Below are 71,081 nucleotides of genomic sequence, written 5' to 3'. Positions count from 1 at the left end.
TTCAGGCTAGCACAGGCAAACCTCCCCAAACTTTTTCACACCAACAGAACATTCCAGGGTGGGAGGCAGCAACAGTTTTCCTGGCCATGTTCCTCCATATTGGCATGTGGATTGCTTGCAATTTTTGATTATCACAAACGTTGCTTCAATAAATATTTGGGGGTGTTCATTTACACAAGCTATTAATTTATTATGATTAATATTGCTTCAGCCAGGGGCACCTGGGTGGCTCAGTTGGTTAAGCGACTGCCTTCGGCTCAGGTCATGATCCTGGAGTCCCGGGATCGAGTCCCGCATCGGGCTCCCTACTTGGCGGGGAGTCTGCTTCTCCCTCTGACCCTCCTCCCTCTCATGCTCTCTGTCTCTCATTGTCTCTCTCGCAAATAAATGAAATCTTAAAAAAAAAAAAAAAAAAAATTGCTTCAGCCAGACTGAGCAGGGATTTTAGCTCTTGCCACAAAAGCCCTGGGAACTCTGAAGGGAGATGAACAAGATTATCCCCAAGGCCCTTCTGGCTCAGACATTCCCTCAGGCTGAACGTGGAGCAATCACTGGCCGGAGAAGATACCCTGCCTGAGAAGTCAAGGAGCTCACGGAGAGGCTTAGCAGAGGGAAGGGCATGCCGGGTGGCAGAGACAGCAGGTGCAAAGGTCTAAGGCGGGGGCGTGCAAGGCGTGCAAGGCGGGCTGGGCCAACAGCAACGAGGGCCGCCTCCCGCAATGGCTTCGTGCTAAGGCCTGGCTGCCCCCAGTGTGATCCCTAGACCCCGAAGTGTCTTGGAAAAGCGGAACCTCGGGCCCCACCCCAGATCTACAGAGTTGGAATTTGCTTTTTCACAAGACACCCAGGTGTTTTGGATGCACGTTGAAGATGAAGAACTGGCCTCAGTCTAGAAACATCCAGAGAGACATTATTACCCTCCAAGAGGGAAGGGTGGATGGAAGTGCTGCTCTTCTCTGTTTTCACATCCCTCAGACACCTCCAGACACTTTCACGGTGGTGGAAGAACAAAGAAGGAAAGAGAAGGCCACCACGGGGCAGGCGTGCTTATGTGCGTGCACGCACACACGCACACACACACGCACACGCACGCACACTGGTGGTGTCGTTCGCCATTCCGGGGATAGCTAAGAGGCCTGTGCATCCTCATGGGGGCATTTCCTACCGAAACAGGTCACACTGCGTGCAATCCTCCCCCCGAGATCTGCAGGCCCTGGGGGTCATCCCAGACTAGAGGTCAGAGGTGACCCTTTGACACTTGAGCCACTGTCGGCAGTAAAAGTGACAGCATGACGGCCTTGTCGTCCATCGCGGGGAGAAGAACCTGTCGGGGCCTGTCCTTTCGGATGGGAGCAAAGCCACAGGGCTGCCAGGGCCTCGCTCTGATGCTCGGCTCGCCTGGAGGCCCCTCCTCGTAAATCCATCTTCTTTAAGGGCTCAGAGTCAGGCCTTTTCTAGCGGCCATCTGTGTAAACAAAGTATTTTTGGGTCCAGAAGAGTGGTTTCTTCTCTGGGCAAGACTTTTTGACTTAATTGTCCCCTCACCTCTGGCTCCCATGCTTAAAAAGATTAAGACTGGGCAAAAGAAACATATCATTTTAGTCCACATCTCTTAAGAAAACAAAAACACATTCAAATTCCACTCCTCCCTGAGGGAGGTGACTGTGTTGGCACTGGGCCCGGCCCTGGAAGGCTCTAGATGTCAAGCTGAGGGGACAGATGTTTATTCCCAGCCTCCAACGACTCTCTCCTGACCTCTGACCTCTGGCCCCCAGCCTCGACCTTTCCCGTTTCTCTGCATTCTGTCTCCCCACATGCCTGGACCCATCTGTGAGCCTCCATCTGTCCACGCAGGAAGGAAAACAGAGTTCACAGCATAAATATTTAGCCTGAAGATCTTGGAGAGTGTTTTGGGGAGGTTCCTGGCAGCGGGGTTCCAGCACGGCTGACCCCACAGCCTCATCTTGCTCCTGCCTGCCTGCCCTCCACGCGCATCTCCCTCAGCCCCACCATCCAAGGCAACTGGAGGCCCCTAGAGGAAGCTGGTGGGGGGGGCACTTGAGTCTGGCTCCCCAACAATGTCCATCACCCCTCCCAAAGTCACACTAATGAACATGCAATCTAGGTCAAGGCAGTTCAACCGCTGGCCCCCAGCTCCTCATACAGACAATCTGGGCCTGCCATTGAAAGATCTGACCTCGTTCACAGCTGAAGTTAACATTCAGGGCTCTGAGCCAGACCTGAGTTTGAAATCTGCCGCTTCCTAGCAGGGTGATGGTGAGTAAGGTACTTTGGTTTTTTTGAGCCTCTCATTTCTTCCTTGTAAAATGAAGATAAAGGGGGCGACTGGGTGGCTCAGTCGGTTAAGTGTCTGCTTTCGGCTCAGGTCATGATCTCAGGGTCCTCGGATTAAGCCCCACGTTGGGCTCCTTGCTCAGTGGGGAGTCTTCTTCTTCCTCTCCCTCTGTGCTCTCTCTCAAACTCACTCTCCCTCAAGTAAATAAATAAAAGCTTTTTAAAATATAAAATAAAATGAGGATAAAGCCAGTGCTTCTTAACTGGGGGTGATGTTGCCTGCTGGGAAACATTGGGCAAAGTCTGGAGACAGTTTTGGTTGTCACAACTTGGCAGGGTGGTGGGGGTTGGGGGGTGGGGGTAGCTATTGGCCTCTAGTGGGCTGAGGTCAGGGATGTTGCTAACTACCCTGCAGGGCACAGCACAGCCGCTTGCAACAAAGAATTATCCAGTACAAATGTCGATAGTGTTGAGGTTGATAAACCCTTGGATAAGGTGATCCCCACATCGTCGGGTCGCTATGAGGATCAAGTTCACCAAGCTGCTGAGACAGGGTCCGGCGCATGCTAAATGTCCAATGCATGGCTGTGAACGTAGTTAATGTTATTATCCTCTCTGTTGACCTCATCCTTCTCTCTCCAGCCTCAGACCATCTCCTAGCACCATGCCTGGGGGCACCTTTCACAGTGCAGAGGGCACCTGTCTGCGCCCATTTCCACATCCCAGCCACAGGCCTCTCCTCCGGACTCCCACAGCTGCCTCCTCACTGCGCTGTGGGCCTCCACGCCTGCCCCCACTCTGTCACCTCCTCCACACCCCCACCACTGTGAGTCCCTAAAAACCAGCGTGTTCTGAGCGCTAAAAATGTTCTCGATCTAATCACTGAGCGCTTTATGTGTATTATGTTCCTTAATTCTTAGAACAACTGGGAGGCCAATACGATGATTGTCTCCATTTTAAAGGAGGGCAGACTGAGGCTCAGCGTAGTAACCGGGCCAGGGTCACACAATAAGTAAATGACAGAGCTGGGATTTGAAACCAAGTTTGGCTGAGTCTTGCTCTTTTCACTGGAATGGTACCCAGCATCTCTGTACTCACTAAAGCACCGAGGGGGAGCTCCAGAGTCACTGCAGGGAGGGGGCTGGTCTGTTGAAATAGAGAAACCCCTAGTGTGGACCCAGGGATCTGCACTGTGACAATCTCCTCTCCACCCCGCTCCCTCGGTGATTCTCATGCTGACGGTCTATGCACTACACTTGGGAAGAGACTCTCAGATTCTATTATTCCTTTTCCTAAAACCATCAATGATTCCGTGTTGCCTCAGAATTGAGTCTAAAAGCCTGGGCCCTCTTTTTCTCATTCAGCTGAGTTTTTGCGTTTGTGTCATGCCTCTCGCCCCTGGGCATCTGCACATGTTGCAGCCCTGCCTGCCACCTTCTCTCTCCCTTTGCCCGGGTGCTTCCTGCAGGTGCTGGGCTGGGAGTGAGGACTTCTGGGGCTTAGCCTCACCCAGTAGCAGTTACACAGTATAACTTTGGACATGGCTTCACTTTTGGGGGACCTTTGCTTCTCCACTTAAGTCACGAGGATTTGACTAGCTATTGGCTGTGGGAACAGTCGGCCAGAGCATGTTCTAACCACCAAAGTGGGCATCTGGGCTGCCCCACTTGGTTGTGGGTGGGCAGCCTGTTTTTCTGGCAGGTGCTAAGCAGGAAATCATGTTACTGGGAAGTCCAGCCCCAGAGCCTTGGCTGAAGCCGCTTTGGCCGAATCAGTGTTTCCCCACCTTATCTTCAACCTACTTGCTCATAATATTTAGACACATAGCCTTACGTTGAGAAATCTGGTGACTCAGAGAAGAAGCAACTGTGGCCAGCCTCTGATCCTGGAGGCCTCCGCCCCTAACAGGGACGCGCCCTTCCAGACAGAGAAACGTACTTTCCCCGCCAGCAGCGCTTCATGGTGGAAGGAGCAATCTGAGACCCACAGAGGGAAACCAACTTCCCTAAAGCCTCACAGCCAGCCAGCCAGCGGCATGCATGCATTAAATATTTTCTGAGTATCTACCATGTGCAAATCTCTGTGGCAGGTGCTGGGAAGACAGTGGTGAACAGGACAGAGAAGGGAACTGTCCTTGTGGGAATTTTAGCCATGGCCAAAGATTCTCAAGTGGATTAGTAGCTAACACATATAAAGCTCTTATCGTGTGCTGGTCACCCTTTCAAGTGCTTTATGTGATGACTTGATTTAACCCTCATCAGAGCCCACTGAGGTAGTGGCTGTCATTTGACAGTAAGGAAACTGAGGCACAGTGAGGTTAAGACACTTGCCCGTGGTCACACAGCTAGTGTAGTGGGCTAAATGGTGGACCTCCATGATATCAGGTCATAATCCCTTCCCAAGTGTAGTACATAGACCGTCAGCATGAGAATCACTGAGGGAGCGGGGTGGAGAGGAGATTGTCACAGATTGGCACCCGTGAACATTACTGGATATGGTAAAGTCTTTGCAGATGTGACTAAATTAAGGATTCGGGGATGGGATGAACCTGGATTATCCAGCTGGGCTCTCAGTGCCACCCCACGTGTCATCACCGGGGGGAGAGTAGACAGACACACAGCAGAGGAGAAGGTGATGGGGAGGCAGAGGCAGAGACTGTGGTAACGTGTCAACAGGCAAGGGGATGTCAGCAGCCGTCAGAGGCCAGAAGGGGCGAGTGATGATCTCCTCTAGAGCCTCTGGAGGGAGCACGTTGGTTTCCACCCAGTGAAGCTGATGTTGACCATCTGCCCTCCAGAACTGAGCCAGAGTCAGCTTCTGTTGTCATGAGCCACCAAGTTTGTGATAATTTCTTACAGCAACCATAGGAAATGAATACAGCTAGTAAATGGCCCAACCAATGTTTAAACCTTGGCAACCTTCAACATTCTAGAAGCACCTTCTTTCTGTTCCACTGGCCAGAGCTAGTCTCATGGTCAGCCCAGATTCAGAGCGTGTGGAGTTAAGTCACATTGCAAAGGGCTTGCCCAGGGAGGCCACTAATCAGGGCATCAAGACGGTGAAACTCCCCCAGTCCCCGCCTCCAGCTCAGGAAGTGGGCCGGAGAGCCAGGCCTGGCCAACCTGAGCATCCCATCTGGCTACAGGGATTTGCATCTAATAAGGCTGGGCTGAGTTACCCCCGAACTTTCGCTAAGACTGCTGACAGAAAGGCTCTCCTTCTACTGGGGTTTGTGAGCTGGCAGGATGCCGGGCTGCCAGCTAGGATTCCCTAGCAGCCCGACATCCTGCCTGCAGCCACCTTGACACAAGACAGGGAGGGGCCGCCTGAGGGGGAAGCCAGCACAGAGAAAAGCTGAGCTGAGAGATGGAGAGGAATGAATTCTGACAATGTCCTTGGAGCTCTTGGATCCTGCTGTACCTGAAGCTGTTTTTCCCCAGATCCCTGAAGCCAGGATTCCACCCCTGGACTTTCCCTGCTTGGGCCAAGAAATTATTATTATTATCGTTATTATTATTATTATTACTATTATTTTGCTTAAGCCAGTGTGAGTTGAGTTTCTATCCCCTACAACCAAAAGCATTGTCGACTATTATACATAGACAAATGGTTCTCATACCGAACACTTTGTCAGTAAGGTAGAGAGTTTTTCCTTTAGGGATCAAGTGACATGGGCCACCAGGGGCATAGGAGCTTCTGAATCTTGTCCCATCACTTGGAACGGGAACACAGTTGATGGGAGCAGAGGAAAACCAGGCTTTGGAGTCCAACATTCTGGAGTCTCCTGCCACCTCCATTACTTGCAAGCTCCCAACGCTGTTTAAAGGAGTCTTGAGTCCTCCTGCTGGGGGCGGGGGTGGGGGGGGGGAGGTGGTGTTATGAGGATTTGAGGACCTCATGCACCTGGCCTGCTTAGTGCAGAGGGGATCCTCACTAAATGTAAGCACTCAGGAACCTCGGCTTTTCTTCCTGGAGCTCTGCTTCCCAGTGACTAAGGCAGGGTGCAGGCAGATGCCTTGTGGAGAGAAGCAGGGGAGGAAAGAAAACTAAACAACCACACTCGTCCTTGAAATAGCCAAGTGAAACTGGTCTTACCTGGACAAACAGTTTAAATTATTGTCCTGGCTTAAGATTTTGTATTTCTTACCACATGAAGGCTCATGACAAGATCAGGCTAGGGAACCAAGCAGAACATTTTGTGGTACTTACTCTATGCCAGGCTCTGGTTACATGTGTCCTCCAAAGGAAACTGAGGCCCAGAGAGGTTAAGTGAATCGCCTGAGGTCACACAGTGAGTGGCAGAGCCGGGATTTGAACCCGGGTCCTCTGGCTCCATAATAGCCCTCACTCCTAATCACTGCACTAGATGACCTCTAAGGAGGGTATAAAAGGCTAGGTTTCTTTGCATATCCAAATTCAAAGTAAGGAAATTTGCAACCTAGTGCAACCCTAACAGTGTAAGCCCTAATAGTGGGGCCTTAATCTTTGTGAGCACAAAGGAGCATTCCAGAGCTTACATGTGGGCCATCCTTAGGCTGCCTCCAATGTGCACAGATTTTGTTTGATCCATGAAGTATTTTGCATCTTGAAAAAATAAGCCTCCCCCCCCCCCCCCCAATATCCTCGGCTTCTCTTAAAAAACATAGGGCTGGAGCTGAGGGGCAAGGCTGGATCTGAAGGGGGGTCTGTTCACTGCAGGAGGAGAAAGCGGAGGAGGCCTAGCCCTCTGAATACAGCTCAGTCTGAGGTGGTTTCCTGTGCCCAGGATGCCTCGTCTGGGTCAGGCACATCCCCAGGAGCCAGCCATTCATCCCTGCCAGGAGCACAATACCCCCTTGTTCCCCTGACAGCCTGGAGCCCCGCAGGGGAACGAAAGCAAAGGGTCTCTGGTCAGAGCCCAGACCCCACCATCCCAGGGCTTGGTGGCCTTCCTGCCCAACATCTCACCTTCCCACCCCAGCGTTTGGTCCTCCTTGGGGGATCTACTCTTCCCACCTTATTTGGCTGTCCATCAAGGTCGGTTGGGTGGGCACATGACCCAAACTCAGCCAATCAGAAGAACTCTTCTTCTTTCTTGGGAGAAGAGCCACTCAGGGGAAATTAATGCTAAGATGGGGACAGTTGGTGCCCGGAAGACCTGGCCCTTTGGCTCCTATTCCCCACAACCCTGGCTCCTGCCTCCTGTGTCCCTGGAGCTGACCTGTTACTGTCCTTTCCAAGTCCCAGCTGGTCAACTTCTGCTTCTATAACCCTCCTTTCTCCTTTTTTGCTTACATTAGCCAGGGTTGGCTTCTGCTGCTTGGCACCCAGGAACTCTGCCTGATGCCAGGGTGACGGCTGTTGTTTCTACAGTTGGTGTGACGGCCACATCATATGCACTGGAGTAAACTGTAAAGTGCCACCAAAACATGAGGAATTGTCGAGGCACTTGCATGTAGATCTTATTCACTTGGGCCTAGGAATCAGAATGAGATTCCTGGTTTTACCCCTTTCTTGCTGTGTGACCTTGGGCTACTTACAACCCCCTGGTTTGAGCACCAAATATGGAACAGATACTTTCATGTGCTAGTATATTCAGGCCTCAGAGTGGAGAACTTTTTGTGATTGCTAGTGACAGAAACCCAACCCAAACCAGCATAAGCAAAAAAAGAGAATTTAATGGTTCCTGTAGTCAGGAGCGTCCTAGCTTCAGGCATGGCTGGATCCAGAGGTTCAGATTATGCCTAAAGAAATCAGTTTTTCCCCATCTCTTGGCTGTGTTTCCCTATGCGCTGGTTTCATGCTCAGACAGTTTCTCTTCAGGAGAATAAAACACATGGCTGCAATATCCCACCAGCTCAGAAATCCTTCTGATCGCCAAAGAAGGAGACATCTTCATTCACCAAAGTGAAGGACACAGCTATAGATCGATCTCTATTCCTCTTCTGTGTTTTTTTTTTCATTATTATTAATGGAGGAAGGTTGGAAGGCTGTGATAAGTATGCTTACCAGGTGGTATTTATCTAATGTTTCCAAAACTTCTAGATACTAACTCTTTCATCCTCCCAACCACCCTGTGATGTAGGTTCTGTGACCATGCCCATTTGATACATGGGGAACTGAAGCACAGAGAGGTTAAGACTTTGCCTGGGGCCACACAGCTTTTAAGTGGAGGTGCCAGGCTTTGAGTCCACTCAGCCTGGCTCTGGAGCACAAGCTTTTACACTTACAGCACCTCTGTGGAAGCAGAACCATAGACATCCTGGCTACGCAATGGCCTGGGCATCAGAATTTGGAGCTGTGGACCACAGGCATGGCTGAATAGCCACCCGAAGGCTTCCTAACTCACCACTGATTTGAGACGTTAACTGTTCTGGTTACCTATGGCTGCAGAAAAATTACCTCCAAAGTGGCTGAAAAAATAATTTCATTAATGGATCATCAATTTGAGTAGGGGTCAGTAGGGAAGACTGTGTTCTATCTAACATCAGCTGGGCTGGGTCCACCAAGGGCTGAAGGATCCACTTTCAAAATGCCTCACTAACGTGGCTGGCAAGTTGGTGCTGGTTGTTGGCTAAGAGTTCAGCTGGGATTGAGATTTGGGGACCTTGATATGTCTCCACACAGGCCTCTCCAGGTGCCCCGGGCTTCCTCACAACCTGGTGGCTTGGGTCTAAGGGCAAAGCATCTTCATAGAGAGGGAGAAAGCCGGGCAGAGGCTGCATTATCTTTATGACCTAGCCTCCTAAGCTAAAGAGCATCACTTGCACTCTAATTAAGGTGGTCACGGAGGCCTGCCCAGGTTCAAGAGAGGGGCAAGGTCTGGAAGAGTTTGTGGGACCAGAAATACCACTGTGGCTGTTTTTAGAAAACACAACCTGCCACATTAACTTTGTCATGTACTACATTCCTGAGTGGATTTTGATCTATTTCTGTTTTTGTTCCATCAATCTGTTAATATGCACCAGTACCACAATGTTTTAATTTATTAAGACTTTATAATATGGTTTAATAACAGACAGAGCTCTTCTCCCCGCATTGCCCTCCTCTTCCAGAGATCTCTTGGATATTTTTGCTTGTTTAATTTTTTGTATGATTAATTTTAAATTAGCTCATCTGGTTAAAAAGCTGTTGGTATTTTACTGTGATAACATTGAACTTATAATTTAAGGAAAACAGATACTGCTTTAATGACGAAACTTGCCATCCAAAATCATGGTGTACCTTTGTTCAAGTATTTGAAACGGGTAATTAATACATTTGTTCAAGGTTTTTTTGTGTGCCCTTCAGTAGTGATTTCAAGTTTTCTTCGTGTAGGTCTTGCGTATCTTTTGTTGCATTTACTCCTAGGTATTCAATCTTGGTTTTGTTACTGTAAGTGGGAAATTTTCTTTCAATAGATCTTCCACTTGATGATCGTTTGAATATAGGGAAGTTATTGATTGATGCATGCATAACTGACATCTTAGTGCATTATCCCAGGTTTCCTACAGACAGGATCATTTCATATGCACAATACTGGCAATTTTATCTTCTTCTGTTCAGTTTTCATGTCTCTATAACCCCTTTCTTTGCCATCTAATTTGGCACTGACCAGGGCTATCTTAAATATCCAGTTCTATGTTAAATTAGAGCAGTGAAAATGGACATTTTTGTCCTGGTCCTTTAGTGGACTCGCCCCTAGGTTTTCTCCAAAAGCATGATGTACTCAGATATATTTTATCATGTTAAAGAGGCAAATACCTATTTCTACTTTACTGAGTATCTATGGATTCTTATTTATTGAATGCATGTGTGTGTGTTTTCATCAAAAATGGATGTTGAACTTTCTCAAATACCTTTTTAGTGCCTAAAAAGAATCATGGCTATTCTGGGGCCCCTGGGTGGTTCAGTCATTGGGTGTCTGCCTTCGGCTCAGGTCATGATCCTGGGGTCCTGGGATCGAGCCCTGGCTCCCTGCTCCTCGGGAAGCCTGCTTCTCCCTCTCCCACTCCCCCTGCTTGTGTTCCTGCTCTCGCTCGCTCTCTCTGTCAAATGAATAAATAAAATCTGAAGAAAAAAAAAAAAAAGAATCATGGCTATTCTCCTCAGAGAATACCATAATTTACATTATTATGTAATTTATGTTGCTATGTTTGGATGAAGGTACCATAAATTACATTAACAGGAGCGCTTGGGTGGTTCAGTTGGTTAAGTGGCCGACTTGATTTTGGCTCAGGTCATGAACTCAGGGTCCTGGGACCCAGCCCCGTGTCCCGCTCTGCTTGAGAATTTTCTCTCTCCCTTTCCCTCTGCCCCTCTCCAGCCCATGAGCGCTCTCTCTCTCTCTCTCTTTCTCTCATAAATAAGTAAATCTTTAAAAAAATTACATGAACAGATTTTCCAATATTGAACTAGCTTTGCATTCCTAGAATAAAACCCACTTTGTTATGATGTGTTATTCTTTTTTCCCCCTAGATTTTATTTTTAAGTAATCTCTGCGCCCCACATGGGGCTTGAACTCACAACCTTGAGATCAAGAGTGCATGTTCTACTCACTAAACCAGCCAGGTGTCACGTGATGTGTTATTCTTTTATTGTACTTCCAGTTCTGTTTGCTAACATGTTATTGAGAATTTGTGCATGGACAGTTACAAGTGAAAGCTGTTACTTTCTTTGTGCCAGCCAAGACTTCAGTATCAACCTCACACTTGCTTTGTAAAAATAGTTTCAAAGTTTTTTTCTTTTCCTATGCTCTGAAACAAATTAAACACCTTAGAATGGTTTACTCTTTAAAAGTTTCAGAGGATTTCCCTGTGAGGCTACCTTAGGGGTTTTTTTGGTGATGGGGGTGCAGAACTTCAACAGCCTTCTCTATTTCTCCCACGACCTTTACCCTCATCCAGACATAGCAACAGCATCTGGGAGATGCTTTACAGAATTGAGGGTCTTGGGCAAAACCCCAGAACCAGCATCTCAGTTTTAACGAGATCTTCATGTGGTCTGTGTGTTCCTGAGAGCAGCATTTCTGTGAGAATCAGCCTGTTTTTTCTTCTCTTCTGAAGCCAAATATGGTAAATTATATTTTCCGGGAGAATTCTTCTTTTCATCCAGATTTTCAATTTTCATTACAGAGAGGTGAACAAAGTAGACCCTTGTGATCCTTTTAATTTTCTAATTTTCTGTGGCTAATTCTCTCCTTATCGTTTCTTATACTCATTTGCACTGTCTCCGTTTTTCTGGATTGTGTTAACTAGTGGTTTATCTGTTTCACTGTTGATGCCCTCTCTCTGCCATCATCAAAAGAACCAGCTTTGGGAATTTATTTATTAGTCTTCTTTTCTCCGCTCTGTTTTACACGGCTACTCATTAAAACAGAAATAGATATTTACCTCTTTAACGTGATAAAAATTGATTGCTGCTGTATCCATATTAATAACTTTTGCTTTCCTTCAGTTTGTTTTCTTCTGTAATTCCTTTTCATAAAACGTTTTATTTTATTTATCTCATTTTTAAGTAATCTCTATGCCCAGCATGGGGTTTGAATTCACATCCTGGAGATCCAGAGTCACATGCTCCACTGACTGAGCCAGCCGGGTGCCCCTTAATTCTGTCATTTTGGGAGTTTTGTGGGGAGGGAGTTAAAAGTCTTTCACTGTGAAGTCTGCTTCTTCAAAATTTGTTTTGTTTTTTACAGGTACTTCTTCCAACATTTAGTGAAGTTTAGAGTCTATTTCTATGGCTCCTTTGTGAATATAACATATGATATCCATAGTCCCTTATTTCTTTAGACAGCATCTATTAGTTCCCTTTTATAAAATTGCATTTTCTCCTTCCTTCCTCTTTTTCCCTCCATTCCCTGATTTTAGTCAAGAATTTTTATCATTTACTTTTTTTTTTTTTTTAAAGAGAGAGAGGGAGAGGGCGGGCATAAGCGGGGGGAGCAGCAGAGGAAGAGGGAGAAGCAGACTCCCCGCTGAGCAGGGAGCCTGATACAGGACTCAATCCCAGGACCCTGGGATCATGACCTGAGCCGAAGGCAGATGGTTCACCAACTGAGCCACTCAGGTGCCCCTATCATTTACTTTTATACTTACCGTTCAGTCCCTTGATAGATCAGTTTTGAATTGTATGCTCCAACTCCCAGATATTGCAAATGACACTGTTCATTTTTTTGCCCAGTTGTCCAAAGGGTTCTTTATCTTTAATGTATAATAATTACTGGCACATGGCTTCATGTCGGCCACTCTGGATCATTTTCCCTGGCACAGAATGTGAACTCCTATTGTGTAGATTCAAGCCTTCTTTCATTTGAAGTTTTCTTGAATTATATCCATAAGTGTCTGTTCTGTTCAATTATTTTATATTTCTTCTTTGTATGTTCCAATCATGCACATGTTGGCTCTCCGCTATATTGTCTCCTTTTCCTATCATTTATTTCTACCGCTTTCTCCCATATCATTTTCTCTCCCTCTTTCCTTGTTTCTGTCATCTGTGTTCCTCACTCTATTTTCCACAAGGTCTGTTCCTCATGTTTCTTCCAAGTTGGTCTTACTTTCTGTGATTTTTTTTCCCTTCTAATTCTTTCCTGAGCTCTGCCGGCTCATCATCATTACCTTCTTCTGTGGACCATCTTCTTTCTGAGTTCTTCAATTATTTCTGCTTTATTGTTTTCCTTCATAGAGGTAATTGCTCAGTCAGTTTTTTTTTTTTAAGATTTTATTTATTTATTTGACACACAGAGAGATAGTGAGAGAGAGAGAGAGCACAAGCAGGGAGAGCGGCAGGCAGAGGGAGAGGGAGAAGCAGGCTTCCCGCTGAGCAGGGAGCCCGACGCAGGGCTCGATCCCAGGACCCTGGGATCATGACCTGAGCTGATGGCAGACGCTTAAATAACCGACTGAGCCACCCAGGCCCCTGCTTAGTCAGTTTTTATTCATGCCAAAATTATTTGGATGCAATTTTCATCCTCTCCGTGTTAACCTTTTCCATCTGTTGGTAGAGTTTAATGCTCTTTTCTGCAGAGTTTATTACAATATCTTTGTATTGAGGCTTCTGCATTTATTTTTTAATATTGGAAGGGCTTGCTTTTCCTGGGTCCCCTATTTGCTGATTGTTCCAGTGGGCGTGGGGAAGAAGGATAGTTGCTGGGCTTCCTAACTGAACGGTTCTCCCCTCTACCACCAGAGAGACAGACCACTTCCTGCAAATGTCTTCTCTCTGTAATTCTCTGTTCTACTCTGTTTTTCTGAACCAGACCAGATCCAAGAGGGCTTCTACTGACAACACGACTCACCCCGGGTCCTACACTCATTTTTATAAGTAAGGAGGATAGCTTTCTACCTCGGGGCAAGTGCTCATCCCTACAAAGTATTTTTGCTCTTCCTTTCTGAGATTTGCACCCCTGAGCCCATTCACTACACTGTGCGTGGCTTCTGCCCTATTTTAAAGCTGCTTTTGGAAAACTTCACATACACTATGAAGTTTATGGATTATATCCTTCTCCTGGTTTTGCTAAAAATGGAGTTTGTGAGGCTTTTTTTTTTTTTTTTTTAACTCTCCTTGATGCTTTGGTATAAGTTCAAGAAGGAGAAGGGGAAAATGTTGCCATATGCGGCCACTTTTCCTACCCCGATTATCTCGCTGGGTCCTCTTCAGCTACTCTGAGACATAACCAAACAGCGATGATTGCTGTCCCCATGTTTCCCCATGAGAAAGCAGAGGTTCTGGGAGGCTCTCAGTGTGCCGCAGGGTGGCAGGGTGGCAGCCTGTCTGCAGATTGGATCCACATGGGTCTCTTCTCTCCTTGTCCTCCCCATCAGACTCGTGCTCAGGCAGGACAGCGTGGAGTGGAGGAGATTGAGTTCTGGTGGTATCAGTTTTTCCACTCCGAAGTGCCAAGGCAGCTGATTGGGAGCCATGGGGCTGCCTGTACCCCCATCCAGGGGAAATCAAAGGAGGGGAGGCTTGCTGTAGCCCCTCTCCTCCAGCACCCTTCCCCTCTGGCAGATAGTGCGGAGAGCAGGACGAGACCCCTCTTGAACATCATATCCCAGCCTGGGAAGGGGCCTGAGAAAGCTGCACAGAAGGCTGCCCAGCTCAGCCTGCTTGTGTCCGGATAGCTGCCCCCAGCCTCTGGGCTCTTTGCCAACTACATTCCCTGCATAATCCTGGCTCTCCTGGGGGAGGATGGTGGAGGATAGCTTCATGGCAGCTGAAAACCTTGTTCATTAGAGAACCTCCAATCTCCTAACCCAGGGATGTGCCCCCATCATAGAGACAATCAGCAGCAAGGCCTAGATGTCAGAAAACAGGTCATTTCCTCCAGCCCTCCTCTGCCTCCGCTCCAGACATGTTTTTTCTACTCCTGTACGAAAATGACCAAATACGGAAGGTTTGCCTTCTTTCCTACTTCCTCTAAAATTCTCGATAAAGAGGCTTACACAGTGCTGGCAAAGAAATACTCGGCAAGTGTGTGCCGAAAGAATTACGCTATGTCCCTTTTATTAAGCGCTTACTGTATGTGCTAGACACACGATCTTCTTGAATCCTTCCATCCACCCTGGGAAGGAGGCCCTGTCATTATCCCCTTGTACAGATGAGAGAACCAAGATTTCAAGCATAAAAAGCAGCCTAAACTGTACATAACTCATATAAATGACATCTAGCCAAAATGGCACAGGAAAGTTCAGAGATAAGGCATGCATTAGTCAGTTTTTGCTGGTAACAAAAACCTCAGAATGTTCATGATTTAGAATAACAAATCTTCATTTTTTTCTTACTCATAGGTCTGCTGAGAAATCTCTGCTTCAGGCTTCAGGTTGAGTTCAGGTTTCTCCGTGTGTCATGACTAATGGCAGAAACCAAGGTCAATGGAAATATACAATTCCTCTCAAAATCTGTACTCAGAACTGGCACGCCCCATCACTTCTCCACCTCCCACTGGTAAGACCATGTCACACGCCTGAGTCCAGCATCACTGGTCAGGGAGATATTCTCTGCCCACAGTGGGAGGCACTGCAGGCATATGGTAAAGGCTGTGAATGTCTAATTCCAATACAGGGAAAGTGTAAGAACTGGACACCATGGTCTAATCTACCACAGGACAGTTCCAGGGTGGTTACTTAGCTGTGGGGCTTTGCCACGACTCTCCTCAGGGTCCAAGATGGCTGCCACAGCTCTGAACCAATCTCCGCCGGTCTCACCCACTTACCTACTACAGATGTGTGTTGATGGTGTGATCCACCTTCCTGGTTGTCCAGGACTGAGGGATTTCCTGGGATGTGGTGCTTTCAGAATGAAAACCGGGAAAGTCTGGACAAACTAGGGTGAGTCAGGTCACCTTATATGTGTAGAAGATTATTCCTGAACATTTCCGGGCAACTAGGGGTGACATGTGAGTGTGTGCCTTACGGAACTTTCTTAGAATGGCATTGCAGTCTACAACCACCGAATCTTCCTTCCTCCCTCCCTCCCGGCCTCCTCTAGCTCCCTCCTCGCTACCCCTCCCCCACCCGGCATTTTCCCCCAATAAATCTCTTGGATATTTCATCCCATATTGGCTGTCTCAGAGGACCTGGACTATCACCCCTTCCCATAACAGATTTGGATAAACTAAAAGAAAGAGAGAGGGCTTCCAGGCAGGTAAACAGCATGAATGAAGTTGTGGAGGTAGCAAAGCCCAGCGTGTGTTCACACCACATGGGGAAATTAGCCTGTCCTAAGAAGGCATCAAATCCCCATGCTATAGCCTAGCAAAAGAAGTGCTGTGTGACCTTGGGTATCTTACTGAGTCTCTCCGGGCCTTGCTTTCACCATTTGCAAACTGGGAATACGAACATTATTTACAGGGTCTTGTGGGGGATTAGACAAGTTAATATGAAAAAGTATTTTGAATGGCCTAACTTACCAACTAAAGTTAGAGCCATAACTACAAAAATATTTAAAACTGGCCTTCTCTGATGAGACTAGATTTTAGCTTTGAAGAAGGCAACACACAGGGGCGCCTGGGTGGCTCAGTCGGTTAAGCGACTGCTTTCGGCTCAGGTCATGATCCTGGATTCCCAGGATCGAGTCCCGCATCGGGCTCTCTGCTCAGCAGGGAGTCTGCTTCTCCCTCTGACCCTCTCCCCTCTCATGCTCTCTCTCTCTCTCAAATAAATGAATCTTTAAAAAAAAAAAAAAAGGCAACACACATAATATTTTCCTTTCTAAACGTAATGTGTTTGTGGTCTTTGGGATGCAGATATGAACAGGATCTGGTCCCTGGAAAAAAGCAGGAGTGTGGGAGGAAAACTGTCCTTTCCCAGCAGAGTCCCCCATTTTCTGGACTTGGGTCTTGACATTGTCCTCATGACCCTATTGCAGCCAGATAAGAGAGCGGAGGTTGGGCAGGATCAGAGAGTTGCCCATATGTCTTGTCTCTACTAGACAATGGACATCTGGATGCAACAAGACTCCTACAGGGGAATGTGTAGATGCTTGTCACTGGGTGAGAGCCCCTGGGAGAGCTGGAAGGAAGAAGGAATTTCCTGAGACTCCACCTGACACGTGGGCTTCACTTCCCAGATGAAGATTTGGATGCCAGGATTGGAACCGTGCTGGGTGACTCCCTGCCATCACCACTACCAGCAACGTGCCCATTATACAGATGAAGTAGTTGAGGCTCAGCGAGATGAAGTGATTTGCTTAAGGTCCTGTGGCAAGCGAGTGGCCATGATGAGATTTGAACTTAGCTCTCAAGCCTTGTTTGTCCCAGCCCTTCTGCCACAGGCTGGAGGGGTGGCCCTTGAGGAACTTTTCCCTCATCTTCAGTCTTGAGGTCATACCAGCCCTCAGCAGGGCCCTGTCAGGCCTCATGGGTCAGGGGAGTTTGGAATCTCTGCTTCTTGCCTGAGCCTGGCTGTTCTGCAAGATGCCATAGCTGGAGAGTTAGGCCCCCTATGAAAAGGATACCCTATTAGCTTAATCAAGTTAGCAAGCCTGATCTGTAATACAAGTGAGAATAATAAGATGAAGTGACACTTTTGAAAGCTCACGTGGGCGGGTACTGTGAGAAGCGCTTTGGATGCATTCACCTCGCGGGGTCCTCACTATAGCCATGACCGGAAGGTTGTCTTAGCTAGAAATGTTTTTGGCTGCACGTAAGAGAAAATCTGACTCATTGTGTCTTCGGCAACACAGACATTTGATTAATTCTTTTTTTTTTTTTTTTAAGATTTTATTTATTTATTTGAGAGAGAGAATGAGAGAGAGCGAGCAGGAGAGGGGGGAGGGTCAGAGGGAGAAGCAGACTCCCTGCCAAGCGCGGAGCCCGATGTGGGACTCGATCCTGGGATTCCAGGATCATGACCTGAGCTGAAGGCAGTCGCTTAACCAACTGAGCCACCCAGGCACCCGACATTTGATTAATTCTTAAACAAAAGCCTGGAGACGGGGTTCCTGGGATGGTTATTCCTTAGCTCGGGTTTGGGGCTCCGCAATTTTTCTGGCCTCCCCTCATGACACCCCACCATCACATCCTCACACAATGGCCCCCAGAGAAGAGGAGGCAAATAGGGAGGAAAAAAAATCTCCCAGAAACCCCCAGCAGAGGTCCAGAAGGCACCCACATGGCCTCTCCGGGACCAATCCCTAGCAAAGAGGGATATCCCTGGTTGGCTCAGACCAATGGGCAGAAGGCGGGGCCACCTTCCTAAACATGTGCCCCATTCCTGAACAAAATCAGTTCCATTAACGAGGGTACAGGCCCCAACACATCTCTTCTTGATGTGGGAGCAACTGGTCTCCTTCCTTGTGGGGGGGGCGGTTGTCCCTAGAATGAGCAGGAGGAGAGACATGCTATTTGGGAGTGATTTGGATTGGGGAGCTGCTGGTTTACACTCATTGTAAACACTGGGATGTGCAGTGGAAGAGCTAACATTTATTGAGCACCTACTGTATACCAGGCCCCATGCTGGATGATTTCATTCTCTCATCATTTAATCCAGTCCTCACAATAGACCTGTGAGGAAGGAACGATTCTTCCCATTTTTCAGATGACAAAACTGAGTCCTAGCCCTGATCACATATATGGTGAGAGGCTGAACTGGAATAGTGCTGACAGCAGTTCACTTTCACTAACGCTCGCCTGTGTTTCCGGCATCCAAGGCGGGTCCCTTGGATTAGGTCATTTACTCAACCCCACTCTTGGGGGGGTGGGGGGAGGTAACCTTGCTCTTCGCCACTGATGAGGCACCGTGGCTCAGGGAGATGGAACAGACTGCTCAGTCACACAGCTTAGTGTTGGCCAAGCTGGGCTGTGAACCCTACTGCCAGAAGGCCGCCCCATCGTGCTCCCCAAATTTGGAGAAAACCCTACAGGCCTGTTCTGTGGCCTTTTTGGGATTGCTGGCTTTGTAGGCGGATAAGCTGGATAAATAAACAAGAGGTTCAGGAAACTCCTTTTGCCTCTTGGTGTTCTGAATCCAAAGGACACATGAGGGTCATCCAGCTGCACTGACAGCGAACATTAAACAGGCAAATAAATGAATCTTTAACATCACAGCAGGAATGTTAAGTACTGTCAAGAAAAACCCAAACAGGGGCGCCTGGGTGGCTCAGTTGGTTAAGCGACTGCCTTCGGCTCAGGTCATGATCCTGGAGTCCCGGGATCGAGTCCCGCATCGGGCTCCCTGCTCGGCAGGGAGTCTGCTTCTCCCTCTGACCCTCCTCCCTCTCATGCTGTCTCTCATTCTCTCTCTCAAATAAATAAATAAAATCTAAAAAAAAAAAAACCCCAAACAGGTTAAAGCAATAGAGAATGATGGCATGACCACTTTAGACCAGGTGGTCAGGGAGGGTTTCTTGGAGGAGCTGACGATTGAACAGAGACTGAGGGATGAGGGATGTGATGGAAAGAGCCAGCTGTGCAAGTCTCTGAGCGATCGTTCTAGACAGAGGGACTATCAAGTGCAAAGGCCCTGAGGTAGAAGTGAGTTTGGCACATTTGGGGAAGGACAAGAGATGAGTGTGGCCGGAGCAGAGTTGGGGAGGCAGAGAGTGGGGGGCCATGAGGTTAGGGAGATAAAAGTGGGAGGGGGCAGATCATGCTGGTCCTTACAGGACCTTGTAAGGACTTGGAGCTGTGCTCTGAGTGAGGTGGAGCCACGGAGAGTTCTGAGCAGGATTCAGTTACAGGATCTGACTTGGATCTACCAGGATCCGTTTTTGGAGGGAGGGGGCTGAAGCCAGGAGACCAGGGAGGACTAACAGCTCCTCCACAGGGCTACTGAAGACCGAAAGGAAACCTGCCTAAAGGCACCCAGCAGGAGTGCCTGGGGGGGCTCAGTCTGATAAGCCTCCATTAAACCTCTGGCTCTTGGTTGCATCTCTGGCCGTGAACTCATGAGTCATGATCTCATCCGTGGTGAGATCAAACCCTGCGTCAAGAGATCACATTCAACAGGGAGTCTGCCTGGGATTCTCTCTCTCCCTCTGCCCACCCCCTACCCTCGAATTAATAAATAAATCTTAAAAAAAAAAAAAAGGCACCCAAGCAGTAAGAAACAGACACGGGAGTAGAATCAGACCTCCACTCACTGACTCACAACACTCACCTGTGCCAAGCACAGTAGTTTGCAACCTCTTTTCACTGACGAGCTCTCATTAATTTCTCACAACGACTTTGACCTGTCTGTTCCCAGACAAGGAACTGGCCTCAGAGAGGGTGTGAATGGGTGGAGGAGTCAGTGGCGAGCCTGGGTTCCTCCGAGCACCCAGGGGCGGTCTCTTGCACAGTCACAAGACCTGGAGGCTGGTACCCACCCTAGGCATCAGGTAATCTTGGCGATGGCCACCACATTCTGAGTCCCTACCGTGCTCCAGTACGGGTCTGGGTGCTTTGCACTCAGTCTCTAACAGCAGTGGAGGACCCGGGGACTCAGAGCTAAGCTGGAGCTGCTCTGGCAGCCCCATTCACTGTAGTGACTGAAGGGACTACACGGTGCTGTGCAATCCAGCCAACCCCACCTAGCCCAAACAGGATTAGAGAACTCCAGGTCCGGGGCGGGGGGTGGGGGACATGAGGAGACTGTAGGTAGAATGTGGGCCTCCCCCACCCCCCCACCACATCCCCCCACCCACCGTGTCCCCACATCACCCTCCCGTCCGCGTCCCCCCTTCCCTATCCCCATCACCCCTGGGTTTCTCCATAGTCCGTCTCCTCCTCCTCTTCCCCCTCCCCTCCTCCAAATACCCCCTCCCTCTCGGGACCCCCCGCCCCTTCCCAGCGTCACCCGTCCCGTCCCACCTCGTCCACCCCTCCGCTCCAGCCTGCATTTTCCGCGCCGCCGAGCTGGGGGAGGGGCTCCCTGAGGGCGCCCCGCCCCCGCCCCTCCCCGGGGCCCCGGCGCCCCGGCGCCGTCGGCGGGCCAGCCCCCGCCCCACAGCGGCCGGCCTGCGGGGAGGGAGGGCCGCCGGGCCGAGAGGCACCTGGGCGCCCCGGAGCCAGCCGCCGCCGCAGCGTCGCCCGCGCGCCCCCGGCCATGTCCTGGGCCCTGCTGCTCGGGCTGCTGGGCGCGCTGCTGGTGCTGCTGCTGCTGAGCCGTCGGCGCACGCGGTGAGTCCCCCGCCGCCCGCCGCGCCGCCCGCGCGAGGGCCGCCCGCGGGGGTCCCGAGCCGCGCCGGCCGTCGGGGCGAAGGGCTCCGGGGCCAGTTCCGCGGCCCCACCTCGCGGAGGGCGCCCGGCCGGGCCGCCGCGGCGGGAGGCTCCAAGTGAGGACGAGACGAGGGAAGTGGGGCGACGGCGTGGGGGACCCGGCCTATGGCTCCCGGCGCACGGCGCTCGGCCGGCACCTGCGAAGGGCCCTCTGGGGAGAGAGCCCGGGGTCTCCGGGTGGGGCGTGGGTGCGGGTGCGAGAAGCCGCCTCCTTCTCTTCAGCCTCCGCCTGGATCCAGCACCCCTCGAGCCAGTCCCCAGCCTCTGCCGGCTCTTGGGGGGGCGGGGGGGGAGGGAACCTCGCTCTTCGCCCCATTGCACAGATGCACGAGTTGAGGCTGGGAAGGCAGAGGCCCTGAAGGATGCTCTCTTATCCGCTCTGGAACCACTTTCCAGGGGATCCCCCTTCGTCGACGAGGGGTTCGGTAGGCTCGGATCCAGAAAGGGGTCTCCCCTCCCCTGAGACCCCACAGCCTGGCAGGGCAGAACCGAGGCCAAACGTCTCAGCTTCCTCGTCCCAAAGGTTGTCCTGCTCTGCTATTTAGGAGATGTAAATCTCATGTATCTCAAATCAGGGACATGGCAGTAGGTCCTTCTTTTTATAAAACATTTAAAATATTAATTTGAATCGCACATGGAATAGCTCAGTACGTTTGACTTAAATATTTGTGCTGTTACAGATAAGACTGAAGCCCTTCCCTTCCCTTCCTGCAATTCCAAACTTCTTTTGTTGATCAAGGCTCCCTCATAGGGCTGCCTGAGAGCAAGCCTGGCGGGGAAATTTCCAGGTTTTTTTAAAAGTACGCTTTTTATTTTAGACTGGTTTTATATTTACGGAAAAGTTGCAGAGGTTGTACAAAGAGTTCCCAAATACCCCTCGTCCAGTTTCTGCCGTTGTTAACACTTTACACTATTGTGGTAGGTTCGTCAAAACTTAAAACCAACACTGGTCTGTTAAGATCAACCAAACTCCAGACTTAATTTGAACTTCGTCAGTTTTTCTATCATGTCCTCCAGGATCCAATTCAGGGTACCACACTGCCTTTAGTTATCATACCTCCTCCATGAGGCTGTAGATAATACAGGGCATGAAAGGAGAGTGTCTAAAAATTCCAGAACGTTTCTGGGAACTTTTTATTTTTAAACAATATATGTTAAATTTCCAAACAATAAGCTCATGATATTTGTCTTCAACCTCTGGACACCTTTTCAGGTTAGATTTAAAACTATGTATTCATTCATTTGCCTGAAAAAAAAATGAGACAAAGAAAAAGGCCACACATAAGTTTTTCTATGAGAAATGAATTATTCTTCGGATGTGGTCAGGCTTTTTGGAAACTCAGTCTGGAAATGTTTTCAGACTGTGCATTTGCTTTTTTCACTCCAGATTTTAGTTTTGATATCCGTCCGTGTTGCTATATGGGGATCTGATTCATTCTTTTGATCGTCTGTGTAGTATTCCGTAGTATGAATAAATGGAAGGTTTTGTTTTTTCCTTTTTATTCCTGTCCCAGTTGATGGACTCTTAGGTTGTCTCCAGCGGTTTTGCTGTTTGGGACAAAGTGCTATGGTCTTCCTATGAGACCCGCTGCTACCCACTCTGGGGTAGACTGGGCAGCCATGAACTACATGGATTCTGGGAGGCAGGGTCCCTGGATGCTCAGCATATGGAAATTCTCAGCCTCTAGGAATAAGAACAACCTGGGCAACCTCTCTCTGCCTTAGTTTCCCATTCTTTAAAATGGGGATGATGATGGGAATAGGAGAGAGTGGAATTGCGGGGTTGGAAAAAAAAATGCCAGTTAAACATATGGCAAATTCTTGCTATAGCCAGGAGAGCGAATTTATCTTTGAGGGTGGGTTGTTGATTTTTATACCTGGTGGCTTAGGAGGGTCAGCAAGTGGGTACTGGGGAGAAGTGTGGGTATAGGGGTCACTGACAGCTCAGGGGCAGCTGGGTGGGCCCTGGGGAGATCCCACGGGGACCCCAATTTAGGCACCAATCTCATTTCCTCCTCCCAACTCAGCAGGGGCCACTCTTGTTCCTTCCATTTTACGGAGGAGGAAACTGAGGCTCAGAGAGGCTAAGCAACTTGTGCAGGGTCTGCCTGGATTACAAATCTGCGCTGTAAGAATTTTTAATTCCCAGGAAAAACGAATTTCCTTGCTTCCCACACAGTTTATTTGTAATCTGAACACTCAAAAGTCTTAGAACCACATGATGTTAAGATAGTAAGATGTGGCTGTAACCAGAAAGTTCCTAAGGAAGGACAAATAATCAAGTGTTGGAAAAGAGGTGGAGGATGCTGATGCTGTGTAGACAGTGAGCCAGTCTGAGTCAAACAAGGAAGGCCCCACACCTTCCCTTCTGCTCACTGACCCTCGAGGTACTGTTCATCACTCCGTTTTACAGCTGAGACCTACAAGGGCTAGGTGACCTCCTCAGGGCCACACAGAAATTATATTCCGCATCTAGCCGGTTCCAAAATTCATGCTTTTCTCAGTAAAAAGCAAAAAGAAAAGAAAACTACTTGAGTCAATTGGCAGCTGTCTTTACCTCTAGCTTTTTTTAAGTTAAAATTTGTAATTATGAAAAATTTCAACTACACAGAAAAATAAGAATAGTGTAAGAACCCCCATGTATGGATCCCCTTTTGATTTGACAGCATTTTTACAAAAAATTACAGATGTTACAATATCTCTGCAGGAAATAGAATGCGTGTCAAAAACAACCACGGTTCTATTATTCTGCCTGAGAATATAAAATTCCTTTTTTTTTTTTTTTTAAAGATTTTATTTATTTATTTGACAGAGACCCAGCGAGAGAGGGAACACAAGCAGGGGGAGTGGGAGAGGGAGAAGCAGGCTTCCCGCTGAGTAGGGAGCCCGATGCGGGGCATGATCCCTGGGATCATGACCTGAGCCAAAGGCAGACGCTTAACGACTGAGCCACTCAGGCACCCTAAAAATTCTTAATATCATCTAGTCTCCAGTCCAAATTTCTGCAGTTACAGCAAGGATTTTTAAACCCAGCTCGGTAACTGTGACTGTCTTCTGGGAGAGGTTGTGAGCCAAAATCAGGAGGCCTTGGGTTGTGAATTAGGAGTCTGATTTCTGTGCCCATTGGGGCTCATGACCTACATGTGGGTGTCAGAAACATTCTTCCTGCTTTCCTTTTGGGCCTTGGTTTCTCCATCTGTACCCTGAGATGGCTCATGGAGCTGGTCTCCTGTGATGTGGGCAGAGGACATCTCTCTTCCTTTTTTGGGCTTGTGTGTCTGCTACTCTAGGAGCATTTGGAAGAGGTCTCCAGGTGGGAGGCCCCTGTTCCAGGGCACCAGAGGCCACCGTGGCATCAGGTGAAGGTTCCTGGTGGCCCAGGGGCTGATCTGGGCCCTTGAGGGATACAAAATTTCCAGGCACAATTAGATCTATCTCATTCCAACATGCACTGCCAAATGGTGGTCCACGGCCAGATTCAGCACAAATGAAGGGCTGCTGTGTGCCACACGGTGCAAGAGGAGAAAATTGGGGGCGGGGGGTTCCACCCATAAAACTCCACACTTCCAGCTTCTCGTGAAAGATGGGACAATGGAGCAGCACCTGTGGGGGACTCAGTAGAAGAGCCTTCTCTCAGCCTGGCCACAGTCCCCACCGCTCCTTGTTGCCTCCCTGATGTGCATCTGTTCTATCTACTGTCCTTGCTCTGACTGTTCTTCATTATGTTGAGAATTCTCTGAACCTTTGGTGTCGGTTACAAAAACAGGAAAACAAAAACCAGAGCAAAATGGCCACATGCTTTCTCTACACAGTGGGAGGCGAGGGGCAGGGGGTGGGAAGCCAGAGAGTGTTAATGGCAGACAGCTTGTGGGTGGGCCCTGGGAAAGGATGGGTCTAGCACTTTAAATGGAAGTTCAGGTTGCTGAAACAAGCCTCCCTGTTGTCCCCCCATGAAATCCTCCCAGAGCCCAAGGCTCTGAATTGAGGTGAAACTACTGGATAGAGAGGCAGTCCACCAAGATAGCACAGCTAAATGATGCAGCCTCTGCCCTGGGCAATCCAGAGTCCCTTAACCCCCTCAGCAACTCTGGGGGGCAGGTGCTGCTCCTTGAGCACCAACTGTATACGTGAATCATTCGTCTGACATGTATTTATTAAACACCTACTCGTGCCAGGCACTGTTGTAAGTGTCGGGGTCAACAACAGGTGCCTACATTCATGGAACTTCCATCCCCTGTAGGTGTGCTATTTCAGGACAAAAAGGGGGGGCGATACCCATCCTTAACTCCCTCCCCCGATTTGCAGCGCGTTGAGTGGGAGAGAGACGGGACAGGTGGTGAAGGTGGCAATGGAGTCTGTGAGTGAGGCGTGGGCAGTTTGGGGAGGAACCCATGTGATGGGAATTAAAACTCTGGGGGGGCGGGGATCAGAAAAGGTGTCCTGGAATCTGAAACAGGAAGGGCAGGCTGTGTGGGCAGGAGCTGGGGATGAGAGGGTCCAGCCCTCCCCTCCTCCTCCCCCGGGCCTGGCAGTGCCTCAAAACAGTGAGAGTGTCAGCGGGTGAGGCTCGAGACCGCAGACCCCAAAATAGAGCCTCCTTCATCCCCGCTGGCTGACGGCTGAGTCACCCTGGAATGTGGCCTGGGCCCGAGCTGGATCCAGGACCCAGCCTCCAGGAGCCAGCGCGACCACATCAGGAGTCAGACGCCTGGGCTCCCAGCTTCCTGCCTTTGTCTGAGCCTCCTTGGGACTTTTCTGGGGAACGATGAAAGCTGCCAGAAATAACACCTGGCTCATTGGGGAGTTCTGGCAGCAACCTGGACAAAGAGCAAGGAAAGGAAGCTCTAGTCCTGCCCATACCGCCAAAGGTGTCTTGGGGGGGAAAGCCCCCTGTCCTGGAAGCGGGGGGGTCGGATGCTGACGTCGCCTCCGCTTCCATTGTTGCTCCCCTGGATGATCACGGTGGTCTCTGTGTTGGGGCTTTTCAAAAGCACAACTACATCACTTCCCAGCTCCCACTTCCAACCCTCCAGGGGCTCCCCCTGGCACCCCGTGTGGAAGCCTGACCCTGGCCACGGGTCATGTCCTGCCTCTCACCCCCACACTCTCCACTCCGGCTATGCTGGCTCCTGCTGTCTTGAAAGCCTCGAAGGCATGCTCCTGCCCCAGGGCCTCTGCACTTGCTGTTCCCACTGCCTGAAATCCTCTTCTCCCCCCTCTTCCATTGCACTCCCTTCTCATCCTGCTGGTTTTTGCTCACGTGGCGCCTCCGTGGGGAGGCCTTCATGGACTCCTTCTCTAAACCAGCCCCCCTCACTCTGTCCCGTCACCCTTCTTTTTTCTTTACTGACCTATAGTTTGCATACTCTAACATTCCCCCTTTTAAAGTATCCAGCTCAGTGGGTTTTAGAATAGTCACAGGTTTGTGCCACCATCACCACTGCTTAACTTCAGGATATTTTCTGTCATCCCCCAAAGAAATTCCATCCCCGTTAGCACTCACTCTGCGTTCTCCCCTCCCCTCAGCCTCTGGCAACCACTAATCTACTTTCCATCTCTATGGAGGTGCCTTTTCTGGACATTCCAAAGAAATAGATCACACAATATGTGACCTTCGGTGTCTGGCTCCTTTTACTTAACATGGTTCTGAGGTTATCCACACTGTAGCATGAATCATTACTTCATTCCTCTTTGTGGCTGAAGAACGGTCCATGCCTTGGGCATACAGTATTTGGTCTGTCCATTCGTCAGTCGATGGACACTTGGTTGGCTCCATCTTTTGGCCACTATGAATGATGCCACCATGAACAATAGTGTACAGGTTTGTACATGAGCTTATGTTTTCAGCTCTTTGGGCTGTATTGCTGGGTCGTAAAGTAACTCTCTTTAACCTTTCAAGGAACTGCCAGGCTAGTTTCCAAAACAGCTGCACCATTTTACTTTCCCACCAGAAATACAGGAGGATTTCTGTTTCTCCACATCCTTGCCAGCGGTTACTTTCCTGGGTTTGTTTTTTGGTTTTTTTTTTTAGATGATAGCCATCTTGGTGTGAAGTGGTACCACCCTGTGGTTTTGATTTGCGTTTCCCCAGTGCCTCAGGATGTTGATGCCCATTTGTACCTCTTCTTTAGGGGACTGTCCATTCAAATCCTTTGTGTATTTTAAAATTGGGTTGTCTTTTTTCTTTTTTTTTAAGAGAGAGCAAGAGTGAGCAGGGGGAGGGGCAGAGGGAAAGGGAGAGAGAGAATCCCAAGCAGGCTCCACACCCAGCATGGAGCCTGAAGTGGGGTTCAATCTCGTGACCCTGAGATCCATGGCCCTGAGATCACGACGTGAGCCAAAATCAAGAGTGGGATGCTTAACTGACTGAGCCACCCAGGGACCCCTGGGTTATTTGTCTTTTACAGCTCCTTTATCTTCTTTATCACACTTCCCACTCCCTGAAATGATTTTGCTTTTTTTTGGGTTTTGTCTGCCTCCCCCTATGAGTATGGAAGCCCTGTGAAGTCAGGCACCTCGCCTCTCCTGTTCACTGCTGTATCTCCAGCACACAGAGCAGTGCCTGCTTCCTAGTTAATATTTGGTGAGCGAGTGCAGAGAACTCCACTGCTGCTTCCTTCCTTGTACTACTGAGTTCTAGAAAGCTCTCCCACCCACAAGGACTCCCTAACATGTACCAACACCAGCTTCTGCTCTTGGCCTCCTGTAATCCATCTTCTACTCAGCAGCCAAAAGGATCCTGTAAAAAAAAAAAAAACCTAAGTCAAATCATGTCCCTGTGCTACTCGAAACTCTCCCCTGGCTCCCACCTTACTCAGGGGAGAGGCTAACGTCCTCACAGCTGCCTCCAAGGCCCTGCATGGTCTGGCATCCATTACCAGTCTGGCCTCAGCTTCTGCTGTTTCTCCTTGCTCCCTCCAATCCAGCCACACTGGCCTCCTTACTGTTCTAGGAACACACCAGGCATGATGCAGCCTCAGGGCCTTTGCGCTGTTCCTTCTGCCTGGAAGGCTCTTCTTCCAGATATCTATGTGGCTCCTTCCCTCACCACCTTCAGGTCTTTCTCAAATATCTCGGGGAAGCCTGCTCTATCCTCTCTACTTAAAAATTACACCCTATGCCCTACACTTTTTGTCTTCTTCCCTGCTTAATCAAATGGTGATGAGTACTGTGGCTTCTCTAGGCGACCTGGCGAGCCTCCCCTGGACTTGGGCAGTATCCCCTGGTTGGGCCATGCCTTGGAGTTTGGAAAAGATGCGGCCAGCTTCCTCACTAGGATGAAGAAGAAGCATGGTGATATCTTTACTGTAAGTGTGTCCTGTGCCTCTAGGGAGGGAAGGGGATGAGCAGCTGGGCCGGTCATACCTGGTGTTCACAGATTCCTTCTACATCTTTCTTTTAGTTTATATACTAACCCACCCATCCAGTGGCCCAACCAACTTTCTATCCATTTTTCTATCCAGCTGTACAGCCAGCACTTAATCAACATCCATCCCTTCATTATCCCTTTAGCATCTTCCCAACATCAAGTCATTCAATGTCTGTCCAGTTCTTGTATGTCCATCCAACCAACCTCTATCCATCCATTCAACTTCCATCTACCCAACATCCATCCATCCAACATTTATCCTTCTGCCTGTCTACTCAATATATAAGCAGCATCCTTCCATCCTAATATCCACTGAACACACATTCATACATTCCATTTTCATCAAAATTCTATCCACTCATCCATCATTCCATATATCTATCCAGCATCTGTCCATCCATCCATTTATCCATCATCCAACCCTTTGTCTACTCATATTTATCCAGCATCCTTCCATTCATGTACTTAACATCTATCCAGTTTTTACCCATATATTCAATATCTTTTTTTTAAATTAGCCTCCCTACCCAGTGTGGAGACCGGTGTGGGGCTTGAACTCACGACTGTGAGATCAAGACCTGAGCTGAGATCAAGAGTCGGGCAGTTAACTGGCTGAACTCCCATATGTTCAGTTTCTACCAATTTCCATTTATCTACCCATCTTTCCATCCTTCTGCCACTATGCACCTAACATCCAGTTACCTATCCATTCAGTATCCAATATCTGTCCACTCTATATGCATCTATTTATATCTCCATCCATCCATCCATCCCTTCAACATCCAAACAACCACCACATCCATCCGCCTTCCATGTGTCCTTTCAAGTTCCGCCCATGCAACATTCATCCTTCAGTCCTTTTACCCAGTACCCACTGAGCATCCTGCCATCATGTACCCAATATTCATCCATACTTTTAGTTTCCAACTAACCTTTAGCTACTCGTCCATTCATCTTTCCATCCAACATACATTCACTGATGATATCCTTCTGTTTACCCACCCATCTAACAGTCTGTTCAGTAGCATTTTTTTCTTGGATATTGGCCTGTATTTTAAAGATTTATTTATTTTAGAAGGTAGGGGTGGGATAGAGGGAGAGGGAGAGAGGGAATCAGCACGGAGCCTGATGTGGGGCTCGATCTCACGACCCTGAGATCATGCCCTAATGGCCTGTATTTTATAAGAGAGTTTGATTAATGTGACTCCCAGATCACACTTTGGGGCCAAGGCAGTGCGTGGTTAGGATTGTGTGACCCCCCCCCCACAGACATTTGAGGGAAGATGCCCTTTCCTTTGCTAATTGCAGGCTTACAGCTCTCCACTGCTGTTTCCTTCCTTCTTGGGCAGCAGGTTACATTCAGAGCTCAGGCTCCCTCAGAAGCAGGTATTGCTGGTACAGCTGCTAGCATTAACCCAACAGCGTCCGTCCGTCCGTCCGTCCGCCCACCCGTGATGCACACAACATGCACCTGCTGCCTTCTGTGGGCAGACTCTCTCCTGGATGCCGGCGAGAAGGCAGTGACCAAGATAATAATGGGAGGTGGTTGCGAGCACAGCCTTCGGCGCAGAAAAGCGAACGCCAGTCCTCACTCTGCCGCGTCTCCGCTGCGTGATCCTGGGCACATTACGTGCCTTCTCTAAGCCTCCGTTTGCGGCCATAAACGGTCCCTCCCTCGTAGGGTCATCATGAGGGGTGGCTCAGAGAACATTGTCTGTGAAGTGTCTGGCACAGGGTGGGCCCCCGACCCCCGAGAGCTGTCATTTGTAGCAGCTCTCCTCACTCCATCCCTGCTGACTTCCCGCAGGTGCTGGTGGGCGGCAGGTATGTCACCGTGCTCCTGGACCCGCACTCCTATGACGCGGTGGTGTGGGAGCCTCGCACCAAGCTGGACTTCCACGCCTATGCTGTCTTCCTCATGGAGAGGATTTTTGATGTGCAGCTCCCACATTACAGCCCCAGTGATGAAAAGGCCAAGATGAAACTGTGAGTGGCTGGAGACGGTGCCTGAGGGTGGCCAGGGAGGGGCCAAAAGAATTGGGCTGAAGAAAGGTTCCTCTCACCTTTATTCCTTTTAGGAGGCAGGTCTGATTTCAGTAGGAGGAGACTGGGGCTTGGGTCAGCCAGACCTGGATTCAAATCCCAGCCCTACCACTTCCTAGCTGTGTGACTTTGGGCAAGTCCCTTGCCCTCTCTGAGCCTCTGTTTCCTCATCTGTAAAAGGAAAGGAAGTGGGTGGGGGGGTTAATATTTTTGAGTCCATATTCTGTGATCTCATTAGTTTTCCCAGTGATGCTGGAGGGTAAGCTACTCACAGCTCTGCTTTATGGCTGAGGATACTGGGACCCAGAGAAGAGCAGTGACTTGCCCTAGGTCACACAGCAAGGAAGTTAGCAGGTCCTGAAACATAAGGAGGAATTATATCAACAAGAGGATATGTGAGCACATTTATTCTGCAATCATTACGTCTGTAAATATCTGAGGACCTACTATACGCTAGTCACCGTCTAGATGCCGGGGGTGCAGAATGATGCCAGTCACTATTTCAAGACACCTACCATATGCCGGGGATTTGATAGAAATACTTTGCTATCTGTGCTGTTGCCTCAAAAGTGTAGGTACTTTTATCCCTATTTTACAGTTGAGGAAACAGACTCAGGGAAGTGGAGTGAGTTACCCACGGTCCACCATTAGTAGATGGCACCCCTGAGATTTGAACCCAGGTCTGCAAACTCCACAGCCTAGTCTCCTCCAGCTGATGTACTGAGGAAATAAGACTCTGGGTCTGCTCCTGGAGTTCATGCAGTCTGATGGTAATTCTTAGTGGTCCGTCTCCAGGAAGGGTAACCTCCCGGGGCTAGGAAAAGCATCTAGAAGACTGGGTTTTGGGCGCCTGGGTGGCTCAGTTGGTTAAGCGACTGCCTTCGGCTCAGGTCATGATCCCGGAGTCCCGGGATCGAGTCCCGCATCGGGCTCCCTGCTCAGCGGGGAGTCTGCTTCTCCCTCTGACCCTCCTCCCTCTCATGCTGTCTCTCATTCTCTCTCTCGCAAATAAATAAAATCTTAAAAAAACAAACAAACAAACAAAAACTATTAGAAGACTGGGTTTTGCAGGGTTGCTAAAGCTGAGGAAAGGCCAGAGTATGAGGTGAACATCAATGAGAGACAACGCCCAATCTGACCTTGGCTTTGTGGGGTCACCTCTAGGAATATTTCTGAGCCCGAGTGTCCTGGGTCCTGGCATTCTAGGGGGACCATCAGGTCCCATTAGCAATAAGAATCCCCAGGTCACTGCATTCTGCCCCCCATACCCAGGGAGGACTCCACTTTCCTCCAGTGTCTGCCCTAAGAGTTCCTGGGAATTTCCCATCAGCCAGTATGTGGTCTTCTGGGCATGGCTCCCACATCTGTTAAGGGCTGCTGTCTCCATCGAGGACTAGTGCTTGGAGTGGGGTCTGGGGAACTGCTGGATCAGGGTCAATCGCTACACCAGGTCCCATTTATTGAGCACTTACAATGTGCCAGGCCCTGCGATAAGCCCTTTTACTTACCCATTATCTCACGTGGGTCATGTCTGTTTGTTTCCCCAACAACGTTTCAACTTGAACATCCAAGAGCTTATATTTCCTGGGAGTTTGTGGAACCCTTCTGGAGGCTTTCCCCTCTTGAGTTATCCTAGAACCGGGTGGTTTTCTCCCTCTACAGGGGTCCATGCTGTTTCCAAACAGCAGGTGGGGCCAGAGAGCTGGGTCGGCAGCCTAGCACTGTTCTCGGTGCTGCCGCGAGGTGTCGCTGTTGGACGTTGGTTCCGCCGTGGCGCGGGGACACCGTGTGCTTGCTGCCGCGGGGCCTTTCCTGGTCTAGATCCCTGCACGTGGTCCAAAGTGGCCTTCACCTCAGATGCAAGATCCCACCTTTGTGGGCTTCCAGTCACATGCTCAGTCATGGCTCAGCGTCGACTCTGTATTGTGGAGGCTCGGTATGGAGGGACTTCCGCTTCAGCCGCACGCACTGCCAGACTCCTAGGCACACGCAGTGACACCAGGTCGCCAGCCCAGACGACCTCATTCCTCATGTCGCCTTCACTCAGGGTCACGTCTTAGCGGTCCTTGGTCGGGGGATGCTTTATCCAAACAGGTGTCCCTAACTTTGGGTCTCAAGGACAAAGAGTTGGCTTGCTAGTTCTCTCTCTTCCAGAAGTGTGTGGGTTCCTTATCCGAGCTTGCGTGTCCCGAGGAGGGACAGACTGTCACGGTTGGGGGTTCAGACTCTGGGGTTGGGCGGACCAGGGTTTCAATCCCAGCTGCATCGCTTACTGGCTGTGTGACCTTGGGAAAGTCACGTTCTTCCCTGTCCCTGAGTTTCTCTGCCGCTAAAATGGGTGGCATATTGTAACTGTGATCCCTAGAGTTGTCAAAGGATGAAATGAGATCATGGTGCTTGGCACAATAAAGAGCAACTGCCGTTGTCACTGATGATGATAGTAACGATAATAATATTACCGAGTTTAGGCCAGTTGTCCGCAGGCCCCCATTGGCAACGGGGAACCAGAGCCCTGGGAGGTTTAGGGATGGCGGGCGCCTGTGCGCATGTGTTTCCCTTTGGAGGCTGTACCCTTACTTTGTTCCCTGCCCTAGGACCCTCCACAGGGACCTCCAGGCACTCACGGACGCCATGTATACCAACCTCCGCACCGTCCTGCTGGGCGACACCACAGAAGAGGCCGGTGGCTGGCGTGAGATGGGTCTCCTCGATTTCTCCTACAGCTGCCTGCTCAGGTGAGCCAGGGTGGCTCCCCCTCTCAGGGGTGGCGCCCAGCTCTCCAGACCTGGGTCAGCCACTAACAGTGGCCACGGGAACCACGAAGACTTTGTGGATGGGGCAACAGTTTGGGACACGCAAAGCAAAGACTACAAATGACCTGTTGTATCTGGGACCCAGGTGTTCGCCTGGCTCAGGCTGAGTTGTAAAGGAGGCATGGATCAGGGAGGTGGGCCTTGCCAGGTGTCCAGAGATGGGGTAGCAGAACAAGGTTTTAGAGACCGTCTTGTCCTGTGGCTTCCAAGCCTTGGACTTCACAGACCAGGAAAGCACAATGTTTGGGAGACCAACCCAGGACTTGAACTTTTTATCAGATCTTGTAAACTTAGATTACAAACTGCGCCACCCAGTGTCCCTTCCTTCGGCAGCGGCAGACACGATTCCAAGCACCGGGCACACAGCAGGGGAAAGACAATGACCCGAAACTCACAGAGCTAACACGAGTCGGAGAGACCGATCATAAGCCAATAAATAAAGATAGATATGTCTGAGAGTGGCAAATATGGCAGCAGAGATCAGCAGATGGGGCAACAGTGCCTACGGGGCTCTTCTAACCAGACTGAAAAGGAGGGCTTCCCCAAGGGTCTGGCCTCAGACTTGGGGGCTGGCTACAGATGTCCCCCATGCCGAGACTGTAGACATAGGAGCCTGCAGGGGCAGAGTGGCGGAGGTAGGAGGACGCGTGACCAGAGGACCACTGTGGCTGAGCCTAGCGAGCCGAGGCGGTGGGGTTAAGATGAGGTCAGAGCACTTGGCTTTCGGAAACCGGGTCTCACAGAGCCTCAAGGCCGGGAAAGGCTTTGGAATTTATTCTAAGTAAGATGAGTGACACTGGGGGTTGGGGCAGAGGCGTGACAGGATTGGGCTTGGGGTTTAAAGCTGTCTTTGGCTGCGGACAGAGACTAACCTTGGCGGGGGGCTTGTTAGGAGGCTGTTGACGTAGCCCAGGTGAGAGAACAGGAGCCTGGACCCGGAGGTGACCGGTAAATGGCAACAAAGGGGTAGCTCTGGGGGCGGAGTTGGCAGGACATGCTGAGGATTTGATGGGGCGGGGTGGGCAGCATGGGCACAGTGGGATGGGAAAGAGCAAGAAGGACAGCCGCGGATCTCTGGTGGTGCCGTTAACTGGCCAGCATTTCAGAAACCAAAGGCCATTTCAGCTGCTTCACAAAAGCTAGAGACAGAGTTTCAGAATAAAGGACAGGCATTCGCTGACACAGATGGGCACACAGGTACATTTATGACACCTACATATGTGCTCACATGTAGGCTTAATGTGCGTTAACACTTCTCACCCTCGCAACAGCTCCACGAGACTGGAACTTTACAAACCCCATTTGACAGATGAAGAAACTGAGGCCCGGAGAGCCTAAGGCATTTGCCCAGAGTCGCATCATTTGGGGTCATGGCGGGGCTGCCTGTAGAGCCTACACTTTTTTTTTTTTTTAATAAAGATTTTATTTAGGGGGGCCTGGGTGGCTCAGTCATTAAGCGTCTGTCTTCAGCTCAGGTCATGATCCCTGGGTCCTGGGATTGAGCCCCGCATCGGGCTCCCTGCTCAGCGGGAAGCCTGCTTCTCCCTCTCCCACTCTCCCTGCTTGTGTTCCCTCTCTCGCTGTGTCTCTCTCTGTCAAATAAATAAATAAATAAAATCTTAAAAAAAAAAAGATTTATTGATCGATTTGAGAGACAGGGAGCGTGAGCAAGCGGGGGGAAGGTCAGAGGGAGAGAAAGAATCTCAAGCCAACTCCACGCTCAGCGTGGAGCCTGACATGAGGCTCGATCCCACAACCCCGAGATCATGACGAGCTGAAATCAAGAGTCAGTCACCCAGCCACTGAGCCACCCGGGCGGCCCTGCAGAGCCTGCACTTTCAAGCACACCTTTGCTGTGTAAGTGGTCCGCATTTTTCTCCTGTCACCCTGGAGTGGTGCAAACACCATCAGGGCTGTAATTCATCTGGGTGATGCTGGTCCACTCCACCCCGTCATTGTGGGATCGGGGAGACTGAGGTCCAGAGAGAAGCAGCTAAAACCACACAGCAAGTTCATAGCAGGGCATCTCCCATGTCCCCTGGCTCCTGTCACCCTATGTCCTTGTGTGAGAAAAAGAAGTCAGGGAGGAGGCTGTGGCATTGGGGGGGAGTGGGGACGATGTGGTGGCAGCCGGGTCCGTTTACGCCCTTGGTAACAGCCACGTGTGTATGTGGGGGTGGGGAGGGTCACGTGTAAATGGATCCCTGTGTCTTCAGGATCTGAGGCCTGGGATGGAGCTTCTGTTTCCTGGCCTGGTGGACTTGGCCTTTTTAGTGCCATCTGCAGCCCCTGAGATAGGAAGGGAATGAGTGAGTTGGATGACAGGAGGTGCAGGCTCGTGTGTCCCCGAACCATGAGATGCCACCACTTACACCTTCCAACCCGTCCTACGGCACTCCTGCCTCACTCACAGTCCCATCAAAGTTCTAACCCTGGCTACAGGATCCTGCCTCATCAGCCCCAGCCCAGCACACTCCTGCCCCAAGGCCTTTGCACTTTCTGTTCCCTTGCCTGAGAATGCTGTTCCCTGCATGTCTGCATGGGTCTTGCCTCACTTCATTCACCTGTCAAGTGATAACCTCCTCAGAGAGGCTCTCCTGACACCCCAGTTAATAGGACAGCCCCCTCTCTTTACCCAGCTCCATGCCAGCTTATTTTTCTTCCTGGCTCCTAGCACCACCTACAGGTCATGTGTGTTTACGCACCATGATTTATTCTGTCTTCCGCCCTGTCCTGTGTCACTTTGATGTGCAGGTGCCACGGAAGGGACCCTCACTTCCACAGTGGGAAACCTCATGGCCTTCTTGGGTTTTATATGGTTTATTTTTCATTGCTTATTTTTCATAGAAATATATATATATACACACACACACACAGGGAAATGGTTCTCTGCCTTAAGGAAAACACTGGTGCAAATGGGACCAGCGACCACAGGGCTGGCTGACCCAGCTTGTTCCTGGATAAGGGGGGCAGCTGTGACTCCCTGGCTGCCCAGGGTTACCAGGTGGGACTGCAGGCTCGGGGGGCAGGGGGGAGATTCCTTTTTCAAGATGAGATGAGGGGGCATCCAGATTTTGTGTGGTTTTCCCAGTTGTTCAGTTTGTTCATAGGAAAACTCTCTTCACCAAACCAAACACGTTGGTGGACTGAATCCAGTTTGTGAGTTGCACCTTTACAACTCTGCCGTAAGGAAACTGGGGGCACTGGTATGGAGAACAGGGCCCCAGGGCCTCATGTGACTGGAGGGGCAGGGGGACAAGGACGACGCAGAGGCTCAGGTATGGCCCTGGGAGGGTCCGCTGTTTGGAGGGAAGAGTTGCTGCCTTATGCAGTGGGATGGGCAGGTCGTGAGCTCTCCGTCTCTGTGGGGCATGGAAGCCAGGCCAGATGAGGGAAAGGGATGCAGGGGAAAGGGGGCATAGTAGTAGTCTGGGTGACCGAGCTCGAAATCATGATGACCCTGTAGTTTCTCCCAAGATCAGTGTTCTCAGGATCAAATTCTAATCATCCATCCACCCACCCTCCCTCTCTCCCGTCCCTCCATCCATCCATCCACCCACCCACCCACCCATGCACCCATCTATCCACACACCCTCCAATCCCTCCGCCTATCCCTCCATCGAACATTGATTGAAGATCTGCTGGAGCCTGCACTGCACAGATGAGGGACAGAGTGGGACTAGACAGGCCTCTCTTGGCCCCCACCCTCCCTCATTCCAGCTTCCACCCTCTCCTTGGGAAAGTCCCTCTCCTGGGAGATCCAGGGACGAGGAGAAGCTGATGGGGGACAGGTCAGGGCTCCCGTGGCCTCTCTGCAGAGGTCCAGCCCCTCCCACCACATGGAAAAAGTGAAAACCTGTGGTTTTTCTCCCAGGACCAAGGCCAGTGGGGCTGGGCTCTTGGAGCAGTTACAAATGGCTGGTGGTGAAAACATTTTCTTTAAGAGCATTCCTGTGGGCAGTGTGTGTGTGCGTGTGCACGAGGGTTCATGCTTCCTCCTGTGTCTCATCCTTTGTCCATGCCCCGCCACGCCCTGTCCTTCCTGCTCAGACCCCCAGCACCCTTCAGGTCCAGCCCAAGCTTCTCCCCACGGCCACCCAGGCCCCTGCCCTGCCCTGCCCTGTGTCCCTGGCCTTGCCAACCCCCTGGCTGTGCTCCGTCCTGTTCCCTCATATTCCAGCTCCAGTGCCTAGACCAGTGACACCTGGCAGCTCTCTGACCAGACCATGCTTGCCCCCTCGGCTCTGAGCCTTGGCCCAGGATGTGCCCTTGGCCCGCACCTCTTCTCTCTCCCCTTCTCCCTGCTCACCTCAGACCCTGCCTCCTTCAGGGAGCCTGCCCTGACTCCCTCTCCAGGGGCAGTAGCCTCTTTTCCTGACTGGTGCCTCTGTCTTGCCCTGCTGTCCCCTCAGTCACTCTGTAATGGCCTCATCAGCCTCCTCACTGCTCTTCAACCCTGCATCTCCTTCCTGGCTCAGGATGTTGCCCTGAACCCGCCCCCACCCTGTGCTCTTTGTACTCTGAGCCCCTCCCCATATTCTGAGCATCGGCTGATAGGTCCCTTGTTCCCATTCCTCTACTACCTGCTGTCTGTGTCCCGCATGAGAGGGGCCACTCCCTGAGGGCTTGAGGGCTTTATTTTCTCCACTGCTGACTCCCTGGCCCAGAACAGTCCGGCATAAAGTAGGAAAAGCAGGTGCTCATTAGCTGCATGCATGAAGAAAAGCTTGTAGGCCACTGTGGGAGGGTTTCACCAGGTGTGTCCAAGGAGGACCCCCTGACCCACTGTTTGCCACCTGCAGAGCTGGCTACCTGACTTTGTATGGAGTCGAAGCTCTGCCACGTACCCAGGAGAGCCAGGCCCAGGACCGCGCCCACTCAGCTGATGTCTTCCACACCTTCCGCCAGCTCGACCTGCTGCTCCCCAAACTGGCACGTGGCTCCCTGTCAGTGGGTAAGGACTGTGGGGGGCCATGGTGGGTGGTGTGGCAGACAGAGGGACTCAGGGGGAGCCCACACACCAGCTGAAGGATCACAGACAACCTAGGAGGAAGGACAGTCTCTCACCCTGGGAAGCAGTGAGATCCCTGTCACTGGGCATATGCAAGAACACAGTGGTGGGGGGTAGGGCTCGAGCCAGAGCTGGGGTTCCTGGTAGATACAGCACATCTGCAGTAGGGCCTGGAGACCTCATTGTGGGGTTTATTTATTCTATTTTTAAAGGTTTTTAATACTTTTTTTTCCTGAGGCATAATTTTCATAGAGGAGAGCACACAGGTCCTAAATGCACAGCTGAGAGGTAAATCTAAATGCTTCATGTCCTTTCCCACTCAATATCCACCCCACAGAGGGAGCCACCGTATGGGTTCCTTTCACCTCAGATTAATTTTACCTTTCTTGAGCTTCCCATAAATAGGATCAGACAGTGTGTGCCCTTCTGTGTCTGGCTTCTGTCACTCAACTTCTTGTCTGTCAACTTCGGCCTGGTTGCCGTATGTATCAGTAGTCTGTTTTTGTTGTAGCATAGCATTTTGTTAGAGTGAGGTGCCATGATGTTTGTCCGTCCCCTGGTTGATGGATGTCTGGGTCTTTCCCAGTTCGGGGCTGTTGTGAATTAGGCTGTCCTTGTCCGTGTCCTTTGTGGCACACGTGCCTTCATTTCTCTTAGTTTTGAGCCTTCCACTCTTAGGACATTGATCTTGCATGTTGAAGGAATTGTTCCGCCACTTAGCATGTTCTTATGGAACCCCACATCTCGAGTATTTCCACTTGGGTTTGTGAAAATCCACCCCATTTATTTTTGTGGCTCCAGAGGGGACTCAGTATTGGTAAAGAGGTTCTGGCAGGATTCAGTACATGGGGCCATGGGAACCACTGGGCTGCACTGTCTTCTGGCCACTGTGTCTCCAGCTACCTAGTGAGAAGAATCCCCTGGGGCCCTTGTTAATGATACAAGTCCCCAGGCTCCATCCCCGTCCAGCTGAATCCAAGTCTCCAGGGAGGCCAGGAAACTGCATGTATGACAAGTGCTATAGGAAGTTTGAGAAATAATGTGCGTCTTGGACTCAGACACTTGTGGCAAAACCTGGATTCAGATCCCTACTGGCAGGCTTCAGCACTGATGACTTTGGGCAAGTTACTTAACTTCTTTTTGCCCCAGGTCCTTTCTCTGGGGGGCAGTTGAAGGGAGTGATTGAGACAGACTCTCAGCTCAGATGGCTCGAGATGGTTTACTGGATCCTATATATTGTCCCTGTGCCTCAGTGATCTCATCTATAAAATGGGGAGAACAATAGGGTCTTCCTAAAGGGTGACTGTTAGGAATGGCTGAGGTAATAAGAAAAAACACTTTTGTGTTGAGCACTTTCTATGAGCCAGATACCAGGTTAAGCGTGATCTCATTCAGTGCTCTCAACAGCTCATGACCCCATTTCCTTTATGTAATTTTTAAAAACCAAACTTTAACACATTAGATTGTTTAAATTAAGAAAAACATTCTCGGGGCACCTGGGTGACTGAGTCAGTTAAGCATCTGACTTCAGCTCAGGTCCTGGGATGGAGCCCCGTGTTGGGTTCAGTGGGGAGTCTGCTTGTCCCTCTCCCCCTACCCCACTCATGCTCTCTCTGTCTCTCTCAAATAAATAAAATTAAAAAAAAAAAAGAAAGAAAGAAACATTCTTGTGGCTAACAATTCAAAGACGTAGACAGTAAGAGTAATAATACTTTCCCAAGCCCAGCTTCCTGTGGAAACCAATGTTAACATGCTGGTATATATCCCTTCACACTGTTTTATAGGAATAGAGTATTTTACAGATAGAGACAAATATACATATTCAGAGTGTCACTGTGTATTTCAGAAAGGGATTATATCTATTGTCTGCAATTCAATTTTTTTTTTTAACCTACCACTATAGCTGTGTATTCTTCCCTGTCAATACAAACATCTTCTAGTGGTGTCAGCCAATGCAATTAGATAAGAGAAATCAACTACTGGTTATAAGAATGGGTAAAGAAGAGGTAAAACTCTCCCTGTTTGCAGAAGATCTGACGCTATGCTGGGAAAACCCCAGGAAATCCATGGTAAAACTAACTCAAACAAAAAAGACTCTAACAAAGTAGAAGGATATAAAATCAACATGCAGAAGAATGGAGACATCTTTGCAGCTCTTGCTTGCCAGTATTTAGGCAGCCTTCCCCCTCCAGTGGATATTTATAATTGTTTTCTTGTTTGTGTGTGTATGGTTAGTATAGTGTTTCATTGTACTTGTATCTTCTCTACCATCTGGTGATTTTATTCCTCTCTGACAGTTTCCTGGAAGTGGGTTTGCCACCTCGAAGGGCATACACATTAAAATTCTGGTTCCCTGCTGCCACATCATTTCCAAAGCCATGGAGCAATTCATAGGCCTGCCCGAAGGGAGGGAGTCTGCTCATTCCCCACCAGATGTTATCAGTCTTTCTATTTGTTTGCCAATCTGATGGGCAGGGGCGGGTAACTTGTTGTTTTAACTTGCATTTCCCCACAACCTTGTCAACAAGCAGTTATCAGCCTTTAAAGCCTCACCAATCTGATGGGCAAAAAAAGGGCATCTGGCTTTATGGGCATTTCCCTGACCACTGTGATGAAACAGCTTTTCGTGTTTCACCAGCCCTTTGCTTTTCCTCTCTGTGAGTTGCCTCTTGGCATCCTTTTAGAAACAACTCCTTGTATCATTGAATCCTGCCATCAAGGCTAACAGGTTGGCATTATTATACCCATTTTGCAAGTAGGGAAACTGAGGCTCAGAGAGGCGAAGTCATTTGTCAGGAACACACAGCTGGGAGGTCGCAGAGCCAGCAAAATGAAAACTTGGTCTGATTGCAAAATCCTGTGTGTAAAACACCTGACAAGGCACCTGACACATCCCAGCACCAGTTGCTTCTCCAGGAAAGAGTGGTTTCTCCATTGCTCTTTCCTCCATACGGAGGCTACCAGGGACCCTGGGTCATTCAGGGAGCAACTCTGGGCCCTGGATAGGAAGGCTGCATTTTCCAGTGCGGGCAGCAGGTGGCAATGTCGGGGAAGGTTTCTCATCTTTGGGCTCGAGGCTGGTGGACAAAGCTCCCCAGACCTTGTTGGGCTTGTGAAGAGTGCGGCCTCTTTGGAAGCGTGATTTGGCAGAACCAATCAAAACAGAAAGGCTCATTCCTTTGATCCTGAACTTCCACTACTAAGAATTATCCTAGCTCATGTCTAGAGGTGCACAAAGATATTCATTGCCCCATTGCTCATAATAGCAAATGCAGCAAACAGCCTAAATGTTCCCCAGCAGGGACTGATGGAGTAAATTATGCATTCACATAGAGGAAAACTGTGCAACTTAAAGCAGAACGGGATATACTGTTATAGGATGAAATCTATTATGAAAAACGTGTAGAAGAGTGGGTATATTGTGAGGTTTTTTATTTTAATTTTTTTCCCATTTTACTGAGCTATGATTGACACATGACACTGTACAAGTTTGAGGCATACAGCATAATGACATATATAGTGAAAAGAGCACCAAAATAAGTTTTGTTAACATCCCTGTTTTGTAAGAATGTGGGAACATGTATAGATTTTTACTTCTCAGGAGGCTGAGATGAGATGATGATGCCCATTTGAACTCTTAGAGCAGCTTGCTTTCTTTTTCTTCTTTTTTTTTTTATACCAGGTGCATGCATTATTCCCCCCTGCACTATTAAAAATACAAACATATTTTAAAAGAAAATTGACCATTTGGGGGACCCTTAGATCACTGAGTCTGGTGCTTCTCATGCAGGAGGGAATTGGGGGCAGTTAAATAGAGCCCCAAGCTAAATATGCTGGAATGTTCATTTTACTGGATTATTTGGGAGGGGCCTCTTTTCTTTGAATATTTTTTTGGGGGAAAGGCACTCTTATTTTAAAGGCACAGAGTCTAATGCAAAAGTCTAATACATCTCAAAGGGAAAACGTAAGACTTTAAAGATATGTCCTTCTCTGGACTGTGCCCCCAGGTTCCTAGGGAACAGATGGGCTTCCGAGGAAAAACCTGAGAGCTACTGTAGTCTGAGCCCCTCGTTTTACAGATGGGGAGACTGAGGCCCAGAGGTAGACAGGGCCTCAGCCAAGGCCACACAGCATGGGAGGTCTGGGATTTGAAACTAGTGCCTAGCAGTTCTGAATCACAGCACTCATGATCCCATGAGCTAGGTTGCCTCCATTTTACAGATGGGGAAACTGAGGCTCGGAGATCCAAATTATTTGCACAAGATCATCTTTCTTTCCTTTTTTTAAGATTTTATTTATTTATTTGACAGAGACAGAGACAGCGAGAGCAGGAACACAAGCAGGAGGAGTGGGAGAGGGAGAAGCAGGCTTCCCGCTGAGCAGGGAGCCCGATGCGGGGCTCAATCCCAGGACTCTGGGATCATGACTTGAGCCGAAGGCAGCTGCTTAACGACTGAGCCACCCAGGCGCCCCCAAGATCATCTTTCTAAGAAGGAACAGAGCTAGGATTTCTACCTGGGTCTCCCTGGCTGCGAACTCTGTGTTCTTTATTTCACAAATTATTTCCTAATTATAGAAAGAGTACGTGAATATATTCTCCAGGGACTAACAATTTGCTAACATTCAGTAGCTTTATTTAATAATATAGCTACTGTTTACTAGGCCTGTCTATGCCTGGCATTGCTCTCTCTGCTTTATAGGTTAACACATTCAATTCCTGCATAACCCTTTGCATGGGAATTCGTTATCCCAGTTTACAAGTGTGAAAACTGAGGAGTTGAGAGGTGGGGTGGATTTTTGTTGTTGTTGAATCGTTGGAGTTCTTTATATATTTTGGATACTAGACCCTTGTCAGATGCATGATTTGCAAATATTTTCCCTCATTCTGCTGGTTGTCTTTTCGTACTGCATTGCTTTTTAAAGTCATCCTGAAAAGTTGTGTTGACAGTGATATTCAAGGTTTATAGCTCTGCTGTCAGACCTCAAAGAATGCCAGTCATTTCCCAATCCGTGTTCAATTTCTCTGTTTCCTTTAGCCATTTCATCAGATAATTCTTATAAGCATCCAGAATGAGCATCGACCGGGGGCACTTCAACAATTCCTATACCCTCCAGTCACCTGCTGAAACTTTCCGCTTGCCCAGGTCCCACCCCCCGAGATTCAGGCAAGATTGTTCTGTGGTGGGACCTGGGCATCCAGAGATTTCAAAGCTCCTGGGTGATTCTCCAGTGCCCCCAAAATTAAGAAACACAGGAAGATAATGTAGTTGATGAAGAGTTGGGCCCATTGCTTTAAATTGAGAAGGATATCACCTCAAAGGGTCTAGAGGTTGAAGAAGAGCATACAGAGCATATCATTTGAAAATGTAACTAAGATGCTTAAAATATATGTGTATTTTAATATAAGCCTAGCCTACATTTCCACCCTTTCAAATGCCCTGTAAGATGCAGCCCAGTTTAGGACCATTGGAGGGATGGGTCTTCCTGAAACACTGCTTTGTGGTTCCAAACAGGCAATAACAAAGTTTCTAGTGCTTGGGAACCTTGTAACAATCCAAAGCAACATCCGCTTTTCCAAGGGGTGATTTCGGAAGAACCAAATCTTTTTTTTTTTTTTTTTAAGATTTTTTTTTAATTTATTTATTTGAGAGAGAGAGAGAGAGCACATAAGAGGGGGGGAGGGTCAGAGGGAGAAGCAGACTCCCTGCTGAGCAGGGAGCCTGACGTGGGACTCGATCCCGGGACTCCAGGATCATGACCTGAGCCGAAGGCAGTCGCTTAACCAACTGAGCCACCCAGGCGCCCAAGAACCAAATCTTTTATTTGCACATACGTTTGTAAATACAGCACCATCTTGTAGCATTAACACACCATATAAATAATAAGCACCTGGCTTCACACCCTCAACGGTCTGCCCTTGTGGGCCCATCTGGATCTGTCCCCGGTTTCCACCGTGGCGCAGTGCTCCAGAGCATGACCTGCCGGTGTTTATTTCATGGTGATATCAGCTGGCAATCTGAGGGCCACAGCTGACCTTCAGAGATGCTTTTGCGGCCTGCACAGTGATGCACAGTTCTTGCTCAGATGCTAACCTTAAAAAACAGGGGGAGGGGGTGCCTGGGTGGCTCAGTTGGTTAAGTGACTGCCTTCGGCTCAGGTCATGATCCTGGAGTCCCGGGATCGAGTCCCGCATCGGGCTCCCTGCTCGGCAGGGAGTCTGCTTCTCCCTCTGACCCTCCTCCCTCTCATGCTCTCTGTCTTTCCTTCTCTCTCTCTCAAATAAATAAATAAAATCTTAAAAAAAAAAAAAAAACAGGGGGAGAGTCCATATGAACATCTGGATTTTCATCGTCTTCTGAAAACTCAGGTTCCCGGCTGTGCTGGGCCAAGTTTGTCTGTCAGGCCCATGGGGCTGAGAAGAGGCCACCCCACCCCTCCTGTTCCCCATGGCCCCTTCCTGGCCCTCCTCCCTCATGTACCTTCCCTGCCTTCCCCGGAGGTAGTGGAGTATGAGACCCCAGGCCCATCTGTCCCCACTTGATGGCAGTTAGGTTATTTCCCAGTGTCTCCTGAATGCCGCTGTGCTGAGTCTGCTCGTAGATGTCCCCCAGGGCGCGCCGGCTGGAGTTGCTTTGGGATCGGACCCTGGGAAGGGAGAATGCCGCTCTGTGTTTTGTGTTCCTTCCCCTGCCGCGTAAGAAGCACCATTCGCTTAAGGCGTACTGACGGGGCACCAACGGTGGGCCAGGTGCTGGACACACAGATACGAATAAAACCGAAGAGGCCCTTTACTCCTGTCCCCTGGCGGCAGGGAGGACGGGGAATAACAGGTCAGCATTCAAAGGCCCTCCCTGGAGCCTCTTTCTCCAGCCCCCACCCCCCCAAGGAGTAACACCCACCAGCAGACCCTTGGCCTCAAGGGACATCCGGCTGGGTGGCCCCGGGCTGGGGCGGGGGGGATCTATAACCCCCACCCTCTGTGCTCTGGCCCCATAGGGGATAAGGACCGCGCGTGCCAAGCCAAAGGTCGTCTGTGGAAGCTGCTGTCCCCGGCCCGGCTGGCTACCCGGGCCCACCGGAGCCGCTGGCTGGAGAGTTACCTGCTGCACCTGGAGGAGACAGGCACGGCGGAGGCCATGCAGGCCCGGGCCATGGTGTTGCAGCTCTGGGCCACACAGGTGGGCGTGGCCGTGCGGGGGTGGGGGGGCACGCAGGTGCGGCTGTGCACGTGAGCGCCTATGGGTGCTGTCGGGCACATGCCCGCACGCGTGTGCGTGGGGGTGTGCGTTTGCGAGTGTTTGTCCGCACGAGTGTGGGCACGGACACAGACCCAGTGGTCAGTTCCCTGGCTTTCCAGACTGTCAGGCCGTTAGCACGAACAGGATCGTTCATTCAGTATTCAGTTGTTTTTTGAATTTGGAAGAATGGCAAACTGAGAGAAAAGCTGTGTGAATAGCTTAATAGACACTTACATACACTTCACCTTGATTTCCCAATTTTGAACATTTTATCGCATGTGCTTTCTCTCTCTCCCTCTCGCCTTCTCCTCCTCCTCCCTCTGTCCTACTGTGATTATTTTACTGAACCATTTGCAAATAAATTGCAGACATCATGGCTCTTTACCCCTCGTTTACTTGAGCATACATTCCTGGGAGCAAGAATTTTCCCTTACGTGACACAGTACAATGATCACATTCAGGACAGTTAACCCAGATACAGGATCATTAGTTAATAGGCAGTCTCTATTCCAGTTTGGCCAGTTGTCCCAGTAATGTCCTTTATGGCTCATCTTGGTCCGACAGCCAATCCAGGATCACATGGTGCATTTAGTCATTCTGTCTTTTGAGTTTTCTTTAATATGGAACAGTGTCTTGCCTTTCATTGTTTTTCATGACCTTGACATTTTTGGAGTATGCAGAACAGTCATTTTGAAGAATTATTTAAAAGTTCCTTTGAGTACTTCCCATAGGCCTCAAAGACCTGCTTTTGTTGCTTGTGTTTTCGCTGGCTGTGGGGGTGGGGCAGACAATCAAAGAAACACATGTATAGGGTGATTTTAGATGTGGATATGCAGGATGTAAAATGGAGTCATGAATAGAGAGATCCTGGGGGTCTCCTGTAGCCCAGGGGGTCGGGGAGGCCTCTCTGAGGAGATGTTTGGTTGATAAGAAAGAGCTGAAGTTGGGAGCTTGGGAGGGATGTGGGAATAGAACTTTCCAAGTGGGGAAAACTGCAAGTGCAAAGGCCCTGAGGTTGTATCATACCCAGTGTTTGAGCAACAGCAAGGAGTCGAATGTGGCTGAAGCAGAGTAGAGAGGGGGCGGTGCTGGGAGTGAGGGAAGAGGGCCTGTGTGTCCCAGTAAGTAAGGACTTGGGATTTTTCTCTGGGTGAGGTGGGAGCCCTGGGAGTGTTCTAAGCAGAGGAGGGACAGGATCTGAGGAGAAAAGGCAGAAGCAGGGACACCAATAAGGAGACGGTGGTGGTAGGACCAGGTGGTGGCCATGGAGGTGATGAGGAAGTGGATGGATTCTGGAAACAGAGAAGACAGTGCCAATGGATGTGGTAATGGACCAGATACTGAGGAGAGAGAAAGTGGGGCTCAGGATGCTGCCTCTCGAGACCTGGTTCCTCTCCTCTCCTGGACCCCAGAGTCCCGCTCCTTCTGTTGGCCCCTCCTCAGCTGGGACTGCTGCACAGACTGATGTTTCTGGGTAATTCCCTTCCCATTGACTTGCAGCTTATTTTTAGTTTTCTCTCAGAGCCATTAACTGTCCTTGCAGGCAAAGGCTGACAAGGGGCAAGGGTTGGGTTTAATCAACAGTTGGGGCCCCATTAGTGCCTAATAACATATTGATGGGCAGAGACTTGGCATTCCAAACTGCCCCCAGAATCCCTTGCTGAATGACCTCTGTCAGCAGAACTGGACGCTGGCTTGGGGGCTTGAGTGGCAGAAAGCCTGGGGAACAGCCTTTGGCGGGGCCAGGAGAACTGAGCAGGACTTGGGGACAGGACATCCTCTGACTCTGAGTCGTTGGCAGCATGCAGAATTCAGGCAAGTGGGAAGACACTTCGAGAGCTCAAGTCTTGAGAATAGGGCCAAGATGCTGAGTAGCCCAGTGGTTTCGGGCGCAGGCCCTGTGATCAACCTGCCTGGTTGTAAAACGAAAATGGCAGTCCCTTCCTCAAGGCGCTTTGGTGAGGAAGAGAGGAAGGAATGATGCAAAGCCTGTAACCTGCTCGGAGACAACTAGAGCTCAGGAGACATGTTCAACAGATATTTAGTGAGGGCCCACTGTGTGCTGGGCATCATTCTAGAAGCTGGAGATAGAGCAGTGAGCAGACCAAAGATCCCTCCTCTTATGGAGCTGATATTCTGGGAGAGAGCAATTGATAAACAAGTAAGCATATTAAAATATAGTCAAGTTCTGCAGAGAGAGGATAAAGCAGGGGAGGGAATAGCAGAGGGGAATGAGGAGGGGCTGCTTTATATAGGGTGGCCAAGGAAAACCTCACCAAGAAGATGGTATCTGAGCAGAAACTCAAAGGAAGGGAGGGAGTGGGGGAGCCATATAGATACATAGGATGAGGGTATCTGAGCAGGGGACACAGCAAGTGCAAAGGCCCTGAGGTGCGGGGATGAGGATGATGAGAGAGATAGCAGGTGCCAGACCATGCAGGGCCCTGTGGGCTTTGGGGAGAACTTTGACTTTTACTCTAAGAAAGGAATTCTTTGAGGGCTCTGAGCAGAGGAACAACATGGCCTGCCATCTGCTTTAGGGAGATCATTCTGGCTACACTGCTGAGAATCGGCTGTAGTGAGAGAAGTGGAGGCAGGGAGACTAGAGATGAGGCCACTGCAGGGTCCAGGCAAGAGAGGATGGTGCTGGACCAGGGTAGGCGCAGAGGCCCAGAGGGTGAGTGCGTGCGTTCTGGACTGATTTCCAGGTTTAACCAACAGAATTTGCTGTTGGACGGGACATTGAGAGAGGGCTCCAACGAGGATGCCTCCAGGTTTTGGTCTAAGCAACAGGAAGGATGAAGATGTTGTTAACAGATGCGCAAGATGGTGGAAGGGGCAAGTCTGGGGGGAGAAAATCAGAGGGTTGGTTTTGGGTGTGCTGAGTTTGACACGGACAACTGGGTGGGAGGTGGGGGGGTATAGCTGGAGTAAAGAAGAATCTGGAGGGCGCCTGGGTGGCTCAGTTGGTTAAGCGACTGCCTTCGGCTCAGGTCATGATCCTGGAGTCCCGGGATCGAGTCCCGCATCGGGCTCCCTGCTCAGTGGAGAGCCTGCTTCTGCCTCTCTCTCTCTGCCTGCCTCTCTGCCTACTTGTGCTTTCTCTCTGTGTGTCAAATAAATAAATAAAATCTTAAAAAAAAAAAAAAAAAAAAGAAGAATCTGGAGTTCAGGGTTAAGGCCCAGGGGGGAGATGTGCATTTGGGAGTTGGCAGCCACCGGACTGGAGACAGTGGGGGCCTGGGTGGTTGGAGAAGGGACCAAGCCCTGGGCCTCTGCAGCTGTGGGGGTCAGGAAGATGGGGAGGAGCCTGCCCAGGAGACTGAGGAGGAGTGGCCAGGGGGCTGGGAGGGGAACCGGGAGGGAGGCCACTCAGAGGCCAGCTGCAGAAAGAGTTCCACAAGGTGGCAAATGGTGTAGCTGTGATTGCTAGTGTCTGGTCGGAGTGAAGTCAGGAGTGATAATGGAGGGGTCATCAGAGGCTCCAGCATCCAGGGCCCTAGAGGGCCACCTGGTGGGCTGAGATCCAAGGTCCAGGCCAGGGAAGAGGCTGGCTCTGAGGGCACCAGGTGGGCAGAGAGAGGAGTTCATGAAGGCCTGCCCGGCAGGCCCGCAACAGTCCAGGCTCCCCTCCCAGCTCTGAGCCTTTAGGCAGTGGGTGACCATGTTGACCCTAAAAAAAATTTTTTTTTAATCATAAAAAGTGAAAAGAAAGATCATCTATGATCTCCCATCCTTCAGCTCTGCTTTCTTCTGTGGAGGCTCCAGCCCCAGATGGGCTTCCCCAGATGGTGGCAGTGAAGGCCACCAGCGGCTCCCGGCTGTTGGGCAGTCCCTGCGGAGGAGGGCTTCGCCTTCCCTGGGATTCTCACAGAGATCCCAAGTGTGGTGCTCACTGGCCCAGCCGGGGTCACACGTCCCCTCTGAGGGCATCACTCAGAGTGGCCCAGCCTGGGTCACGTGGCCACACCTGCGGTCTAGGGGGGGGGGGGTCAGCCCCAGATGATCAGAGTGAAGTGGAGGTAGTTCTTCGAAGGAAAATGGGGCTGTTACCCACAGGCAAGGGAGGGAATGCGGGGCAGGCAGGGCTGCAGGTGTCCCCCACTCCTACGACTGTGTAGCGAGGTGGCCACAAGGTGGCGCACAGGAGTCTCCGGGACCTGCATCCCGCACACCTTGAGCGCCCCTGGAGGCCAGCTGCCGCCATTCACAGAAAAAGTAGAGCAGAGGACAGGTGCTCCTGGGGGAATGGACTTTGGCTGCAAGGGTAGGGAATGAGGCTAGATGGGACATGTCCTCCTGGGTAAACTGAGGCAAGGCCCTATGGGAGGCTCAACTTCCAGGATAGTGAATTGAAGATCTCTCTTTTTTTTTTTTAAGATTTTATTTATTTATTTGACAGAGAGAGAGCGAGAGCAGGAACACAAGCAGGGGGAGTGGGAGAGGGAGAAGCAGGCTTCCTGCGGAGCAGGGAGCCCGATGCGGGGCTCGATCCCAGGACCCAGGGATCATGACCTGAGCTGAAGGCAGACGCTTAACGACTGAGCCACCCAGGCGCCCGAATTCAAGATCTCTTGTAGTGGTGTGATCACATACACACATGCACACTCACACGTCTGGGTGGTTGGGTGGAAGGCAGTCTTTGCCACTTCCCTAACTTGCCACAGCTTTTTCCTGAAAGCAGAGATCACTGAGCAGCCTCGAGTTCCCTGCCCACTTTGTAATTAATCAGTGGTGGCCCCCATCAGACTGTCTGGTTGAGATAAAATGGCCCTTGCACTGAGTTAACGCAAGGCTGAATTATTTATCACTACACTCCCCTGGCTATTTAAGTGATGGACAGCAAGTGACCTTGCTTGTCTCTGCTGGAGCTGAGGTGCTGGAGGAAATCTCAACAGTGTCCAAGTTCCCCCTTGTTCTCGAACAGGGTGGGGGAGGGAGAGGAAGAGTGCTGGGAGGGAAACCACTTCTGAGCACCTACTCTGTGCCAACATGTGGAGGTCGCTTGTATCCAGTCTCAGTCTCAGGGGACCATTGTGGAACCCCAGGAGTGAGCATGTTATCCCCATTTTACCAAGAGGGAGGTTCTTTTTTTTTTTTTTAAGATTTATTTGTTTATTTTAGAGAGAGAGAGAGTAGGGGGAGGGACAGAGGGAGAGGGAGAGAGTCTTAAGCAGACTCCACACTGAGCACAGAGCCCGAGGTGGGGCTCGATCTCACAACCCTGAGGTCATGACCCGAGCCAAAATCAGGAATTGGATGCTTAACCAACTGCACCACCCAGGCGCCCCTCGAGAGGGAGGTTCCAAGACCGGGAGTGAGAAGTGACTTATCCAGAATCACAGAAAGAGGGGAGTTGGGATTTGAACCCAGCTCTGCCTGGTCCAATCCAGAGTTCTGCCAGCCCACCTCCTGGGCTGCCTTGGGACATAGATGTTTATTTGACAAATGCCATTGAGCCCGTGCTAGGTGCTGGGCCATGAGCAGAGGCTAGGGAGTGCTTAGTTTTCCTTTTCAGTGAAAAGGATGATAACAGTGCCTGCTTGAAGGGAGGATTGAGAGAGGAAGCTTGGCACCTCCTTGGTGCCGAGCTCTCAGTAGCTAAAGAAAAAAAACAAAATTTGTGTCACCATCATCGATGCTCTGGTGCACTTGTTTACTACCTTTTTCCGAATGTTTTCTTCTGTGATGAAGATCGTGCAGTTTTTAAAATCCACGTTTTAATTTTACCTAATATGGTGTCATGAGCTTTTCTCCTGGTCATTGCAGATCACCATAAAGATACTCATTTTTGTTTTGCTTAAAAATACTGCCTCCAGCGGCACTTGGGTGGCTCAGTCGGTGAAGCGTCTGACTCTTGATTTCGGCTCAGGTCATGATCTCAGGGTCGTGAGATCGAGCCCTGTGTCGGGATCTGTGCTCAATGCGGAGATTGCTTGAGGATTCTCTCTGTACCTCGGCCTCTGCCCCTCCCCACTCTCTCTCTCTAAAAATAAATAAACCTTAAAAAAAAAAAAAGTACTGCGTCCATTAAAAAAAGTCAAACAGTTTAAAAAGACATACGCAGTGCAAATCAGTACCCACCCCCTGTCCTTCCAGCTTCTGTCCCAGAGGCTCCTTCAAGAGCTGGTCTGTGCTTCTTCATATGATCCCTCTTGAAAAGTACATGTAAGTGGGAGCACAGTGAACCCCTGTTCCACGTCGTGCTTCCTGCATCTTGGCTATAGTCCCGTCAGCACACACACGGCTGCACAGTCACTGCCTTTTAACGACTTCCTGTATCATCATCCTGAGGAGGGATCATCCTGTATCTCATTGATCTATTGATAGACATTGAGATTGCTTCCAATCTTTTGTTGTTACGTCAGCCCTGCGATCAGTATCCTTGTGCAAATGTCCTTTTGTCTGTGTGCGATTATGTCTGTAATAGAGTTACTGGGGAAATATGATATGTAATGACTCTTAACATCATCAAGACTGGCTGGTGGACAAAACTCTTCCCCCGCAGTCGAGGTGAGTTGGTATTCCACCCATGCCTGGAGCTCATTTCAGGGAACCCCACACACGGTTTAGCCACATGCTAAATACCTGAATATTAAAACAGTTCAGCTAAGGCTGAAGTCTGGGAGCAAGAAATTTTATCCATTTTCCTAATTACTGAACTATTGGGGATTTTTATGTAATTTTTGTTCAAGAAATTATGAGCTCTCCCAGTCCCCATTGGTTGTGGCTTCTTTGTTTCATACATACACAGTACTCAGTTATTTGGAAGTAGATGTCCAGATGTCCCATCAGTTTGCTATTGCTGTAGACCAGCCAACCACAAAAACGCAGTGGTACACACTGAGGGGCGTTTATTTACCTCATGGGTCTGCGGGTCTGCTGGGAGTCAGCTGCGCTAGACTGGGCTCAGCTGGACAGCCAGCTCTGCCCTGTGTGTCTCGCGTCCTCCTCGTGGGACCAGCAAGCCAGCCGGGCAGGTGGAAACACGCAAGGTCTCTTAAGAGATTCACGGGGCTGGGGAAGTACCCTCTGCCTCTGAGATGGGAGGGAGTGCCAAGTCCACGGTGAGGGGCGTGGGTACAGGGAAGGGTGGAGAATTGGGGCTAAGGATGCAGTTACCCTCAGATGTTAACCATAATCTTAACTGATACGCCTTGTTCCTACTTCTGACCTTCTTTGCCGATTCGCTATGAAGATTACCTGTGCGAGCTCAGATCAATGAGTTTGCTCAAGGTCGGGGATGCCAAGAATAGCCCTGAAATAGGCATTGGGCTACACCAAAGCCCCAGAGCACATTTGGGCCATGGCCTGAGCTGAAGATAAACATGAGTCATGCCTAGATGTTTGGCAGCCGTGGGAACCTCTGTGCCTTGGCCCGGGCTGTGTCCGTGGCACAGACCGATCAGCTCTCGCCCCAGGCCTGCCTTCTTGGTGGTATAACAGGGGCTCCTTCTCATTGCAGGGGAATATGGGTCCTGCTGCCTTCTGGCTTCTGCTCTTCCTCCTCAAGAATCCCGAGGCCCTGGCGGCTGTCCGTGGAGAGCTCGAGCAGCTCCTCTCCAGAGCGGAGCAGCCCATTTCGCAGATGACCACCATCCCCCAGAAGGTTTTGGACAGCATGCCTGTGCTCGGTGAGAGAGGCAGACTCTCCAAATTAGCCCCAAAGACTGAGTCATCGTGGGCACCCTAAGTCCTTCCCAGCATGGGCTTCCACAAGTCCAGGGTCCTTTGGCATCCTCTGACCTAGGGTCTCCCTAGACCTCCTATCTTCTTAGACCTGGCATCTCTATGCCCCTGTCTCAGCTGCCCAGGACTCGTGGACTCAGTAGATTTGCGGTTGCCATCGGCAGAAAACCTCACTTAAACTGGCTGACGCAGAAAAATGACTTTTTTTGAGGGCATTAACTAGAAAGTTCAGAGGATATCTAGCCTCAGGCACAGGTGGACCCAGGTGCTTTAACAACATCATCAGGACTCAGTACTCGCTCTCTCAGCCCTGCTCTGCTGGGTTGGCTCCAGTTCCAGGCCCACAGGATGGCCACCAGCAGGTCCAGGCTGATATGCTGTCAGCCCAGGGAGGGTGCGCTTCTCTGCAACATTCCTACCCAAAGTCCCAGGAATGTGTCTTATTGGTTTTCTTTGAGTTATATGTCCACCTTGAACCAATTATGGGGTTCAAAAGGTTGGGATGCTTGGATTGGCCAATCACACAGAGCCCATGGAATTGGGAGTGAAGTCAACAAACAGCCCAACCTCTGAGAGTGGGAGAGGGGTGATCCCCAGAAGAAAACCAGGGAACTATTTCCAGATGGGAAATGTTAGCTGGGCAGACAGAAACAACCAATATCGATGGCCCTGCTCCCCCGTAGTCTCTTCTGATATCTCCCTGGCTCCCGTAGTCCCTCACAGCTTCTAGAGTCAGACTCAAACCCTCACATCCAAGGTCTGAGGACCATAGTAATCGTATCCCATCACTTGGCCTTTTGTGGCCTCACTGTGTGATGGTGGGCAAGTTACATACCCTCTCTGAGCCTGCTCACCTTCCTCTATAAAATGAGAGTTGGGGCTGGCATTTTAGTGTGTGAGGGGACAGCTGCTGACCCTTCCTGGTACCTGCCTGTGCAGATAGCGTGCTGAGTGAGAGCCTCAGGCTCACCGCTGCGCCCTTCATTACCCGGGAGGTTGTGGTGGACCTGGCCCTGCCCATGGCAGACGGGCGGGAATTCAGCCTGAGACGTGGAGACCGCCTCCTCCTCTTTCCCTTCCTGAGTCCCCAGAAAGACCCGGAAATCTACACAGACCCAGAGGTAAATTACATACTAGGGACCATGGGGGAAAAAATCAGTGGCTTTGGGACTAGCCAAATCTGAGTGGCAGCCCACTTCTGCTCTTTGTTTTCTGTGTGACCATGCCCAGATTCCTTCACCTGTCTGTTTTCTCACCAGTGAAATGGACCTCATAATAGCACCTGCCTCACAGGGTTGTCAGGAAGATTAAATGAGACTATGTAAGAAAGGCCTTCACAGTGCCTGGCACACATGGAGTGCTTTGTAAGCGATAGCTGAGTAATTTTCCTTTTATTGGAATGTTACAATGTCAGCTTCTCAACACTTTTCTCTCTCCCTGGACTTTGAGATGGGTCAAACTTTCACAGTTTCTAACAGATTTGGGTGCTTACCCTCTGCCAGGACCTATGCTGTATATTCATCCATCCACTCACCCATCCATCCCACCCATCCATCCACCCCTCCACCCACCTACCTATCCATTCACCCATCCATCCCACCCATCCATCCATCCACCCACCCATCCATCCATCCATCCATCCACCCCATCTGTCCATCTGTCCACCCACCCACCCACCACCCATCCATCCATCCATCCACCCACCCACCCATCCATCAACTCACCCTTCCATCTCTCTAACCACTGGTCCATTCACCTATCTTTCCACCCATCTTTCATTCACCTTCTCTATGCCCAAGCCCTGTGCTCAGATACAATCCCCCTTACCATTCTACAATGTAACCAAAGGAAATTGGCATCCTCTTTTTTTAAAATAAAGTTTTAAAGTAATCTCTATACCCTACATGGGGCTTGAACTCATGACCCCGAGATCAAGAGTTGCATGCTGAACTGACAGAGCCAGCCGGCCACCTCTAAAAATCATTTTAATTTTTAAATTTTAAACTGCCTAACTAATATATACTTATATAGTAGAAATATACAGACACATATGTTTAAAAGTAAAAATCTTCCTTTATTCCTATTACTCTCCAGTTCCACAGACTTCCCTAACAATGGTTTGGAGGGTATCCTTTAAGTTAGTTTTATGCCTTTACAGGTACACGACAGACTCACACACATGAAAATATAGGTGTGTGGACAGGATCACACAACACATGCTATTCCGAAACTTGCATTTTTCACTCAACAGCCAGTCTAAAAAATTCTGTGTGAGCGCACGAAGAGCAAGCTCAACCTTCTAAATGGCTGTCATAATTTTTTAACCAATCCCCTATCGATTGGCCTTTACACTGTTTTCAGTTTTTCCCTCTTATAAACAAGACTTCAAGGAACATCCTGACACAGTTTTCTTCGGGCATGCGTGCTCTGGGCGTGGAGTCAGAGAATGGAACCCCTTCCCGTTTCAGGTATTTAAATATAACCGATTCCTGAACTCTGATGGGTCAGAGAAGAAAGACTTTTACAAGGACGGGAAACGACTGAAAAGTTGCAGCCTGCCATGGGGAGCTGGACACAACCAGTGCATGGGGAAGGCTTACGCCGTTAATGGCATCAAACAGTGAGTGTGGGGGCGGGGGGGTGCTGGTGGGGGAGGCACCTGCTCCAGCCCGTTGGCACACGCCTCCTCTCTGGAGACCAGGGGTTCTCAGCCAGGAAAATGGGCAGAGGCTCCTGCCCACAGGTCTGTTTATTTGTGTGTTTAAAAATGTGTGCTAACTTTTAAGAATCCGAAGATCTCACATTTAAAAAAGCCAGATTTCTGGTCTCTTCTGAAATAATCAGACCTGGCAGTGAGCTCTTCCCTCCAAACCTGGTGTCCAGATACTAAACACGGGACATTCGGTGCCGCTGGCCGTTGCTCTCTGTCTGCAGCTGCCGGGCACGTTCAGAACCCCCCGGCAGGAACTGGCCAAACGTCATTGTTCCCTCTTGGTTATTTTAATGGCTGTGCACTCGAGTGCTTTATAAATTCTCTTCCCTGGATCCCAAGAGCCTTGGCCCCGGACCACAAACAGATCCGGCCAGGGTTATGACATCCGCCCTGTCCTTCTGTCCTGCCCCCGTGTAATTGTAAGCTGGGTCACCTGCTGTGCCTGGGTCCTCAACTGTCCAGTTGGGGTTACTGATCATACTGTATCCCAGGGGTGTCAGAACAAAGGAATTGAGGCTTGCAAAGTACTTAAGCCACTGCCTGGCTCATTGTAAATATCTAGTAAGTGCTAGTTATTACTGTAATTACTAATAATTAGTGATTACTAATATGCAGGCGTTGTGCTAAGTGAATGGGCACATTACATTAATCTATTGGTCTCCGCTTTCTCAGCAGTGAAATGGAGCTCCTAATATACCAGTTCTGCCTGAATGCTTCAGGTGACATTCCTAAAAATCACGGCCATGTGAAACCACATGATAAAATCCACAGGGATTGTGGGGGAAATGGGGCTGGGGCCCGACAGACCAAAAACCTCCGAAGTGACACATGCAAGATAAGAACCCAGGGGCAGAGATGGTCGTACAGGCTTACACGTGTTTCGTGGCTGAGAAGTACTTAGGTGCTGCCGTAAATATGGCTCTTCACTTTGAAAACCACCTGAAGTTTGTTTGTGGAAGTGGGCGGTGGTGGGTTGCAGCTGTGCTGTGAAGTGTGGAAGGAGGGTCCCCTGGGGGCGCACGAGCCACCCCGTGAGCCGAGCTCGCTGGTGGCTGGAGTTTAGGTACGCACGTGCGTGGGTTTGTGGCTTCCCACTTAGTGGGTCCAGCTGGGTGCGGCTTAGCATTCTCCTTGTGCTTCTCGCACACAAAACACGTGAGCAAATGGGAAATCTGCCTGAGGCTTCCTTGGTGCCCCAATACATCAGTCACGTTGGAACAGACTCACGTGTTCAAAAGTGTTGCAGCAGAACTCACTGCGGGTATTACCTCATAACGTTTTTGGACAGATAAAAAGAGATCTCGGATACTAAATGCTTAGCACAGCGCCTGGCACCTGGCGTTTCAACACATTCATCAATTTCTCGTTATTTGATCTCCGCTCACTGTCATGCAACCCTGCCCGGTAGGGGTCAGTCCATTACTGACCCTAGAGGTCAGATCATTTGCCACCATGATCACGCACCTGGGTGAGGGGAGGTGCCAGGATCCACGTCCAGGTGTGGGTACAGAACTCCCCGCCCTGTCCTGTATAAACTCACTCTCTAGCATCCTAGAGCTTCAGAGCTGGGATGGACCCATCCCACCTCTTTGACCAGGTCGGGAAACTGAGGCCCAGAGTGGGGAAAGAAACCTGATGAGGGTCAAGAGGCAGAGCTGTGTTTGCCCAGCTCCGCTGTCAAGAGCGTGGACTTTACTCCGTCCTCGCCTTCCCGCCTTGAGGCAGGGGTGCCTTTTCCCAGTCTCAGAGACAGCCACTGGCTTTGCAGCGGCCCTGACCGGAGCAGACAGTAAGGGTCCCAGGAGTTGGGTGGGGTGCAGGGGGTGGGGAGGGCTCTGGTCTGGGGGAGTCGGAAAGGGTCACTGATGCTGCTGTAACAAACGACCCCCAAATCTCTGGCCTGTGACAACTCACAAAGTGGGTTGTGGGTGTGGGAGGACCCCTGCCTTCCACACACAGACTCAGCGACCCATCTCCCCACTCCGGCACCCTGGCACGAGGTACACACAGCCATCGGGCAGAAAGCACGCCGAGGGCCTCATGCTGACCAGGCAGCCTTTGGTGTGGAGTCGGCCCTTGTCACTTCTGTCCAGCCCCACGGCAGAACTGGTGGGCGGGCCTCCGAGCCACAGGGGCTGGCGGACGGGGAGGAGCTTGTGGACTTAAGCTGTGCTCTTGCCCTCTCCTTCTCCCACTTTCCCCGAAGCGAGGCCTGGGGTGACTGGGGAGGAAGCCATTGCCTTCCTGCCTTATTCCAGAGAAGCCCCCCTAGTCTTCCAATGCCGCACACGTTCAACACCATCTCTCTGCAGATTCGTGTTCCTTGTGCTGGGGCACTTTGACCTGGAGCTGATCAACCCAGACGTGGAGATCCCCGAGTTTGACCTCAGCAGGTACGGCTTCGGGCTGATGCAGCCGGAACACGACGTGCCCGTCCGTTACCGCGTCCGGCCGTGAGCTCCGGGAGCAGATGGGGCTCCACACACATGCCTCCACCCACCCTGCCCCCCATCACCCAACTTCCTGTGTCTGTTTGCCCTGGGTGCAGGAGCTTTGACCGCCCAACGGGGCCAGCATGACTACTTTGCTGATTTTTTTTTTCCTAGAAGGCTGTGTCTGGGGAGGGGACCGAAGGCAAGCTGACAGGAGGGGGATGGAAAAGGACACAAAGCTCTGTGAATTGTCTGCGGCTATGGTTGAGTTCCAAAATGAGTCTCTGCTCCTAGCTCACCTTGCTCTCCCCGCTCCCCCCACCCCCATGATATCCACAAAAGCTGGGGCAGGCAGGGCAGAAGCAGGAGTCCTTAAAGCTCTGCTGTGCCCCACCTCCCCGAGGGGCCAAGTCCTTGCCAGTGCTGTGGTCCAGGCCTTAGCCAGTCAAACCAGATGCTGGCCATAAAAGAGCCAATCAGGGCCATGCAGTGTATCTATTAAAATCAGCTGTGTCCCCAAATTATTAAACTAGCCAACACCAAAGGAGTCCCTTAGAATCTCTCCTCCCTAGGTGCCCTATTCACTAGACACTTCCCTCATCTCTCCATTTCACACTGATGTTTGAGAAAATTCAGGAAGGTTTTCCCAAAGGCTGATGCGTTCAAGGTGCAGATCATGAGCCCCCTCCAAAGACTGGGCTCTAAGGAGTAGAGTTCTTTGTTGTAGACATATGGGCTCCAGATGGGAGAGCTTTCCCAGTGTCGAGACTCAAGTAGGGAATAAGAAAGACAGTCCAACAGGATGGTCCCAATGGAAGGAACCAGCCAGGGCTCCTTGGAATGGTCAAGCCAAAAAAGGAGGTGTTGGTTTTCTACATTCTAGCTTGGAAGCTCCAGTTGTGGTATATGATCCATTGGCCGACCTGTTTTTTTGGCCTATGCTTATGAAAAAATACATTAGTTGTTACCGTGTCATCTGTGGGAGAGTTCATTTAAAATGTCCAGCTTCTCTTGAAAATTTGGAAGCTCTGGCCACACTGGGCCCATATTCCCAAGGGCAACTGTTGGCCAGAGCTGAGCAGCTGCCCACTTCCTTACCCAGGGATGTGCATTCTGGCTCACTAGGGTTTCCACTTGGTGGAAATTTTTCTTTCTGCTTCTCCATTCACAGTCCCTCCTGGCCCTTGAAGGCATTCCAGTTTGAAAGCCCTGTTCTAACTCTTAGAAGTGATCTTGTAGGAGGTGGTAGGAACCTACTAATTGGTCCTCGGACCAGTGGTGCACCCTATCCTGGATGCACCATCCTTCGAACAAAGATCAAAGATGAAAACTTGCCTTTGTGTCAGCTTTAGAAAAAAACAGTTCAAAGAGAAAAACTGCGGAAACCTTTATTCTGTTAAGTACTATTACTAACATTAGTCCCTGTTTATTGAGGACCCTCTAAATGCCTGTGACGGGCACAGTGGATCCAGTATTTCTGCTTCTCACAGCATCTGTGAAGAGAGGACGGTTATGCCTTCTTTAGAGATGAGGAAATGGGCTCAGAGAGGTGACGTGACTTGGTAGGATCTGGCAGAATTATTATCCCAGTAGCACATGGTAGATGGACAGCTCTGCGTTCCTTGGGCTCAAGGGAGGGGCGGGGGGTGGAGGGCCAGTTCTGTTTCACGTTGGAGAGCTGACAAAGCCAGAGGCACCCATGGCTGGCTGTGTCTCACGAGACGCAGACATGCATATGCACGCATAGCTCGGTCCCTGTAGCTTTAGCTGGAGGGAGGAGAGGACCTGAGATCTCTGAACATTCCAGGGGCCAGTCTCTGCTCAGAGCAGCACCAGGGCTTGGGGGCTTCCCTGGCCCCCAGCCTCCAGGCACCCCCAGGATTCCCAGACAGACACTGTGATTGGCAGGAGGCAGGGTATCCCCAGGGAAACCCATCTTCACGCCTGGGTGACCCCCGCTGCCGCCTGCTTCTTAACTCTGCGGGAAATCAGGGTTGGCAGCCTTCTGTGGGAGGATGGAGCCTGTTTCCATGGCAACCGTAGCTGCCTCCTCCTGGCTTGGAAGGGAAGGAAGAAGGCTGGCAGAAATAGATGCAGGAAGATCTCGTCGAGCAGGGCTGTACCCCGGTGTGTGGGGGGAAAAGCCCTTATGACTTTGCCCCCCTCCAAATCAGGGCTGCCCTGTCACTGGGACTAGGTTCTCACCCATGTTCCCTAAAAGGCCAATTCCTCTAAAAGGTGGCGCCTCCATGGAACCACAGACATTAGGAAGAGATGGTTCTCCCACCAGGCAGCCCCAGCTGGTACCAGAGATCTTGAAGAAGAGCTTGGGGGGACAATGCCTTAAACCCTCCCTTGTTTTAATCTTTCTTTTTTCCTTTCCCCCACCTACCCTTTTCTTCTTAAAAAAAAAAAAATCAATATAAGGTATAGAGTAAAGAGGGAAAGATGAGTGTGTTAGCTCCTTGCTGCAGGTTAGTTAAGAAGGTACCGGATATCGTATTTCTTCATACTTTGCTTTAGAACCACAAAATTGCAGGACACATGTCAGAAATGCTCTTAGGTCGACCTAATGAAGTGTTTCCTCTCCGTCAGCATTATTGTTATTTTGTTTGTGCTCTATTTTGTATTGTTGTTTACCAGGTATTTTCTTTTAAAACAGACTCATTCTTTAAACTTTAAATTTGCTTAAAAGGGGAACTTTATTCCACTGCTGCCATTAAGGGACAACATGTATCACTCGCTGCCAAAAATAGAAAGTGGCTGTGAAAAATACATTTGCTGGGGGAGGGCCTCCGGGCCCCTGTCGCCAAGGCTCAGAGCCTGAGCTCTGTCTCGGCTCTGTTACAAAATGAGACAAGCAAGCAATGCAGGGGCGGTTAGAGCCAGGGCAGCACCACCTTGAGACTTTCGAGACTTTCTCCTTGACCGTCTGGGGCAGGAGGAGGAGTAAGCTGCTCAGCGCGCAAGTCGGAGCTCCTGCCTGGCCGGCCCCGCCCACAGTGAGCTGGGGACGGCCCACCTGCCCATCCTCCGGATAGAGAAACAGGCTCTAGGAGTTGAAGTGTCGTGCTAAAGTCCTTGATCTTGGTGTGTGTGTATGTGTGTGTTAGTAAACACAGTGTTTGGGGAGTAGCAATGATTATTATGCCTTGCTGTTTTAATAAAGAATTCTATTTTCATATAATCTTGTTGAGCGGAAATGTGCTGAAATGTATTAAACCATCCTTGTTTATGGAACTGCCTCTGAGTGTGATTTAGGTTGAGTCGGCCATGTCCGGAATGGCAAGGGTGGTTTCTGGGAAGAGAGGCACAGACGACCTACTGTGTGCCGACTTTGGGACAGGGCCTTTAGAATCCAGTCGTACCGCCAGCATCCCTCTGTATATTATTGTCCATTTTTACAGATGGAGAAACTGATGGTCGGAGAGGTAAGTGGCTTGCCCAAGATCACGTGGCTAATTAGTAACCACAAGAGTTGAGTGCAGGCCTCTCTGCCTCCTGAGACCATGTTGAGGATCTTTCTATCAACAATCCTGTCGGCAAAAGAGGGCCAGGATGCCCACAGAGGACCTTGGGGAGGAGGCTCACAAAGTAAGACAAGCAGAAAAAAATCTCTTAAAAATTCACTGGATGTTCTCTATCCTTCACCACAACATATGCATTTGGTTTTTGTTTGTTTTTTTTTTTAAAGATTTTATTTATTTGAGAGAGAGTGCATGAGCAGAGGGAGGGGCTGAGGGAAAAGCAGACTCCCCACTGAGCAGGGAGCGTGGGGGCTGGTGTGACCTGCGGCATGCTTGGGGCTCCATCCCAGAACCCCGGGATCATGACCTGAGCCGAAGGCAGACACTCAACCAACTGAGCCACCCAGGCATCCCTTCATTTGTTTTAATATAAAAAAGAAGAGGTGAAATGAATTAGATTTGGGGAAGATAAAAAAGAAAATTGTTTTTTTTCTCTCCAATCTTAGAGCGAAAAATAATTTCCCAAGGCAAATGTCCCTCGCATCATGTTCCTCATCTACAAGGGGGCATGGAGGCATGGAGGCAGGTCTGGTGGGATTGAACTTGGCTGTGATGGATCTCTCAAGTAAGACAGCAACATTTTACATATAAGATGTTTACATTCAACACAGCAGACACTTCTTTCCCTTTCACCCAACAGCTCCACCACCACCAGCCCCTCTGGTCGCTCCAGCATCTGTGTGTGTGGGAAAGAGGGTGCAAAGTGGGGAGAGTTGGTGGCATGCTGTCCTCTTGCCCTGGGACCTCCTCTAGGACCTCAGAGTGGCCTGAGTGTCCGGGGAGAGACAAGGCAAGTGTACCCACATTAGGCAAACCCGAGAAAGTGGCCTGGGGGCATCTGGATCCTTATGATGAACAGAGTCTCTGTGTGACTTTATTTCAGGGGCTCTGAGGGCTGACCACTGTGGGAGAAATACTGATTCCTTGGCCAAGGGCCAAACTCCCAGTGTCCCTGCTAAAAGAACCCTGGTTTCTTTTTTTTTTTTTCAAGATTTTATTTATTTATTTGAGAGAGAGAGAGCATGAGAGAGGGGAGGTCAGAGGGAGAAGCAGACTCCCTGCCGAGCAGGGAGCCCGACGCGGGACTTGATCCTGGGACTCCAGGATCATGACCTGAGCCGAAGGCAGTCGCCCAACCAACTGAGCCACCCAGGTGCCCCAAGAACCCTGGTTTCTTTCACATATTAGGCAGCCATGTGCTCAGAGAAAATGGGCCCAACCTCCAAATCAAGACTTGAGGTTTGTTGTAGGTAAGTGATGAATCACTGAATTCTACTCCAGAAACCAATATTGTACTGTATGTTCACTAACTAAAATTTCTTTTAAAAATTATGCATTTAAAAAAAAAAACGAAAAACAAATGGGTTGAACCAAATATAGGTATCAGGCCCCTCTAGTGACTGGGCTAGTAGTTGTCATGTGATCCAGTACGGGCCAATGAGATGATCAGGGAAGTCTGTGGGGAGCTTCAGAAGTGTGGAGGAAGTTTCTCCTTCCTCCCTCTCTTAGAGCTGTCATGAGAGAACATGGCTCTGGCAGCCATTCTGTGATCATGAAGATAAGAGGATCTCCGAGAAATCCAAGAATCCCGAGGCCTCTGGTTGCTGCTGTGATAGACCCTAGCATCACCTACCTCTGGATTTTGTGTTAATTGGAATACTCGATGTCATTACTGTTCAGGCTCTACTCAGAGACCACATACTAGAGTGGTTAAGACCACAGGCTCTGCCTAGGTTTGAATCTCTGTGGAGCCACCTAATACCATGGTGATTTGGGGCCTCTCTCTGTGTCCCAGCTTCTTCACCTGTAAAAGAAGGATAATGGAGAATGATGACATCAGGCTTTGTGAGCATTAAGTGAGTTAATATTGCCATTCACAACCAGTGGAGGAGACCAAGAATGCATAGCCTCAGCCTCATAATGAAGTTTCCCAGAGGAAAGAGAAACTACTCCAGATGGTTGAGGAGGCAGGGAAAGTGACACTGGATCTGGATTTTGGAAGGTGAATAAGGGTCCACTGTGTGGGAAAACTGATGGTTGGAGCTGGGGAAGCATTCTAAGGCAATAGAAACAGAATGAACAAAGGCCCGGTATCAGTTATCTGTGGCTGTGTAACAAATAACTCCCAAATGTAGTGATTTAAAATGAAATTGCTTGGGGCACCTGGCTGGCTCAGTCAGTCAAATGCCTTCAGCTCAGATCATGATCTCAGGGTCCTGGGATGGAGCCCCATGTTAGGGTTCCTGCTCAGCGGGAAGTCTGCTTCTCCCTCTTCCTTTGCCCCTCCTCCCTGCTCATGTTTGCTCTCTCTGTCTCTGTTTTGCTCTGTCTCTCTCAAATCAATAAAAAATGAAATGAAATTGTTTTGGGGCGCCTGGCTGGCTCAGTTGGAAAAGCCCAACTTGATCTCAGGGTTTGAGTTCGGGCCCCCACATTGGGTGTAGAGATTATCCCCCAAAACAAATTTAAATAGAATGAAATTGTTTTATTATTTATCATGGTTTTGTGGGTCGCCTGGGGCTTAGTTGGATGGTTCTTCTGCAGGTCTCACTTGGGGTCTCCCACATAGCTGCAGGCAGATGTCAGGTTGGGCAGCAACATCTAAGATAGTGCGTTGGCAGGAACAACAGACAAGCTGTGCTCAGCTGAGACATTAGAATGGCTGAGCCCCTCTCTCCTGTGTAATTTCAGGGCTTCTCACTCTGTGGCTCAGAGCTCTCGAGAGCACAAAAGTGGATGCTGTCAGACCTTCTTCAAGGCTTTGGTCTGGACATGGCATCACTTCTGCCATATTCTGCTGGCAAAGATGAGTCACAAGGCCAAGCCCAGAGTCGAGGTGGATTGGAATGGGGCAAGGCGTGCCAACCCAGAGGCAGGTCCATGGAGGGCCATGTTTGGGAAGTGGCTATCACTGGGCCAGAGGTTGGAAAGTGTTTGCCTGAAATGTGGGGATGTAGCGGTAAGTGAGGAAGCTGGAAAAGCAGAGAAGGCAAGAGTCAGACACAACTTTCTGTGTCTAAGTGTGTGGGGGAAGAGAAGCACCCTCTCTTTGTGAGAAAGAAGGAAATACTCAGAATTCTGGCAACTGTCTCCCCAAACCCAAAATGCCATCAGTTGTCTCCCCATCTCCGTGGAGGGGGATGACGAGCAAGGGCTGCAAAACCCACCGAGGATCGCCCTGTGTCAGAGGGGCCAGCACTCTCCCTTGAGGGAGGCGTCTTGTCAGGTATTGTCCTCAGTTTGGAGACTCTGAGGCCACTGCAGAAACCAAGATCTCAGAAACCTTTAAAACAGTCTTTTATATCCTGAAGGTAAAAATCAAATCAGCTACTCCCTGCTTAAGACTCTCCAAGGCTCTTGACATAAAATCCAAACATCTCCCCAGAGCCCTCACCTACATGATTTTTCTCCTTCTCTGTTTTTCTCTCCTACTCCTTCTTGGACCACTCTTGCCCTCCTCACTCACTCTACTCTGGCCACATCCACCATCTTGCATCTCCTTCAACCCTCCTGCCCCAGGGCCTTTGAACCTGCTCTCCCTTCTACCTTTAGCTTGGAATGCCCTTCCCCCTGCTCTTTTATGGCTTGCTTATTACTCTGATTTACCATTCACCTGCAGTATCACTGCTCCCTCCTTCCCATTGTTCTGACATTCATACTTTTCTTATTTCCTGCTCAGCAATTATCAATATTAGATTATTTTTAAATGTCTCTGTTTATGCCTCCCATTTAAATGTGAGCTACTGGAGGGCAAGTTAACTTCACCATTCCTGCATTCCCAGCATGCAACATAAGCTCGATACATAGTAGGTGCTCAGGAAATACGCACTAAGTAAACAAGTGGTCTTTTCCTCATCTTGGGAGAGTTTGTCTTTTATCCTGGATGGTGAGGAGTTATGAAGGTTTATCAGCAGGAGAGTGACATGGCCAGACTTCTGCTTTTTAAAGGCCTACCCTGGTAGCTGTGGGGAGGTTGGGTTAGAGGAAGGATAAAACTAGGGGATGAAGATCAGAGAGGAGGCAGATGAGACTGGGAAGAGGTGGACAAGGGCAGTGGAGAGAAGGTAGAAAAGATATCAGTTCCCAAAGGGCAGGGGAGCTGGATGTCAATGAAATGTTATCTTATAAGAATCAGTTCATTTGCTCTTGATCTCTGTAGCTTTGATTTCCTCCTTTTGCTGACTTGCTCCTTTTCCATCACATCTTGGAGTTCCCAGGCCATCTGCAGGGAAGAGATATTACTTTACCTTTAATTGCTTTGCTGGAAGCCCATGCCTCAATCCATCCATGCCCTGTATTTCATCATTTTTTGGCCGCAGACCCTGGGAGTCAATGACTTTGGCAAAGTCCAGGCTACAAAGGGGTTTGAGGGACTATGTGCCCGTTTACCTATCTCCTTCTGTGGGACCTTCTGGGGGCACCCATATTTCCTCCCAGGGAGGGAGCCGGGGCTTACCACAGAGCGTCACATGTAATAAACACCATAAAATGGTAGGTAGTAGATGAGTGGGGATGGCCAAGTGAGTGGGTGGGTGGGTGGATGGAGGATGGATGGATGGATGGACAGATGAGGGGGTAGGTAAGTGGTGGACAGATGCATGAATATTTGAGCTGGATGACCGTGTGGGGGGGGGGATGAATGAGTAGGTAAGTAGATGCATGGATAGGTGGATGGATAAGTGGTTGAGTGAGTAGGTGGGTAAGTAATTGGGTATATGGGTGAGTGGGTAAGTGAATGGGTAAATGACTAGGTAGATGGATGGATAAATGGTTGGTGGGTGTATGAATGGGTGGAAAGATAAGTGGTGGATAGAATATGTAACTGGAAAGGAAGATGTGTGAGTACATGGATTGATAGATAAGTGGACAGATGACTGGTTGGATGTACAGTTGGATAACTTGGTAGCTATATGGTTGGATAGTATATGGATGGTTGAATAGATGGCTGGGTTGATGGGTAGGTGGCGGGCAAAAGATGGAAGAAGAATGGGTAAATATTTGGGTTGGTAAGAAAACAAGGCTCACCCTTTACCAGGAACCTGGGCCAGGAAACCCAGGGCTTGATAAAATCAATCAGGCTAGCATAGAATGGGATGGACACTAGAATCAGACATCTGGTCACTCAAGGATCATCCAACAGCTAATAGGTCTTTATATTAGAATATTCAGCCCAAGGGCGAGAGAGCCAGAAAGAATCTTAAATGAGGTCAGATACATGCAAAGCATTTAGTACAGTGCCTGGTATATAGTAACTGCTCAATGTTAGCTGCTACTATTATGGTTGTTGCTGCTGCTGTTATATTAACGTGTACTTACTAGAGTTAGGCATGGGTGCTAAGCACCTCGTATGCATTATCTCGTTAGTCTCTCCTGCAACTCTGGGGGGTAGATTCTATCATTAGCCCCATTTTTACTCATGATTATGATTATTATTATTGGGTGTGACGAAAGAAAACAGGCAAGAAGACTGGAGTCCAAGCTGATGGAAAATCCCCTGGGGCTGCTGGAACTTTGGGCAAGGCCACAGCAAAGAGCAGTTGTCCTGACTGACATCCACTCGGAGATGTCAATGATTTCCCTTGAGCTTTTGGGTGCCCCCATAACTACCCTCATAAAGCAATTATTCCTTCCCAGGGGTCTGTGGGGGAGAGGGGGAGGGGACTCATTAATCTTATTCAGTGCCCAGAAGTGCCAAGAAACCTGAGGCCACTCAGTGGGATTATAGAGAGTGATGGCTGTTATTATGGTTTTTTTTTTTTATTTTTTTATTTATTTGACAGAGAGAGACATAGTAAGAGAGGGAACACAAGCAGGGGGAGTGGGAGAAGGAGAAGCAGGTTTCCGGCTGAGCAGGGAGCCTGATGAGGGGCTCGATCCCAGGACCCTGGGATCATGACCTGAGACACTTAATGACTGAGCCACCCAGGTGCCCCATATTATGGGGTTTAAGAAGGAAAAAAAAAACTGAGTGGATACAAGGGATTCACTTGTATCTACAGGGGTGAATTGGGCTGACTTGATATCACTCAGCCTCAGGTAAAAATCTCAACACCTCTCAGCAGGAAGTCTGCCGAGAGGGCCTGAGCAGATATAGTTTGTAACCTGGTGCGGGCACTCAGCTGCCTACTCTCTGGTTGACCTTTAGGATGCTGTTCCCCTTGATGAGCTTTTAATTTTTCCCATCTGCAAAATGACATGGTTATACTTGAACTCTTTCCGGGGTGAGAGGGGTCCCTTTTCTGTAAAACATTCTGAATTTTATTATTCTTTTTGCCCTGTTTCCTGTAAGTTCATTTTCTTTCCCCCTGTTTCTTATAAGTACATTATAAGGAGATGGGAAACTTTTGGTTTGTGGAGAAAGAATTGTTATCAGTTGGACTCTTTGGGACATAAAGGAAAATATCACAACTCAGTCTGGTTTAGGTAAAAAGGGAGTATTTACTAGCTCACAGAGCTGGAAAATCCAGGGGCAATGCCTTCAGGCATGACTGGATCCAGAAACTCTAACGACATTGTCAGGACTCAGTATCTCAACCTCTGGGCTCTACTTTCCCCTGAATTGGCTTTATTTCTAGGCAGTCTCTCCTCTTATGATGGCAGAAAATTCTAGGAAATGAAGGTCTGATGTTTTCAAATAGTTACAGTCTTTTCATTCAGAAAGGAAAAATTCTGAACTGTGTGCTGCGCAGAACATGGGGAAACAGAGACAGAGCTATTCCCACTGTCTGCACTTCCAAGATCCAGGTGTATCTAGATGTTCTTTATCTAAATCTGGAACCAAACTTTGCAGGACTTGGGCCACTCAGAGGGAAGAATCTGAATGACATGGGGTATCTAGCACTAGCCTTGGGCTTGGGGAAGAATCAATCTCCTTCCAGAGCCTTGTGGCTGTGAAATTGCCCAACCATCTTCACTACCATCATTCCAGTCCCAGCCCCTCACCACTGGCCCGGACAATAGCAGATGCCTCATGAGGGGTCTTCCTGCTGCCATCTTTGTCCCCCAATACTTCATAATGCACACAGCAGCTGGAAGAATCACTTCTAAAAATATATCAGCACATGGGACTTCTCTGCTTAAATGCTATCATGGCTTCCCATCAGGATCAGAAAAAACTCAAACTCATTCCTTAACCTTGAGGATAAAATTCCAACAAGGCTCTGTATGGCCTAGTCCTGTCTACCTCTCTAAACCTTCCTTCCCAAGGTCATTTCCACCTTACGGCCTTTGCTTTTATTGGCTCCCCTGCCTGTAACCCCTTCCTCAGAATTTCACATGGTTGTCTTCTCCCTGCCCTCAGGTTCTGAGCTTAGATATATCATCTCTTCCTGGAAGACTTCCTGCCTGACACCCCTATCTAAAGTTGCTGGTGCCTCTCAGACATGCTTTACCACTTCCTCTTGTTTACTTTTCTTCATAGCATTTATCACAATCCAAGTGATCAGATTTATTTATTTAACTTGTTTATTAACTGTATTCCTCACTAGAATATAAGTCCAAGAGCATAGGGATTGCTTGTTTTCTTCTTCTCACTGTATCTCCAGTGTCTAGAGTAGTGTTGGCATATAGTAGGTGCTCACCAATTAGTGGTTGAGAGAATAGCATTTCCAGACCAGCAAATACCTTTGCCTTCTATTAAATTAATCTAGGGTTTTTCAACCTTGGCACTATTGACATTCAGACCTGGAGAATTATTTATCGTGAGTGCCCATCCTGTGCACTGGAGGATGTTTAGCAGAATCCCTGGCTTCTACCCACAAGAGGATGACATCTTGGACAAGGACCATGATGATGGAGGTGATGAAAGTAAACAGATTTTAAAAATATAGTGATATTGGGGCACCTGGGTGGCTCAGTCTGTTAAGGGTCCAACTCTTGATTTTATCTCAGGTCTTGATCTCAGGGTCATGAATTCAAGCCATGTGTTGGGCTCCATGCTGGCTGTGGAGCCTACTTTAAACATATATATATATATATAATGTTATACTATTCATTATATTATACTATATAGTATATATAATATTATATATTATACTATATAGTATAATATGTGCAACACTATGGAAATGAATCTCTTCATTTTATAAATGAAGAAAAGGGCCAGAGAGGGAAAGGGGCCCTGTGGCTTAGTCACAGCTTTCTCTTCCAAAGCAGGGGGCTTACTGTGTATCCCTCTTCCTATTTATTTGTCATGCAGTAAATATGTATTTGGAAGAATAAATGAGTAAACATGAGGTCTAACTATGGCATCCTTAGGTAAGCCTTGCTCACTTCTTCAGGTAATTCCTTTGGTTCTATATTCATTTCTGGAGATTATTTGATGGATTCTGTCTCCTCCACTGGAGCTCCAGGGAAGGATGGTTCCTTTGCCCAGCCTGGCACAGGGCCAGGCACCCAGTAAGCTCTCAATAACCAGCTGCCCAAGGTAACATGAATGAATGAATAATGAATCGCCAGGCTCTATAAACCAGCTGACCCCTCACTCTCTCTTGCCCTCACCCTACTTTATTTTTCATCTTTGCTGTTGCCACCAGCTGCCACATTGCATATTTGTCTGTTGATCTACTTCATTGTCTACCTTCCTCCACTAGAATCCAGAATTCCATCCTAGAATTAGGTTTTAGAATCTAGCATGGAAGCTCATGAAAGCAAGGGCTATTTAAAATTGCAATCTGCCCCCACCCCACCCCTGCCTCTATCCCTCTCCTCTACTTTCTTATCCCCCCCAGCGCTTATCACCGTCTGACATATTTTTTTTACTTTCTTGTTTTTTGTCTGTCTCCAGCCAGCTCTCCAAGGGTCGAACGTTTGTGTTTGATTCACAGCTGTTTCTCAGCCGCTTATCCTAGTGCCTCACACAGAGTAGGCGCTCACCCCCACGTTCTTCACCTGACAAAAGAAGGCAGGATTGCGAGGCAGCCAGGAAAGGGAGCCCAGGTGGGAAGGGCCGGGCCGCCAGGTGCATCTTCGCGCAAAGCCCTAGCCCGCCCCCAGCCTCACCTGGAGGCTGGGCCGGGCAGGCAGGAGTTAAGCGGCGCGCACGCTTCCGACCCGCAGGTGGCGCCGTCCCGCCTCGGTGCCCGACTCCGGGCGCTCCGAAGTGCGGGACAGAATCGCAGCCAGCGCAGAGCCTAAGCTCAGCCCCGACTTGTTGATCTCGCTCAAGCAGCAGCAGCAGCCGCCGCCGCCGCCGCCGCCGGAGCCGGAGCCGGAGCCGGAGCCGGAGGAGGTGGAGCAGGAGGCGCCGCCCGATCGCGGACCTGCCACCCGCGCCCCCCCGCTCGCCCGCGCCCCCA

The 71,081-nt window shown here is 49.7% G+C and overlaps 1 protein-coding gene across 1 annotated transcript; it reads left to right on the top strand.

Moving 5' to 3' along the window:
• Positions 1-20,686: 20,686 nt before the first annotated feature.
• PTGIS (prostaglandin I2 synthase) lies at positions 20,687-61,498 on the top strand. Its single transcript, XM_035025380.1, has 10 exons — positions 20,687-20,851; positions 28,134-28,257; positions 30,127-30,305; positions 32,957-33,097; positions 37,978-38,129; positions 45,183-45,364; positions 52,890-53,058; positions 54,053-54,234; positions 55,582-55,733; positions 58,139-61,498. The coding sequence occupies exons 1-10, from the start codon at positions 20,778-20,780 to the stop codon at positions 58,281-58,283; spliced, it is 1,500 nt and encodes a 499-aa protein (XP_034881271.1). The 5' UTR covers positions 20,687-20,777; the 3' UTR covers positions 58,284-61,498.
• Positions 61,499-71,081: the final 9,583 nt, after the last annotated feature.

This window comes from Mirounga leonina, unplaced genomic scaffold (assembly GCF_011800145.1).
Source record: "Mirounga leonina isolate KUSES-001 unplaced genomic scaffold, KU_Mleo_1.0 Mir_195, whole genome shotgun sequence".
In the NCBI taxonomy this organism is placed as follows: Eukaryota; Metazoa; Chordata; class Mammalia; order Carnivora; family Phocidae; genus Mirounga; species Mirounga leonina.
This window is presented reverse-complemented; position numbering and strand designations above follow the sequence as displayed.

Coding starts and splice junctions, on each gene's coding strand:
- PTGIS (XM_035025380.1), top strand. CDS start 20,778: ATGTCCTGGGCCCTGCTGCTCGGGCTGCTGGGCGCGCTGCTGGTGCTG. Junction 45,365..52,889: donor TGCAGCTCTGGGCCACACAG/GTGGGCGTGGCC, acceptor TTCTCATTGCAG/GGGAATATGGGTCCTGCTGC. Junction 54,235..55,581: donor AAATCTACACAGACCCAGAG/GTAAATTACATA, acceptor TTCCCGTTTCAG/GTATTTAAATATAACCGATT.